At 32.6% G+C, this 72089-nt stretch overlaps 2 protein-coding genes and 1 long non-coding RNA gene across 3 annotated transcripts in view; 2 read left to right on the forward strand and 1 right to left on the reverse strand.

Annotated features, from left to right (window-relative positions):
* Positions 1 to 550, reverse strand: part of LOC133034009 (uncharacterized) — a 7819-nt gene extending 7269 nt beyond the window's left edge. Inside the window, exon 1 of the long non-coding RNA XR_009685986.1 lies at positions 1 to 550. This exon is cut by the window's left edge and continues 50 nt beyond it. This is a non-coding gene — a long non-coding RNA (uncharacterized LOC133034009).
* A 7725-nt stretch (positions 551 to 8275) lies between these two features.
* On the forward strand, positions 8276 to 10096 carry LOC115720829 (nicotianamine synthase-like). Its single transcript, XM_030650008.2, has one exon. It carries the CDS (start codon positions 8698 to 8700, stop codon positions 9733 to 9735), a length of 1038 nt encoding a protein of 345 aa, XP_030505868.2. The 5' UTR covers positions 8276 to 8697; the 3' UTR covers positions 9736 to 10096.
* A 33748-nt stretch (positions 10097 to 43844) lies between these two features.
* LOC115720795 (nicotianamine synthase-like) lies at positions 43845 to 45474 on the forward strand. Its single transcript, XM_030649974.2, has one exon. The coding sequence runs from the start codon at positions 43945 to 43947 to the stop codon at positions 44980 to 44982; it is 1038 nt and encodes a 345-aa protein (XP_030505834.2). The 5' UTR covers positions 43845 to 43944; the 3' UTR covers positions 44983 to 45474.
* Positions 45475 to 72089: the final 26615 nt, after the last annotated feature.

Below are 72089 nucleotides of genomic sequence, written 5' to 3' on the forward strand. Positions count from 1 at the left end.
TGGTGCAGCCGGCGGTGGTGAGGACGGAGTGGTGGTCGGACTTTTTTTTTTGGGGAAAAATAGATGAAAAAAGAGAGATTGAGTGGGAAAGAGAGATTTTGAGAAAAAATTAAGAGAGATTGAGAGAGTTTGATAGAGATTGAGAGGGAAAGGAGAGAGAGAACGAGAGAGAACTAGAGAGAACGAGAGAGAGGGGGCAGCTGGAGGCTCTGCAAATGAAAGTGGGGAAGAAAGGGGGCTTCGTGCCCCCTGATACATATTACTACTTTTACCGGCGCATCCAATTGCGCCGGTAAAAGTTTTTTAATAAATTTACTCTGACCTAGGAGTGAAACGCGCGTTTTACTAACACTTTTGCCGGCGCATAATTGCGCCAGTAAAAGTGTCCCCACCTACCAAATAAAACCCACGCGGGAATTTTCCCTCCAACTTTTTTCAGCCTTTTGCCGGCGCATATATGCGCCGGTAAAAGTAGAAAAGCGCCCCAAAAATGAAATCAAAGGCGGCAAATTCTCGCGCCTAATGGTGTTACGTTTTACTGGCGCATTTAACTTGACTACGCCGACATTGTTATGTTTTACCGGCGCACAAATGCACCGGCAAAAGTAAACCCAAAATAAATTTGGAATTCCACAATTTTGGTAGTCTCGACAACTTTTACCGGCGCATGTCACGAAATGCGCCGGCAAAAACACCTTTTCTTGTAGTGTATGTTAAATTAAATTCTCTTAATTTACCCCACAGGGAGTTATGGGAATTTAATTTAATAGTGTTATCACAAATTTAATAAAGATAGATAATAAACCTTCATTTTCCTAAACTAATTATTTAATTAAATCTATCATAAAGTTCATCTAATTTTATTAAATTTGGAATTTAGCCCACAGGCAATTTTGGATTTAGTAAAATTTTAATCTTCAGTTTATACTTTGGTGTCGAGTGAACCACATAATTTTAAATAATTAGGGAGTAGCCACAACATCTTTAATTATATAAAATTATATATATATATATATATTAAGTGGATCAAGATTACATAATGGACATGAATTATGTGAACATAATAATCTTACCCTACAGGAATTTTATTATATTTACATAATTAATATGTTAAATTAAATTCTATTAATTTATCCCACAGGGAATTATGTAGATTTAATTTAATAATTTTATCATTTATAAATAATTAAGTGTTTCATATCTTTCATTGAGATAGAAATATTAAACTTTAAGTTTTTCATAAATTATGTAAATCTATCATAATCTACATCTACATCTAATCTTATTAAATTAAAAATTTAGCCCACAGGCAATTTTTGTTCATTAATTTCATATTTAAGCATGTTTATTCATTGGTAAAAACATGATTCATTTAAACCTCAAAACTTTATATGTAATTTTATTACATCACTATTCATAAATTTCTTCCATATTAGTAGAAATTTCAAAAATTTATTCTGATAACTTCATCAAAAATGTACAGTTTTTACTGTATAATTAACAAAAATAAATCACACTTTATTATCACCAATAAATTTTAATTTATTGTGTATAAATTCATTCTAATATAGTTAATGTGATTATTAACACATATTGGATTATTTTAGATTGTTATTCTACATTCATAATTTCTTGCAAGGTTTACAAATAAACCTAAGAAAGTCAGTAACTGTGAGCAAATCTTATCCACAGACAAGATAAGTTCTCACATTTAGAAGTTTAAGGAACAAGCAATATAGTAGTGGCTTTGTTTTAAAATTAGCAAAGACCTTTTATGTTTCAAGATTCTATTGAAACTTGATTTAGACACATTTAGAGGTCTTTACTACAAAATGATATCACTCATAAAGATATGCAAGTTCAATCTGACAAGAAATGTGTTATTAATAAGAATTTTTCTACATTATAGCACCAAAAATTATGGAACATATCTCCATAAATAGAATAAATATTAGTAAATGGTGGGGATATTCATTACACTTGATTTTACTAACTTTATTTAGAACTTGTGTGAATTTCATTAAGAATATGTATTCCAACAAGTCAAAATCGGTGCACATTAGAATTCTATTATATTAGAAATCATACAAGTCAATTAATTTTGAAGACATGGACTCAAATTTTGCATCTCATTTTTAACGATTACTCACATAAATTATTTTTCTACAAAAGTATAGATTTATATGTTTTAAAGACATTTAAATCTTAAGTAGAGAAATAGTACATTTTGCATATTAAGATAGTGAGATCAAATATAAAATGGAGAATACTACATTAAAATTCGTGAGTATGGATAAACTCCCAGTCCATTTGTAAGGTTTCTTTAAAAGTATGGGTTCATTGCCCAATACATATGCCTGGTACACCTAAATCAAAGTATGTGATAGATTTAAGAAACTAAGCATTTTTTGGACATGGGGTGGAGCCTACATAGCAAACTCCAAACTTTCCTAAATTTTTGTCTATTGATACTCTTCAATGGGGTGTACATATCGAATTGTGTTCTAAGCAAAGTTGTTTCTCAAACATATTTTGAGTTGTGATAAGGTTGAAAACCGACTTGATGACGTGTACACATTTTATAAATACTCATATATAGTTAGACTACAATTGTCAAAGAAAAGATCTGGGCCCAAAACCATAAATGAGCATATTTCATTTAAAAATCTCTAAGGTTTAAGGTTTACATATTTTATTATCCATCTCACAACACTAGAACTGTGGAATTAAGAATTGACTTGATCAGTGGGAGTGATCAATCTATGAACCTAGTTTTCGAGAATGATCATTCATATTTTCTCAAACTTCCACCTCAAGTGTTAGATTAATTATGATTCACAACAACCCTTAAGATTAATGGTTATTGAGAATTCATAACTAATCATTAATAATCTACAAGTCATTGATAAAATTCTAATAAGTTATGTTATTTAGTAATTGCTTACAATTTCTAAAATAACATGCATATTGAACCATTTGCTCTTTTAAGAGTTTTTTGGTCCATCCTTAAGATGACTTATTAGAACAATAAGATCAATGTTTTCTAGTGATTACATTTTGTACAATAAGAGTTCAACTACAATATTAATTTGAGACACAAATTAAATTATAGGATGATAAAGAATTGAAGTTGTAGTACAATATGCCACGAATGAAGAAATGAATATCTTAAAGAGTAATAAAATTTATCTTTAGTAAAGTTGCCTAATGGGGTGGAGAACATTAATTAAGTATAGGTTTTTTCACCAATAATATTCATTAGACAACATTGAGAAACATAAAGATATAAAAGAATATTCATTGCTAGGAAGTTCATTTTGAACTAAGAATCAATAACAAAAGAGATATACATTCTCACTTGTCTTTATAAAAGATTCTATTATAGAGCTTGGCATTTGTTGCTCGTTTCAATTCATTAATCAATTCCAAACAGTGAACTAGAGGAGAAGGTATACAGACTGCCATAAATTTTTTTTTCTCCAATAGTGGTGAACATATGCAAGCTTAAGGTGTTTACCTGTAGATTAAAACAAACATCTCACAAATTGGTATTAAATCATCTTTTCCTTTAAGTTTGAAAAGAGAATTATGGAAATAATTATATACCAGAAGGTTAGTGGGAGTAATATTTGTTTTATACGTAGACAATATGTTATTTGCAAATGATGATAAAATTTTTCTATATGAGGTGAAATAATTCATATCTCAAATTATTATTTTGAGATAATGAATATAAATAACATATATAATTTTAATTAATTAGAGAGTAGCCACAACATCTCTGATTAAATAAAATTATGTATTATTCATCTTTAAGTGTGATAAATTCAACTCAAACCAACATCTGAAAAAATGATTTGGAATGAGAATAAATTAAGAACATTCATTTGCTTTTATTTTAGAAGCCTAATGTTTGCCTAAGAGTCTGAATAAGACTTTGCATTACATTTGTTTCAGGATCGGTAAGTAGTATCAGAATAACTAAAGTTAAGACCACTTTATTCATCATACAAAGTGATGAGGTGTCTTTAAGATACTAAAAATTATATTCATACATATTTTGTTAAGATGAATTGACCATCTGGAAATATAGTTAACCAATTAGATTCTAACGTACTTCACTGGTTGTATTGATTCATGTAAATCAATATTCTATGACAACCTTAAGATTACCAGTAAGTTATATTGTGGAGAATCTTGATTGTTATTTCCACTATAGAAGTCACATTCATTTATTGTTTTGAGGATACATCTCATATGATGTATTAGAGAGTTTCATAGTAGGCCTAGAGTTCAGAATTACAGTTTCATTTGGCCATTAAGAAAATTTTACGTTAAATTCAGCTACAATATTTATGGCTAATAACTATAAGAGTACTGGTCGAAGCTAGCATATCGACATTAAGTATTTAGCCATTAAAAGGCGTGATAAGTGGTCATTAATCACACAAACTGAATTGGGTAATCGCATATCCTTGACTAAAGGCATGCCGCAACACAAATTCAAGGATCATAAAGTAAATGTGGGATCCAGTTAACCTATATGCAGTTTTTTTTTTTTATTTGTACAACCAAAAATTATTCAATGAAACTCTAATTTCGATATTTTCTCATATTTATGTGCACCTTAATTTTATTTGAGAAAATTATCATAAGAGGACCTAAATAAACATAAGGGTTAGGGTTTATTCGCTTGAGTACATTGTCACATAAAGTACATTGTTATATAGTAAATGTATTGTAATACATAGAAGATAATACTTGACTCATAATGAGGACCTGTCACTATGATTCGTATGTTTATTATATAATGAGGAACGTTTAAGTTTGAATGTTTTAGTTTAAATGCTCACCAAGTGGGAGAATACAAGAATATTTCTAATTAAAGAAATAAAATAAAGTATTGATTTGTGATAAATGAATATTTTATATTCATTGAATCTGGACAAAATCAATTATGTAATATTCTATATACGGTCAGATTTAAATATTCATTACCTGATTTGATTTCTTAAATTGATTGTCAAAATATTCTAACAATTAATGTGGCACAGATACTGATGGAGTATCTCACCTATAAATATAGAGTCTCGGTCCCCGAGTTCCTCACTCATTCTTTTTATAACAGCAAATTTTATCTAAAGAGAGTTGAGAGAGTGAGGAAACCCGATTACCCACATCAATCGGTTTCTTTTGCAGATCAAGCTTATGTGGGACTAAAGCTCAAAGATTCAATGACTAGAGGTATTTCGATCCTTAATTATAGTGCATATATGTATATGTATTTTCTTTCTAATAATGAACGGTATGTATATATAATTCTAATTATGAGCCCAATATATGGATATAATATCTATACATATATCTAGTTAACAATAGTAGTTGTACTATAATATTATGAGATTGATGTGGCCAAGCACTTAAGGCGAGGAAAGGCACCCACAGTGTCCATATATAATATCAACCCCCAGGGAGTGTATAGAGGCATATTTTAAAGAATAAAATTATTATTATATATATTTAATTAATTATTAAAAATAAAATAAAAATAAATAAAAACTATTATCCTTAATGTCATTCTTTAAAAAATTAAAGGAGAAGTATTTCCTTTCTTTTATCCTTCATTTAAGCAAGTTCTTACTTTCTTAATTATAATAAAGTAAGTAAACAAATGTAAAAGAATAATTACGTTACAAATGATTCTTATTACTTATTAGTAAGCATAATGACATTCCTTTAAATAATAGTAGGGTAAGTATTTCCTTTCTTTTATCCCTTATTTAATCAAGTTTTCATTTTTTTAATTTTAATAAAGTAAGGTGTCGTTTGGTAATACTTTTGTTTTCTAATTTTTCAATCACAAAATGAAAGTAAAATTTTGTTTTCGAAAAACAAAAATGCGTTCTGTAACCACTTTTATTTTACAATTTTAAAAACAGAAAACAAAAGTGTGTTCTGTAAAGTTTATTTTCATTTTTATTTTTTTTATTTTATTTAAATCAGGTCTAGGTTCGGGTCGGATTCGGATTCGAGTTGGAGGTCGGGTTTAGCGCCAGGGCCGTGGGGGAGGATTCGGGTCCAAGTCTGGTCAGAGTAAAATATTAATTAAAAAAATATTGAAAGTGATTTTTTTTATTTTTAAAATTTTGATTCTCAATTAATTAAGTGAAAAAGTGAAAACAGTTTTATAGAACATGTTTTTGAAAAATATTTTCACTTTTTTAATTTTAAAAATAGAAAACTAATTAAAAAAGTATTACCAAACGCCACCTAATTAAGTAATCAAATGTAAGAAAATACCTGCTTTACCATTAATTCTAGTTACTTATTAATAATCAAGACATAAGTTCTATCTGCTTAGTTTGTAGATTTATCTTCATGAAGTTATTTTTATTAAAACAAAATGTTTTTTTTTTTAAAAAAAAAAAAACAAAATACCTTAATAATTATCACTACTTTCTGAATATTAGGTCATTATTAACGGAAGCAATTTAATAAATTACTATAGAGGATTAAAACAAAAGGTAACCAATCAACGTATTTCTTTTATTAAAAAAATAAAAATTATTAGTGAGCGTTGTAACCACAGTACAATATTAACTCACAATTTTTTTTATCCTCTCTCCTCCACCTCATCCCAACCCTAATATCATACTTGACAAGCAACTCAACAACACCCCATCAAACTTGTCCTTATGATTATATGCATTAAAGACTTTAAAATTGGAATGATATATACACATCGTGAGATGTAAAGAAAATTTTGAAAGATCGTTGGGTGATAAATATTCAGATAATGATGTTTGATTAGGACGAATGAAAATATAAGAATTGGAATAGAAATAGAATGAAATAAAATTTGAAATGCATAAAAAATTGATAAAAAATCGTTAATATTTTTTCTCATGTTACATATTATAAAATAAAATATAGTTATTCTACCAAAATAGTAGAAAGGACATTCTATTAGAAAATACATTCTAATACTTTAAAATGCAACCAAATAAAGAAATATAATAAAAAATTATTTCTTTTTTATTTTATTTTATAATTTTACCTCTAACTAAACCCCACCTCAATTATTTTTTGGATTGGAATATCATTATTATATTTATATAATAGATCCGCATTTAAAAATTGAAATGAAAATTAACATACCATCACCAAGTTTTTACTATTACACTGAACATTCTTGAGTATTGTAGATAACATAATTATTGGTTTAAATGTAATAAAAAGGAATATTAAATTACACGAATGGTTCTTAATTATTGCTCAATGATGAGTAGTCCAAGCATGTCGACATTTCAAGTACTTTACCTTAGTACTACATGTTTTTCAAGTATATGGCTAGCTAGTACTAAAAGTTGGTCTAAGAATTGATCAGCCACTAATTAAAGAAACACACTAATAAGTTTTAATATTAAAATCATGAGAACGTGAATATTGATGTGTATATGCTAACAACATATGTATATAACTATATGGATAAAATTTAATAGTTATATTTTTTTTAACTCTATATTACATCCTTTAAATATTTTTATGTCCAACTATTGTCATGAAAAATATCAAAAACTGTTTCCTGACCTACAGTTGATAAATTGTTATAGTAATTAGAGTCTCATTAGTGTAGTCAGCTACTACTAGTGTTACTTGCTTGCCCCTACATGATATTTTTTTTGAAAATAAAGCGTTTCATAGAACGAAAATTAGACCTCACGTTCATTACAAAAGATAGTTTTAGGTATTGAGGATATCTCCACGAAACCGGAAAAGAAAAAGGCATTGCTATTGGGTACCAATAGTGCTCAGCACTTTCTATTTATGGCGGTCTATAATTGGTTAATGCTATTGCCTAAAAGCTATTTTCTTAAATTATATAGAGTCAAATACTTAATTACACTAATAACAAGATTACACTAAAGAAAGTATTAATCTTTTTAGCAATTCCAAAAAAAAAAAAACATGCCTAGGGTATTAGTCAACCTTTCTTGTCTCTAGTTTGTCTTTAGCATAAAATAACATTTTTTTCACTTTACTTACCTGGTCCCACTATTTCAAAAAAAATAAAATAAAAATGTACTACCTGGTCCCAGTTATCTAAGACACAGCACACTAAACAATGTCACTGATGATGCGTGTAATACAATTGTTTGTTGATTTAAATGTACAGAATTATTATAAAAAATAGAAATGATTCCTAATGATTGCTTATTAATGAGTAGTCCAAACATGTCGACATTTCAAGTACACTTCAACTTGGCTGGCTCGTACTATATGTTTTAAGTATACTAGCTAGTGCTGAAAAATGGTCTACGAATTGACTAACTAAAACAACACTCAATTTTGAACATTCCTATTAGGGCAGATAGATGTGTATATATATTTATATTAAAATCCTTTTGAATAATAAACGGTATGTATATATATGAGCACATGAATACGAAAATGGATATAATAAATATATATATCTAACTAATAATAGTAGTTGTATTACAATATTAGCATATTGATGTGGCCAAGCACTTAGGGCGTGGAAAGGTACCAACAGTGTCCATGTATAAATATCAACCCCTGGGAAGGGTATAGAGGCACCCCAAATAATACAAACTCTCTATCTCTCTCTTCCTCTCTTTGATCTCAATTATCTAGTTTTCCTTCTATTTTTTTCCCAAATAATCTCATAGTATCGACATGTCTCTCCAGCAGAAAAATCATGATGAAGAAGATGTTATTATTAATAATTTAATAACTAAAATATGTGATTTGTACTCAAAAATCTCAAACCTCGAGAGTCTAAAGCCTTCAAAAGATGTCGATACTCTCTTCACTGAATTAGTCCACACATGTATACCACCTTGCCCAAAATTTGACATTGACCACCTCCCCAAGAGGGTTCAAAACATAAGGTCTAACCTTATTAGGCTTTGTGGTGAGGCAGAGGGACTTTTGGAGTCTCATTTCTCAACCATCTTAGCCTCATACAAAAACCCACTAAACAATCTCAAAGTCTTCCCTTACTATAACAATTACCTAAAGCTTGGTCATCTCGAGTACCAAATTCTAAGCCAACATTTAAACAACAAACAACCTAAAAGAATTGCTTTCGTGGGTTCTGGTCCCCTGCCTCTCACGTCCATTGTACTAGCCTCAAATCACCTCACAAAAACCACATTCCATAACTATGACATTGATGTTTCAGCCAATTCCAAGGCGAGTGCCTTAATGGTTAATGATGATGACCTGTCTACACGGATGGTGTTCAAAAGCACTGATGTCATGGATGTTACTAGTGAGCTGAGCCAATACGATGTCGTTTTCTTGGCTGCTCTTGTTGGTTTGGACAAGGAGGACAAAGTTAAAGTGATTGAGCATTTGGGCAAGTATATGGCTCCAGGCTCACTTCTTATGCTTAGGAGTGCTCATGGGGCTAGAGTTTTCTTGTACCCAGTTATTGATACAGATTGTGATCTACAAGGCTTTGAGGTTCTTTCTGTGTTTCATCCCACTGATGAAATTATTAACTCTGTTGTTATAGCACGAAAGTACTATTCTCATAATCCAAAGGTGTTGCAAATGCCAAGTGTCAACTCCTCCTCCTCCTCATTGATTGCCCCATTCAATTGTAATTGTCGCATGATGATAGTACATCCCAATAACTGCTCTCATGAGATTGAAGCTTTCAATCCTCTCAATATTCATGGCAACATGTTTGAGGACAAACGTTCGTGATGAATTACTTCTACTACGTACTCATCATGATGATGATCAGTTAATGTTTCTCAATCAGCGTAAGGTTTCATATCATCAATTATCGTTTGTTTTTTCCGTTATTATTTTACATAAAATTACTGTGTTCCTCTCTTATATAATACATATGTGTTGGGATCATGCATATCAAACATACATATTTACTTAGTATATGTACAATATATAACTAATAATTATGTGTTGTCCTATTTTATATATATCAAAATATGGTGACATGTAATGTAAAAAAAGGGGTTCAGTATATCTTGTGTCTATATATGTATATGTGTCTGTACATGTACTTTTTTTTTTTAATAATTTGCTCATTTCATGGGCAACGTGTGTTATGCTTTCTTTAATTAATATTTTCTTTCTTTTTTGTACTAGTTCTTTCAAGTTTAATTTTGTGTAAAATTTCTAAATATTAATAAAGTAAAATACTCTTTCAAAAATTTGATTGTGGTGTCTATTAACAATTTAAAATATAGTGAATGCAAGACTATATCTCTCTTTCTCTCACTCTCATCGGAGTTAATTAATTTCACGTAATGATACATACTTTGTTTAATTTTAGTTATATATATTAGTACAATTAAAAAGTGGATTGGTGTGAAACTTGTACATATAGCAGACACTAAAAATTTTACTTTTTTTATTTGGAGGGAGGGAACTGAAGGTCTTACTTTTAGTATTGGACATTTTACAATTTTGTATACATTATTTTAATTAATTACAAAATATGTGCAAAAAAATTTATTATCATTTTCTCATACACTTTTATATATAATTAAAAACTTTTTTTCAATTTTTATTATAAAATATATATGATAATAATTATTGATTAGTATATATATGGTAATATTGGTTATGTTTATTTTTATGTTTACAATTATAATAAACATAATAATAATAATATAAAACATTTTATACACGTGTTTATTGACTATGTTTATTTTTATGTTTACAATTATAATAAACATATTAATAATAATATAAAATATTTTATATATGTATTTATTTTATTTTCTATTAATTAAACATACTAATTTAATAAACAAAATAATAATATTCACATAAGTTTATATATCACTCTACGTGTGTTATGTTTATTTTTTTTAGTAATTTTTTAGAAAATAAATAATATATATATAAAAAAAATTGTTTATCTTCATCTTTTTCTTTGTTTATTAATTGTGTCGTGTTTATTTTTTTTAATTAAATAATTTTTGGAATTTATAATGTTATGTTTGTTTATTTATTTTTTGATGTAAGAATTATACTTCAATAAAAAATTCGTTCACTAACTCATTAGAAAATAATCAATATATAAAAATAATAGAAAGAAAATATACTTATTTTAGTATAGTATAAATTGACTATGTCTATTTTTATGTTTACAATTATAATAAACGCACTAATAATATAAAATACTTTGTATATATATGTTTATTTTGTTTTCTATTTATTAAACATACTACTTTAATAAACAAAATAATAATATTCACATATGTTTATTATATCACTCTACGTGTCATGTTTATTTTTAGTAATTTTAAGTATTGATTTATATTTATATACATTAATGTTTATAATTTTGATATTGTATTTTATAAAAAAAAATCTTATTAAATTATAATAATTCATACTAAAATAGATAATAAATATTTATCTTTTAATAAAAAAATATTTAACTTGTTTATTTTTATAAAACTGTTTAATTAATTTTACGAAATTGTTTATTTTGAGGTTTAATAAACATATTAAAAATGTATGGTTTCATGTAATAAGTTTTCAAAATGTATAAATTTTTAAAATAATTTTTTTTTGCACATTTTTTGTAATTATTTTGTTTTTGTTGTACATTTATGAAAAAAGCCCTTTAGTATTTGTATTATTTTTTACTTTCAGCCGTCCAACTTATGCCACTATAATTCTTAGTACCAGTTTATTATAAAAGAAATGTTTAAGGGAAACTTGTCAATTATTTTAAAAGGTGATAATAAATTATCGTTAGTGCAGTTATTTATTGACTTCTATACATTTTAATTTAATTCAATATTAAAAGCTACTAACTACTTATAACGCACTATATAAGTATCATGTTGAACCTTATGGTGCTTTTATAGTGCTTAATAGCAATGTTGTTATTATAATATTATGAAAACTTAATATATATTTATATATATATATATTTATGAGGGAGACAATTAACTATAAATATATTTGGAGGGGTTTTTTTCCATTTACGCAAAAAGCAGTTATGATGTTATGTATGGCAAGTTTTGTTTTTGTCTTGTTTAATTAATCAAAGTTTAGTTTACTTTAAATTTGATTTGATTAAATTAATCGTGACTTTTAGTGATTAAAATCAATCTTATATTTGTATTATTATTTGACTATGTTCAAATATGTATTTTGACTTTAATTTTAGTCGAGTCAATTGAACTTCTTTTTTTCTTTTGAACATAAGTCAATTGTACTTTATTATATACTACTTTTGTAAGTTTCTAATAATGTTATCTTAATATTTTAATGTTTGCTAAACGTAACAAAATAAAATAGAGAAGAAATTGAAAGATATACGATGTCAAAAATGGTCAATTTACATGGAAACAATATGCTTTAGTCATCTCAACCCTTACTAAAAAAAATAAAAAAATAATTAATCATCTTAAACAATTTATTTTTTTAAAAAAATCTTAACCATCAAAAACCAAGAAGTACTATATTAAAGTGGAGAAGAACATTTATTTAATGATAGCATTAGCTATCAATTCAGAATACAACTGGGATTACTTAGCCACCAAACAATAGTACTACATACGTTCCGAAAAAAGCAAGTTTCGCTAGGGTATAAGCAGCACCATTACAGGATCTATTACAATGGACAAAACTAATACCTGGAGCCTATTACAAAGACCAATAATATCATCTAAAACAAGACCTAAAGAAGTGATGATCAAATCGTTTCTTTTAATTTTAAGAACAACATTCAAAAAATCAGACTCAAAGATGATGTTGTCATATACCCAAGGAGAGGCATTGAATAAAAGCATCTTGGATTGCCAAAGCTTCAGTGACTTCAAGAACAAAACAACCTTCCAAGTGCAAACTTGTCAAAGTTTAGCCACTTCCAAATGATTACAAATCACCATACTCAAACCACAACACTTGCTCGTCGAATTAATTTAAGCGTCTGTATTCACTTTGAAAAAAGCCCGGAGGGGGAGGAGCGCCCATTTGGAGATTGGTGGAACTGAACTCAATGTCACCGCCAATCCTCCATGAGGCACATCCACTCTCGGCTGGGAAGGGAAACCAGTCGCCACCTACTGTTTATTTTGCCAAAAGGGTTTGATTAAAAAGATGAAGATCTCGAAAGCTATACCACCATTTTTCTTATGTAAGCAAAGTTTCTCCCAAGTACACTAGTGCATCTTTTTATTAACATCATTACCACCCACTAAAAACGAGCACACATATGATGAACATTTTTGACAAAAGCTTTCAAAAACTTAAAGAGATTCATCGTATAAGTAGGGATAGACTGAATAACTGCTTTGATGATGATCTCACGACCGACCATAGAATATAGTTTTGATTTTGACCCATTAAGCTTCTTTCAAATTCTGTCTCAAATGGTATCAAATAAACCATTCTTGCTATGTCCCGCAAAACAAGAAAGTCCCAAATAATTCTCGAGGCAATTGACCCCCTTAACACCCAACAAATCCACTAATTTGTTTGTCTCAAAACTCAGAATATTGGGACTAAAACAAACTGCATTCTTTTCAAACTTAACCAACTATAAGGCCGCTCCATACCATAAGGCTGCTCCATACCAGTTTTTTAACTTCTTGAATCTTACACAAAACACATCTGAGGCCTTAAAGAAAAACAAGCTATTATAAGCAATCAAAAGATAAGAGACAACAGGATCACCACAACCATAAGCCAGGAGATACATCAATTTATTATCACAATCCCTTTTCACCAACCTTGAGAGACCCTCTGTGTAAAGAAGAAAAAGGTAAGGATGTTGGGTTTTGTGCCCTAAATAAAACCCATTACAATCTGATTAGTTATCAATTTAGAATTTTGAAGTGATTTATGTTTACATGTATTTTACATGTTTATGGTTTAATATATGCACAAAATCAGTTAAGTCCAGAACATATATTCATTCACAATTACAGTATTGTCAATGCAGTGGAATGTGATTGTGATGATATGATTCAAAAAACTTAGTCCCTATTTCATCAATATTTTGGATTTACACTGTTGTGATAATCAGCGATGAAGTATACTTACACTTGGAGTAAGTGTTAAGTTCTTTTCAGAACATTGGTAAAGTATACTAGTTTCGAATGTATGGGGTATACATTGGACTGGACCTATATTGAACATAGTCAAGATATTATAAACTTACCGTTGTGTCTTTCCAAGTCAATATCACTAGTTGATCTTAGATCAAAAGAATCTAAATCCTGATATGCTTAGGCTCAATCTCAGAGTGCTATTCATGTTCTTTGATTTATTAGTTAAGCCTACTTTTGGGTCAGGGCGTGATACGTATATTTTGGGAACATGATAGTATGATTGAGTGGGATCGCTGAACATAAATATGGAATCTATAGCTTCTACTGGTGTATAGAAGTCAAGTGATGATTCCCTTCGAGCTTAGTTAAATAGAAGTAAATGGATGAGCTCTTGTTTCAGTGACTATATATATTAGATCACTAAAGCATCATTTACAGGTAACTAAGTGTTTTAAGGGGCAAACTAAATTGAGGGGTGGAAACGGTAAATTTATCCCATTTCGATGTAAATCATCTATATAGAGGATCTTTAATCACATTAAGATTATAATAATGGTTAAATGAGATAGCATATGTATATCGTGAAACATATAGTATGCTCTATATAAGTCTGAGAGTGCAATTCCAAGTTCTAAGAGTGGATTCAACAAGGAATTAATAAGTTAGGGATTTACTTGGTAAATTCGGTTCAACTTATTGGAAGCTCAGCAATATAGATCCATGGTCCCCATTCTAGTTGAGACCATACTATTTGTAAGACTCTATAATTGATTTATGATTAATCAATTATAATTCTAAAAGTTAGACTATGTCTAATTTAAGAATTCTCACTAAGTAAGGGTGAAATTGTAAATAAAAGGATTAGGTTTAATTTTTAATTAAGAGACTTTGTATGTCTAATTAATAATTATTTTAAATGACAATATTATTTAATAATCTATTTTAGTTATTAAATAATTAGTTTTGGCATTTAAATGGTTAGAATTGGAAAAATGGCATTTTTGGAGAAATAGAAATAAAATTGAGGAAACTGCAAAACCCTAGTGAGGCCCAAGTCACACCTATGGCCGGCCACTATAGTGTGTTTCCCAATTATTATTTTCAATTTTTTAATTGCCAAGGAATTGCTAACCTAAACCTAGCAATAATGGGAAAGTGGTGGATCACACTAAATAAGGCAGTTAATCAATTACACAGTAAAAGAGGAAACTATTTATTTGGAAAGTTGAGCTCTCCCTTTTCCCTATATATTGTCGCCCCCTCTCTTCTCTTGGTATGCATCAGTATCACACGAAATCAAGAGAGAAAAGAGAGAGAAATTTCGAAATCCTTGTGAGAGAGAAGTGCCCACACACAGCAAACAGTACCTCAATCATAGATTGGAAGACTGTGAAGGATCACATCCATCTGAAGGACTTTCGGGCTCAGATCTTGATTATACTCTGCTACAGACAGGAATCAAGGGTTAGAGATCTGAGTGGAAGGAGACACATTATTCCGCTGCAATCACTGTAAGGTTTCTTAACTTTTATGTGTTTTTATTTATCATTTAGAAGTTCATATTTAGGTTGTTAAATCAACATACTTGTGAGTAGATCTAAGATCCTGGTAAATTTAATTCCAACAACTGGCACCAGAGCCATGGTAATTGATTTGCTTGCAAGAAATTTGGACTTAAAACGATTTGTTTGTGATTTGGATGGTTTCATGATGTGTCATATTGATGTTTGATTGATGTTTGTGAATTTTGGGAAAAATAATTGATTGTCTGTTTCTGAAATTATTTTTATTGGATAGTTTGGAAAATTCTAAGCAATTTACTTTTTTACAGAACTCAATTTCGATTTTATTTGAATTAGTTATCAATTTTTGAAAATCGAAAAAAAATCTTGCAGCCTCCCAGCGCCGAGGAAACTCGGCGGATCACCTCCCAAGCGCGCGCGGGTGGTATGCAATGCATACCATCCGTACATCGTGCAATTTTTCTTCGTATTATTCGATTTTTCAAGCTATTTCATGAAATTAACTTCCGATTTTTTGTGTAGTTTTGTATTTTGATTTTATTTTTCATATTTCAAATCTAATTATCAGAAATAAATTAATTTGATTTTTCAAAATTAATTTTAGATATTAGTGTAATTTGAATTTGAAAATAGGTTAAAATCAAGTATTGCTTACCTCTTTTCTTATTTTCTTTACAATTTGATTATTCTATCTTATTTTTAAATTTAAGGTCAGAAATTAAATTTTTTTTATAAAATTTTTTTTTGAAGTATTTTGACCTTATTTAGAATAAGATTACTATAATCATGGTATTTTAAAAGGGGAAATAAGATATTTTTGTTAACTTTTAAATTTTGTTATTTTTTACTTAAATTAAATTGTAAAATCAGAAAAGGGTATGTATTTATCATTTTCTATTTTATTGAGCTGACAACTCTATTCAATGGATGATAGCTTTGACTCTCGCCTAAACGGGACACTGATATCAGTTTGTTGAAAACTTTGGAAATTATGTAGGATTGTATTTTTTAGTATTTTCTCTAGTTATTCATACTTGCTATGTGCTAATAATTTCTGAATAAGATTTTGTGTTGAACCATAATTGATTTCTATTAATTATCTTGTCGAATCCCATGTTATTTAATACATACCGACAATTTATTAAATAACATGAAATTTAAAAGGAAAGTTAGCAAATTTATTTTGAAATGATATTTAGGTTACTTAAAACCTAATTTTTCAAAATTGTAGGTTTAATTTTAAATATTATTTTATTTCAATTTTAAAAACCAAAATTTATTTTATTATTTTTCGAAATAAATTTTAATATTTTAAAATTAAATAAATCCTACATCCAACTATCCAAATCTAACTTGTTGCAGGAGTATGTGTTTTAGATTGTTTGTAAGTTTTTCTAAAACCTATTATTGCTTGATCTAAATTGCCATAGTTAACTTGTTGACAGATCCAATGATCTGATTTTAACCCATGGTTCAATTGTCAATAGGTCAAGTAAATAATTTGTAACAGGTAAATTTTTACATTCTTCTTTCATCTGTGTATGATCTAGAAACATCATAGGATCCATCCAAATCTGTGTGCCGGTGTGAGCATATATCTTTAATTTCTGTTATAGACACATATAGGTTGTTGTTGCTAAATAAAATGTCATAACTTGATAGATTTTATTTAGGCTCATTTAGTTAATGGGCCTATTCAATTAATAACATTTGTTCAATTTAAGGTTAAATTTCTCTCTTTTGGGCCTTGTGTGAGAGTTGGGAGCCTTAGAAGTGGGTACGACATACTGAACCTAGCCCCCCTCACATGAACAATCCCAATTGTGAAGGCCCATTTGCCTGATTTGGATAATTGTGCTAGGTTAATTAAATTAGTTTGACCTAATAAAATTGATTAGCAACATAATTAATTTCATCTTTCTTGAAATTAATTTAAGAAAAACATAGTTTGATGAATATTATTTCAAGATAAACAATTTGTATTTTTCTTGTATTTAATTAAATAAAAAAATTTAACTAACTAGATTCTTTCTGAAACTTACTTTTATTATTTCATTTTCCTATTTAAGTTATAAATTAGTTATTTCTAATTTTCCTTATTAACTTAAATTTGAATATCTTTTGAATTTAATATTAAGTTGAGGAATTCTAGGAATTGGTTATTGAAGATTGTTAAAAGATATTTTTTTAAGTTGGTTTTAAACTTAAAATGGAATATCCTTAAATTAGGTAGTTACCACCTAATTTTGATATTTAATTAAATTTTATTTGGAAAATTTTAAGTTGCTCATTATAGAGTCTTTCTATAGTAACTTAAATCAGATATTTTCCAAATCTTGAAAAGATACTTAGTTAAATTGAGATATTTTCTAGATAGTTATTTCTATACTAATTATTATTTCTAATATAGAAAAATATCATTGATTGTGAAATTAATTATTTAATAATTAATTTTGGTACAATTCAGTTAAGAATATTTTTCCTAGTATTAAACTGGAAATTAATAATTAAACCTTCTCTACACTTAATTATTTATTTTCTGAATTTAATACATTTAATTAAATTGAAAATTAAATATCTAAGTTGATTTTCACAATGATACTTAAATATTGTTATTTTCATGATATTTAATTAAATAGAAAATTATTTTAAGTTGGGTATTTTCATATAAACTTAAATTTGAATAATTTTCAAAATATATTTTATTTATTTTATTAATCATTTTTCAAAATTGCATTTGATTATGCAAGATGATTTTGAATTTATCTTGAGAAATAGATAAAAGTTGTAAATTAATTATTTTAATTAATTTTGAATCAACTTAAATTAATGATTTTTTCATTTAATGATTAATTTAAAAAAAAGGAACTAAAATATATTATTAGAAATTGAATTAATTAGTTAAAGAAAATCTAGATAGATAGTATTCTTGCTTGAAGTATTTTTTCTAGTAAAGATTGATTTATTTTAATGTATTTCGAAAATTGTATAATTTTATACTTTAATTTTTCGAAATACAATATATATATATATATTTATAGAAAATTTTAATTTGAGTTGCAAATTAATTTAAATTAATACAACTTAAATTAAGTAATTTTCTTAATATTTGTTGGAAAATTAATACTAAGATGGAAATAATTCATTTTATCTAAGTTTAATTTTATAAATATTAAATTAAATTTTATTTAGAATTTTATTCTAAATTTAAAATTTAATCAAATATATATCTTTATTATTATTAAGATATTCGATCTCCATTGTTGGTTTTACATAGCTATTGTTTTAGTGATTAATCCTCCCTAATGGAGGAACGTTCATTAGCAAGTTAGCACCGTTTAATCTTGAAAAATAAGTATATTTGTAAGTTTTTTATATTAGTATTGATCACCCTAATGGTGGCGACTGTATAAGACTTACAAATGTATGAAACAATGGTGGAAGCTCATTAAATAGGAATGACCTTGAATCTCGCCTGAACGGGACAACGTCAGATTCTCTTTTCGATCGAATAAAAGGTTGCTAGAATGTTTGTCATTTTAGATGAGCTGAAAACTCTATTCAATGGATGATAGCTTTGACTCTCGCCTAAACGGGACACTGATATCAGTTTGTTGAAAACTTTGGAAATTATGTAGGATTGTATTTTTTAGTATTTTCTCTAGTTATTCATACTTGCTATGTGCTAATAATTTCTGAATAAGATTTTGTGTTGAACCATAATTGATTTCTATTAATTATCTTGTCGAATCCCATGTTATCACTGTTAACTGAAAATAAGCTAAATGGATCTAACTGCCCATAATGGAGAGAGAACATTAATATTGCTCTCATAGGTGAAAGTGCCCTGTTTGTGTTGTCTGGACCGTCTCCTGACCAGTCAGGTGACAATGCAACCAAAGCTGGTAAAGAGAAGTTCGAGCGTTGGCAGAATGCTAACAACAAATCTCGATACTTCATGCTTTCCAGCATGGTTGATACCTTGAAAACAAGGTTTGCTAACACTGTCACGGCTGCAGAAATCATGATGCAGTTAACTGAGCAATTCGGTATGGCATCTATCCAGTCTCGCTTTGACGCGACTAAGAAATTCATCAACGCACGGATGGAACCCCATCAGAATGTGCGTGATCACCTTCTCCAGATGGCAAGTTATTTCCAGGAAGCCCAGAATCATGGTGCTGAAATGGATCAGACTACTCAAGTGAGTCTCATCTTGAATAGTCTGACTCCAGATTTTCTGCCCTATACATCAAATTATGTCATGAACAAGAAGGAACAAGACTTTCATACGTTAGTCAACGACCTTCAGACATATGAAAATTTGATTGGAGGTCCCAAGAAGAGAGGGAGTAAACCTCAGAATTCTAGAAATGGTAATAGGACGAATAATCCTGAGGCACATGTTGCCTCTACTTCCAAATCCAAGAATAAGAAGAAATGGAAAAATGCCAAGAAGCGAGCTCAAGCTGCGAAAGTAGCTAAGAACAAAAAGGCTGCAGCTTCTGGTGATACACCGAAAGGAAAATGTTTCTACTACAATGAAAAAGGCCATTGGAAACCCCAATGTCCTAAGCTTCTTACAAAGAAACAAGGTATTTCTTTCTAGAAACTGATGTGTTTTAGTGAATTATTATCTATTTGGATTATTAATTCTGGACTACTAACCTTGTTTATTTTTCTTCTTATAGCTCAAGCTTCTTAAACTCGGATGCTGTCTTAGCGAGTGGGATCTAAAAGCTGGATTATGGATGGAAATCGTCATTGCTAAAGAAGAAGCTCATTTTTTTTGAATTAATTGTTTCTTTTCTAAAAAAATTTGGATTTCATGTTTGGGATTTTATTCCCTCTTCTTTTCTCATAATATTGCAAATAATTTTTTTATTTCTAATAAAGTTTTTTTTACAAATAAATTGCAATCTATGAGTTGAGCTTCATTACTTTATCTTATAAATCAATTACCAATTATTATATCTACTATGTTTGTATGTGTATGTGTTTTTATTATTGATACAAATTCTATAGTTATTTAAACTCCTTACAGAGTTATTACTACATAAACACTAGAAATTATTTCTATATTTATGAATAATTGTTAATTCTAAAACAATTATTAAGAATTTGTTTAATAAAAAGATCTTTTGATCTGATAGGGGTGGAGAAAAGTTAAGAATAATATGCAGTTCAACGATCTTTTATATCTAATGAACTCTGGATTATATTCAACTCCACATAATCTCTATTACACTTAGAGAATCATGATCTCTACAACCTTTAGGGGTGGATCATAATCTCTATATACTTAGGGGTGGATTTTATTCCACAGTACTCTTGATGACACAAAATTTTAAACATGGAAGTAATATAATAAATTAGCTATTATCAGAATAAATCCTTGATCTTGATTATATGTTCTAGTTAGATTTACTGTTGTAATAAATAATGATACCAATAAAGTTCTTTGATAATGTATCACATTACCTCAATTGAGTGGGAGAATATTAAATTCTTTACCCATTTTCATTTGGTTGACACTTGTGATAGGAACTTAAGAACACTACTGAGAAAGTAAATCTAACCATTCATGTGGATAGAAATAACTTATCAGAATTATGAGAATAAGATAGAAGAATTCTTGCATAGTCTATTCGAATGACTTGAGCCAAGATTTCTAATCCTCATAACATTTTATGGTATCTTGATTTGATTGCTTAATCTCTAGCAAGTATTTTACACTTCAAATACTAAACTGCTATGTTGATGACCTAGTCTTAAAGAAACTTACAATTTCTGTCTAAGTTAATAAGTCACAACGCGATATCCCTCAAAACAATAGTACAAGGCTAAAAGTTTTTAACCAGACATCTGCTATTGAGTGGGAGCCATCTGAGATGTAATTAAATAAGGAACATTAGGGGACAGTCAAGAAAGATTTATGAAAGTGACCTATATGTTAGATATTAAGGAACTATACATTAGTAATCCTAATATCCACACCAACTCATTAAGAATTTGAGATGGTGGTTACTCTGGGGGTGGAGGAGTTATTGTAGAAGAGTGTAAAAACCCATTTATAATAATTCAAGCTCCATCAGAGAAGATATACATAACTTTGTAATTTTGAAATTACCAGAAAGTTATTTTACTGAAGAATATTCTACACTGCATTATCTCAATTCCAAATTTTAAAATTTGAGAGATATGTCTTCTGTTTGTTCAGATGTACTTAACGGGCAGTAAGGATTTCAGTATCCCTTGATGAGTAAAGCATATAGTTAAGGATGTTTCATAAGTTTTATGAACCTGGTTCCAGAAATATGGGTGGATTCAAAAATACTACACTTGATCAGAGGATCAAGACGAAAGATTGATTGTAATGCACAACTTGTTTTATTTTAGTGCAAGTGGGAGTTTGTTGGGTTTCGTGCCCTAAATAAAACCCATTACAATCTGATTAGTTATCAATTTAGAATTTTAAAGTGATTTATGTTTACATGTATTTTACATGTTTATGGTCTAATATACATATTTAATATATGCACAAAATCAGTTAAGCCCAGAACATATATTCATTCACAATTACAGTATTGTCAATGCAGTGGAATGTGATTTTGATTATATGATTCAAAAGACTAAGTCCCTATTCATCAGTGTTTTGGATTTACACTAATGTGATAATCAGTGATGAAGTATACTTACACTTGGAGTAAGTGTTATGTTCTTTCCAAGACATTGATAAAGTATACTAGTTTCGACTGTATGGAGTATACATTGGACTGGACCGATATTGAACTTGGTTAAAGATATTATAAACTTACCGTTGTATCTTTCCAAGTCAATATCAGAAGTTGATCTTAGATTAAAAGAATCTAAATCCTGATATGCTTATGCTCAATCTCAGGAGTGCTATTCATGTTCTTTGATTTATTAGTTAAGCCTACTTTTGGGTCAGGGTGATACAGATATTTTGGGAACATGATAGCATAACTGAGTGGGAGTGCTGAACATAAATATGGAATCTATAGCTTCTACTGGTGTGTAGAAGTCAAGTGATGATTCCCTTCGAGCTTAGTTAAATAGAAGTAAATGGATGAGCTCTTGTTTCAGTGACTACATATATTAGATCACTAAAACATCATTTACAGGTAACTAAGTGTTTTAAGGGGCAAAATACATTGAGGGGTGGAAACGGTAAATTTATCCCATCTCGATGTAAATCATCTATATAGAGGATCTTTAATCACATTAAGATTATAACAATGGTTAAATGAGATAGCATATGTATATGGTGAAACATATAGTATGCTCTATATAAGTCTGAGAGTGCAATTCCAAGTTCTAAGAGTGGATTCAACAAGGAATTAATAAGTTAGGGATTTACTTTGTAAATTCGATTCAACTTATTGGAAGCTCAGCAATATAGATCCATGGTCCCGACTCTAGTTGAGACCATACTGTTTGTAAGACTCTATAATTGATTTATGATTAATCAATTATAATTCTAAAAGTTAGACTATGTCTAATTTAAGAATTCTCACTAAGTAAGGGTGAAATTGTAAATAAAAGGGTTTTTAGGTTTAATTATTAATTAAGAGACTTTGTATGTGTAATTAATAATTATTTTAAATGACAATATTATTTAATAATCTATTTTAGTTATTAAATAATTAGTTTTGGCATTTAAATGGTTAGAATTGGAAAAATGGCATTTTTGGAGAAATAAAAATAAAATTGAGGAAACTGCAAAACCCTAGTGAGGCCCAAGTCACACCTATGGCCGGCCACTATAGTGTGTTTCCCAATTATTATTTTCATTAATTGCCAAGTAATTGCTAACCTAAACCTAGCAATAATGAGAAAGTGGTGGATCACACTAAATAAGGCAGTTAATCAATTACGCAGTAAAAGAGAAAACTGTTTATTTGGAAAGTTGAGCTCTCCCTTTTCCCTATATATTGCCGCCCCCTCTCTTCTCTTGGTATGCATCAGTATCACACGAAATCAAGAGAGAAAAGAGAGAGAAATTTCGAAATCCTTGTGAGAGAGAAGTGCCCACACATAGCAAACAGTACGTCAATCATAGATTGGAAGACTATGAAGGATCACATCCATCTGAAGGACTTTTGGGCTCTGATCTTGATTATACTCTGCTACAGACAGGAATCAAGGGTTAGAGATCTGAGTGGAAGGAGACACATTATTCTGCTGCAATCACTGTAAGGTTTCTTAACTTTTATGTGTTTTTATTTATCATTTTAGAAGTTCATATTTAGGTTGTTAAATCAACATACTTGTGAGTAGATCTAAGATCCTGGTAAAATTAATTCCAACAAATGAGACATAAGCTCACCTTGTCTAAGACCCCGTTGAGGTATAATAGTGCCATGGACCTCACCATTAAGCAGCATGGAGCACTCCACAGAAGAGATACAATCAATAAATTTTTTTCATCCACACACTATGAAAATCGAGTTTTCCCATAAATTTCTCCAAGAAACACCACTCAACCCGACCATAAGCTTTCGACATGTCCAACTTAAGAGCACAAAAATGATCACCTCTCTTCTTTTTCTTTAACGCATTGATGCATTCAAACTTGATAGATACATTATCAGTGATAAGATGCCCAGGAAAAAATGCAGTTTGCTCATGAGATATGATATGAATCAGGACGTCACACATACAGTTTTTTGATTATCTTATTAATAATCTTGTCAAAGACAATACAATGACTAATTAGACGAAAATCAACAACACTAATGGGATCATCAATTTTTTGAATCAAATAGATAACAGTTTTATTGATACCTTTTAAGCTAGAAACCCCATTTTGAAAAGTCAATGATGCCAATATAATGTCATGCCCCACCGTATTTCAATTTTTTTGATTAAAACCAGCCGTGAACCCATCCTCTCTCTGGCTTTTAGATGGGTCCATTTCAAAGAAGGCTTTTCTAATATCCTTGGCACAAAAAATCTGAATTAGACGAGCATTAAAATCCTCTGAGATCTTCCTAGGAATCAAATAATTGACTTTGGCAAAAGCATCCTCTGAGGGGAAATCTGAAGTAAAAAAAGCAGCAAAAAAATCTTCAAAGACTGCTCTAATTTCACCTTGACTCGAGACCTCAAAGCCATTCCTATTCTGATTATATTTTTGGCCCATCTACCTGAAGCACACTTGTGGAAATATCTGACTTCTTGTCTCTCAATTTGAGCTAATTATTTTTAGCCCGAGAAGTCTAATATTTCTCTTCTTTTTCCTGAAGAACATTAGGCTCTTTCTCAATTTTTTGAAGCTCCTCACAGCTAACATTGTCAAGATTAGCATCCAAAATAGAAAAATCCTTGAGCTTTTTATTTATAGTAATTTGCTGTCTCTTATAGATTTTTTTTATTCTAACCATTCAGTTTACCTCCCACTTCAAGAATATTGAGTTGGACATTGCGAATGGAATCTAAATCTTTGAACGTCTAATTTTAGCCAATAATTTTCACACAATCTTCCTCATCTGTGCAAGTATTTTCATAGTGTAAACGAGAACGCAAGACATGGACATTATGTTGGAATTATTTTACCAGGATCTAGATTTACTACCATGTATGTTTTTAACATCCTAACATGAATTTCTAAAACAATGTAAATAAACACATATAAAGTTTGAGAAACCTTACAGTGGGTGCAGCAGAATTAAATGACTCCTTCCACTAAGATCTTTAACCCTTGTATCCTTTCTGTAGCAAAGTATCACCAAGATCTGAGCCTGAAACTCCTTGCTTGTGTTTGGATTCTACACAGTCTTACACACTATGATTGAGGACAAAATTGATGTGTGTGGGCACTCACTCTATCACTCAAGGTATGAAAATATGAAGAGAGGAAGAGAGAAGAGAGGTTCGAATTGTTGGGTTTTATGCCCTAAATAAAACTCTTTACAATCTGATTAGTTATCAATATAAGAAATTTGAAGTGATTGATGTTTGCATGAATTTTACATGCTAATGGTTTAATATGTTTAATATGTTTATTACATTCATACACACAAAATCGCTAAATCCGGATCATATGTTTATTCACAATTACAGTATCGTCAACACAGTGGAATGTGATGTGATCATATGAATCAAAAGTTTTGGTCCCTGTTTCATCAGTGTTTATTGGATTTACACTAATGTGATAATCATCGATGATGTGTACTTACACTTGGAGTAAGTGTTATGTTCTTTCCAGGACATTAGTAAAGTATACTAGTTTCGAATGTATGGAGTATACATTGGACTGGACCGATATTGCAACTAAGTTAAGATATTACAAACTTACCGTTATACATATCTTTCCAAGTCAATATCAGTAGTTGATCTTAAGATTAAAAGAATCTAAATCCTGATATGCTTGGGCTCAACTCAGGAGTGCTATTCATGTTCTTTGATTTATTAGTTAAGCCTACTTTTGGGTCAGGGTGATACGTATATTTTGGGAACATGATAGTATGATTGAGTGGGAGTGCTGAACATAAATATGGAATCTATAGCTTCTACTGGTGTATAGAAGTTAAGTGATGATTCCCTTCGAGCTTAGCAAATAGAAGTAAATGGATGAGCTCTTGTTTAACAGACTAATTATTAGATCACTAAACACCATTTACAGGTAGCTAAGTGTTTTAAGGGGCAAAATACATTGAGGGGTGAGAACGGTAAAGAAATCCCATCTCGATGTAAATCATCTATATAGAGGATCTTTAAATCACAATAAGATTATAACAATGGTTAAATGAGATAGTATATTGGTATCGTGAAACATACAATATGCTCTATATAAGTCTGAGAGTGCAATTCTAAGTTCTAAGAGTGGATTCAACGAAGAATTAATAAGTAGGAATTTACTTGGTAAATTTGGTTCACTTATTGGAAGCTCAGCATATAGATCCATGGTCCCCATTCTAGTTGAGAACATTCTGCTTGTAAGACTCATTAATTGATTCGTGATTGATCAATTATAATTCTAAAGTTAGACTATGTCTAATTTTATGAATTTTCACTAAGCAGGGGTGAAATTGTAAGGAAAAGAGTTTTCTAGGTTTATTTATTTATTAATGGATTTTATATGTCTAATTAATAATTAAATTAAATGAAAATATTATTTAATAATCTATTTTAGTTATTAAATAATTAGTTTTGGCATTTAAAAGGTTAGAATTGTTAAATTGGCATTTTTGAGAAAATAGAGATAAAATTTGATAAAATTGCAAAATTAAGTGAGGCCCAATAACACCATATGGCCGGCCACTTAATGTTGATTTTTCAAATTATTATTTTCATTATTTTAATGCCAAATAATTCTAAACCTAGACCTAGTAGTTGCCTATAAATAGAAAGTGATGGCTCAGTCAAAATACAAGTTTTCAGATTAGCTTTCTGACAGAAATTTCTCTCTTCAGAAAACTGAGCCTTCCCACTTTCTATCCTTGGCCGAAATACCTCTCTCTCTTTTCCCTTCATCTTTTTCGTGACCCTAGTGAAAGAGTAAGTGCCCACACACAGCAAGCAGTAACTCAATCATAGATTGGAAGAGTGTGAAGGATCAAACTTGAAGAAGAAGGACATTCGGGCTCAGATCTTGATTATACTCTGCTACAGAAAGGAATCAAGGGTTAGAGATCTGAGTGGAAGGAGACATTTATTCCGCTGCATCAATGTAAGGTTTTCTTAACTTTATATGTGTTTATTTTATCGTTTTAGAAAGTTCATATTTAGGGTGTTTAAACAACATACTTGTGAGTAGATCTAAGATCCTGGTAAAATAATTCCCAACAACTGGTATCAGAGCCATGGTAATTGATTTACTTACATGTAATTTGGACTTTAAAACGATTGTTTGTATGTTCTTTGGATGGTATCATGTTGTATTGAGTGTTATTTGATGATTGATTGATGTTTGTGAAATTTTCGTGAAAAATAATTGTGATTTCGTTTCTGGAATTATTTTTATTGGATAGTATGAAAAAAATTAAGCAAGTTAGCCTTTTACAGAACTTAATTTGGTTTTTTGAATTAGTTATGATTTTTTGAAGATTTGACAAAATCGGGGCTGTGCTGATATTTTCCTGCGATCGCAGAACTGCCCGTACAGTTTCGAATTTTTTCTTTTTTCTTCGATTTTTCATGCTTTTTCATGTAATTAACTTCCAATTTTTGTATGGTTTTGTATATATACTATTACTATTCCTAATTCAATTCTAATTATCATTTTGAATTAGTTTAATATTTTTTTTATTTAATTCAAGATATTAGTGTAATTTGAATTCGAATAGAATTAGTATTTATCTTCTTGCTTAAATATCTATCTTATTTTTAAATTTGATTATATCTTATTTTTTTTTAAATTTAAGGTCAGATTTTATAAGATATTTATAAAATCTTTTAAGATATTTTAAAATATCTTATCTTTTAAGATATTTTTAATTATATCTTATCTTTTAAGATTTTTTTTAAATTAAATCTTTTTAGATATTTTGACCTTATTTAAATAAGATATTTATAATCATGTAATTTTAAATAGATGTAAGATATTTTGCTAACTTTTAAATTTTGTTATTTTATTTATTTAAATTAAATTTAAAATCTGAAAAGATATTTTATTTATCTTTTCTAATTTTTATTTAATTTTTATTTTTAAAATAACATTTAATTTTTTAAAAGTAGTTAGCAAATTTTGAAATGATATTTAGGTTGGTTGAAACCTAATTTTACAAAAGTAGGTTTAATTTTAAATATTTTTTTTTTAAATTTCGAAATTTAATTTTTTTTTTATTTCCGAAATTAAAATATTTTTTTTATTTTATTTTTTTTTCGAAAATTAAAATATTTTTTTAATTATTTATTTTTCGAAATTATTTATTTAAAATTAAATAAATCCTACTTCCAACTATCCAAGTAACCTTGTTGCAGGAGTATGTGGTTTTAGCTTGTATGTAAGTTTTTAAAAACCTATTATTACTTGATTGCAAATAGCCATGGTTACTTTTTGCCAGATCTAATGATCTGATGGCTCCCTTGGTCAAGTTAATAATTTGTAACAGGTAAATTTTACAATCTTCTTTCATCTGTGTATGACCTAGCAACATGATAGGATCCATCCAAAGTGTGCCTGTGTGAGCCTATGTGTTTATTTTACTATATAGATGCATATAGGTTGTTGCTAAATAAAATGTCACACCATGATAGATTTTATTTAGGTCCATTTAGTTATTGGACCTATTCAATTAATAACAGTTATTCATTTTAAGGTTAAATTCCTCTCTTTTGGGCCTTGTGTGAGAGTTGGGAGCCATAGAAGTGGGTACGACATACTGAACCTAGCACCCCCTCACATGAACTACCCCAATTGTGAAGGCCCATTTGCCTGATTTGAATAACTGTACTAGGTTAATTATATTAGTTTGACCTAATAAAATTGAATTAGCAATATAATTAACTTTTAAAATATATGAAAATTTATTTTCATTTTAATATTTTAAAGTTAATTTTAAGAAAAACACTTTTAGTTTAGATATTATTTCTAGACAAACTATTTGTATTTTTCTTGTATTTAATTAAATATAGAATTTTAACTAACTAAGATTCTTTCTAGAGCTTATTTAATTAAATATTCCTATTTAAGTTATAAATTAGTTGTAACAACTGATTTTTCTTATCTAACTTAAATTCGAATATTTTATTTAAATTTTAAATCAAGTTGAGGAATCTTAGGCATTAGTTATTAAAGATTCTTAATATATTTTTTAAGTTAATATCTTTTCAAATATTAACTTGAAATGGAATATTTTAGATATTTTTTGGTTAATATCTTTTCAAATATTAACTTTTAAAAGATATCTTCAAATTAAGTGGTTACAACTTAATTTTTGATATTTAATTAAATCTAAATTTGAAATTATTTAAGTTTTAGATTTTTTCTATCTAACTTAAATTAGATATTTTTCAAATTTTTGAAAAGATACTTAGTCAAATAAGATATTTTCTAGATAGTAATTTCTAGACTACTTATTATTTCTAATATTTAAATAGGAAAATTATACTTTGTGAAATTAATTATTTAAATAATTAATTTTGGTACAATTTTATTAAGTATATTTTTTCCTAGTATTAAATAGAAATTAATAATTAAGCCTTCCCTACACTTAATTATTATTTCTTGAATTTAATACATTTAATTAACTTGAAAAATCTAAATATCTAAGTTGATTTTCATCATGATACTTAAATATTTATTGATTTTTTCATGACACTTAATTAAATAGAAAATTATTTTTAGGTTGAAATTTAATTTTTCAACTTAAATTTAGATAATTTTCAATATATATATTTTTTTTCTTTATTTTATTAATCAATTTCGAAATTTGCATTTTAATTATGCAATATTTTCGATTTTTTTTTCTTTTTTTTGAAAAATAGATTGAGTTGTAAATTAATTATTTCTTTTAATTAATTCTTAGGCCAACTTCAATCAATAATTTTTTCATTTAATTGATTAATTTAAAATAAATGAATTTAAAATATATATATATTATTAGAAATTGTATTAACTAGTCAAAAGAATATCTAGATAGGTGATATTTTTGCTTGAAGTATTTCTTTTCTATTTTTATTATTTTCGAAAATTGTATTTTTATATATTTTAAATTTTCGAACCCAATAAATATATTCTCAAAGGAAATTTTTAAGTTGCTAATTATTTTATTTAATTCAACTTAAATTAATTTCCTTAATATTTATATTTAAGATTATTACTAAGATGGAAATAATTAATTTTATTTCAATCACCATCTAAGTATAATTTTATAAATATTATATTAAATTCTTATTTTTGAATTTTAATTCTTGATTTAGAATTTAATGCGATTTATTTATTAGAATAATAAAGAAAATACATTTTAAATAATGAGCTTTATTATTATTAAGATATTCGATCTCCATTGTGGGTTTTACACCGCGTTTGTTTTAGTGAGTAATCCTCCCTAATGGAGAAACGTTTATTAGCAATTTCGCACCGTTTAATCTCGCATGATAAGTGGTTTGTAAGTGTTTTATATGGTATAGATCACCCTAATGGTGGCGACCATATTTGACTTGCAAATTGCGAAACAATGGTAGAAGCTCATGAGATAGAATAGCCTTGACTCTCGCCTAAACGGGACAACGCTGGATTCTGATCTTGATCGAATAAAAGGTTGCTAGAATGTTTAACATTTTAGATGAGCTGACAACTCTATTCAATGGATGGTAGCTTTGACTCTCGCCTAAACGGGACACTGATATCAGTTTGTTGAAAACCTTGGAAATTATTTAGGATTGAATTTTTTAAGTATTTTCTCATATCATTCCTACTTGCTATGTGCTTATAATTTCTGAATTGATTTTGTGTGTTAAACCATTATTTAATTTCTATTTGTTGATTTCTATTATTTTATAGTATCCTGTTTTGTCAAAATGAATCCCATGTTATCACTGTTGACTGAAAACAAGCTGAATGGATCTAACTTTAATAAATGGAATGAGAACATTAATATTGCTCTCATAGGAGAAAGTGCCTTGTTTGTTTTAACTGAGCCGTCACCTGAAGTGCCTAGGGATAATGCTTCCAAAGCTGTGAAAGAAAAGTATGAGCGTTGGCAGAAGGCAAATGACAAAGCTCTATACTTTATGCTTTCTAGCATGGTTGACACCCTCAAAACTCGGTTTTCTAAAACCGAGAAGGCTGCTGAAGTTATGACGAAGTTGAATGAGCTATTCGGTAAGGCATCACTTCTGTCACGCTTTGACGCGACTAAGAAGTACATTAACGCACGGATGGAACCTCATCAAAACGTGCGTGATCATGTTCTCCTAATGTCAAGTTATTTCCAAGAAGCCCAGGATCATGGTGCTGAAATGGACAGTGCTACTCAAGTTAGTCTTATCTTGAATAGCCTGACTCCAGCATTTCTACCATACACATCAAATTATGTCATGAATAAGAAGGAAATTGACTTTCATGAATTAGTCAATGACCTTCAAACTTATGAAAATTTGATTGGAGGACCCAAGAAGAAAGGGAGTAAACCTCACAATCCTGGGAATGGTAATGGGACGATCAAACCTGAAGCAAATGTTGCCTCTGCTTCAAAGCCCAAATCGAAGAAGAAGTGGAAGAGCACCAAGAAACGAACAAAAGCCATGAAAAAGGCTGCTCCTTCTGGTGATGCTACACTTAAAGGAAAGTGTTTCCACTGCAATGAAAAAGGTCATTGGAAACCCCAGTGTCCTAAACTTCTTGCAAAGAAACAAGGTATTTCCATTTATAAACTTTAAGAGTTTAGTGAATTGTTATCCAATTGGATTGATGATTCTGGACTAACTTTGTTTATTTGTTTTCTTCTTCTGATTGGCCAAGCTACTTGAACTCAAATGAGTTGGATCAGAAAGCTGGACCAAGGATGAAATCGTCCAGATGAAGATGAAGCTCTTCAATTTTTTGAATTAATTGTTTTAGTTTAAAGACAATTTGTATTTCAAATTTTAGTCAGGGATATTAATCCCTGTTTTCTCTCATATTGTTGCAATACATTTTTTTTAATAAAGTTTTATTTTCGAAATCACCATTGCAAATTATGAGATTGAGCTTCATTTATTTTATCTTCATCAATTATTACCACATTATATTTGTATGTTTGTATGTGTAAGTGTTTTTATTATTGATGCAAATTCTATAATATTTACAACTCTTCATAGAGTTATATTATATAAACACTAGAAATTATTTCTATGTTTATCAATAATTGTTAATTCTCATACAATTATTAAGAATTTGTTTAATAAAAGGATCTTATGATCTGATAGGGGTGGAGAAAAGTTAAGAAAACTATGCAGTTCAACGATCTTTTATATCTAATGAACTCTGGATAGTATTCAACTCCACATAAACTCTATCACACTAAGAGAATCATGATCTTTACAACCTTTAGGGGTGGATCATAATCTCTATATACTTAGGGGTGGAGGTTATCCACAAGTACCCTATATGTATATTATTAGGGGTGGAGTCCATTCCACAATTCCCTATGTAACACATATCTTCTTTAAACATGGAAGTAATATAATGAGTCAGCTATTGTCAATATAAATTCTTGATCTTGATTGTATGTTCCATTTCGATTTTACTGTTGTAAGTAAAAGTTTGATACCTTTGAAAGTTCTTTGTTAAAGTTTCACACTACCTTAATTGAGTGGGAGAATTTTAAAGTTCTATACCCATCTTCATTAGGTTGATACTTGTGATAGATACTTAAGAACGCCACTGAAAAGCAAATCTAACCATTCACATGGATAGGTATAGCTTATCAGAATTATGAGAATAAGATAAAGAACTCTAGTTCAGTCCATTCGAATGACTTGAACCTAGAATTCTTAATCCTCATAAAATTTGATGGTATCTTAATTTTGATTACTTTAATCTCTGGCATGTATTTTTCACTTCAAAATACTAGTCTGCTATGTTGATGACTTAGTCTAAACTTAAAGTTTCAGACTAACACAAAAGTCTCAACTAGGTAACTCTCTAAACAATCAGAGGTTAAAAGTATTATTTAACCAGACATATGTTATTGAGTGGGAGCTATCTGAGATGTAATCAAATAGGGAACATTAGAAGATATTCAAGAAAGATTTATGTAAGTGATCTATATGTCAGATATTAAGGAACTGTGTATCAGTTGTCTTTGTATCTCACCATCTAATTTCGATTTATATGAGATGGTGCTTACTTTGGGGGTGGAGGAATAATTGTATAATAATTCAAGCTCTACCAGAGAAGAATTGTAACTTGGTCTATTCGAAAATACCAGAAAGTTATATCACTGAAGAAAAGTCTACACTGTATTATCTCAATTACATATTTTAAAATATGAGAGATATGTCTTCTGTTTATTCAGATGTACTTTTAAAACAGTAAAGATTTCAGTATCCCTTGATGAGTAAAGCATATAGTAAAGGATGTTTCGTAAGAGTTTTTATGAACTAGTTTCCAGAAGTTTGGGTGGATTCAAATATACTACACTTGATCTGAAGATCAAGACATCAGATTGACCTATTTGCACAGTTTGTTTTATATTAGTGCAAGTGGGAGTTTGTTGGGTTTTATGCCCTAAATAAAACTCTTTACAATCTGATTAGTTATCAATATAAGAAATTTGAAGTGATTGATGTTTGCATGAATTTTACATGCTAATGGTTTAATATGTTTATTACATTCATACACACAAAATCAGTTAAATCCAGATCATATGTTTATTCACAATTACAGTATCGTCAACACAGTGGAATGTGATTGTGATCATATGAATCAAAAGTTTTGGTCCCTGTTTCATCAGTGTTATTGGATTTACACTAATGTGATAATCATCGATGATGTGTACTTACACTTGGAGTAAGTGTTATGTTCTTTCCAGGACATTAGTAAAGTATACTAGTTTCGAATGTATGGAGTATACATTGGACTGGACCGATATTGCAACTAAGTTAAGATATTACAAACTTACCGTTATACATATCTTTCCAAGTCAATATCAGTAGTTGATCTTAAGATTAAAAGAATCTAAATCCTGATATGCTTGGGCTCAACTCAGGAGTGCTATTCATGTTCTTTGATTTATTAGTTAAGCCTACTTTTGGGTCAGGGTGATACGTATATTTTGGGAACATGATAGTATGATTGAGTGGGAGTGCTGAACATAAATATGGAATCTATAGCTTCTACCGGTGTATAGAAGTTAAGTGATGATTCCCTTCGAGCTTAGCAAATAGAAGTAAATGGATGAGCTCTTGTTTAACGGTACTAATTATTAGATCACTAAACACCATTTACAGTAGCTAAGTGTTTTAAGGGGGCAAAATACATTGAGGGGTGAGAACGGTAAAGAAATCCCATCTCGATGTAAATCATCTATATAGAGGATCTTTAAATCACAATAAGATTATAACAATGGTTAAATGAGATAGTATATTGGTATCGTGAAACATACAATATGCTCTATATAAGTCTGAGAGTGCAATTCTAAGTTCTAAGAGTGGATTCAACGAAGAATTAATAAGTAGGAATTTACTTGGTAAATTTGGTTCACTTATTGGAAGCTCAGCATATAGATCCATGGTCCCCATTCTAGTTGAGAACATTCTGCTTGTAAGACTCATTAATTGATTCGTGATTGATCAATTATAATTCTAAAGTTAGACTATGTCTAATTTTATGAATTTTCACTAAGCAGGGGTGAAATTGTAAGGAAAAGAGTTTTCTAGGTTTATTTATTTATTAATGGATTTTATATGTCTAATTAATAATTAAATTAAATGACAATATTATTTAATAATCTATTTTAGTTATTAAATAATTAGTTTTGGCATTTAAAAGGTTAGAATTGGAAAATTGGCATTTTTGAGAAAATAGAGATAAAATTTGATAAAATTGCAAAATTAAGTGAGGCCCAATAACACCATATGGCCGGCCACTTAATGTTGATTTTTCAAATTATTATTTTCATTATTTTAATGCCAAATAATTCTAAACCTAGACCTAGTAGTTGCCTATAAATAGAAAGTGGTGGCTCAGTCAAAATACAAGTTTTCAGATTAGCTTTCTGACAGAAATTTCTCTCTTCAGAAAACTGAGCCTTCCCACTTTCTATCCTTGGCCGAAATACCTCTCTCTCTTTTCCTTCATCTTTTTCGTGACCCTAGTGAAAGAGTAAGTGCCCACACACAGCAAGTAGTAACTCAATCATAGATTGGAAGAGTGTGAAGGATCAAACTTGAAGAAGAAGGACATTTGGGCTCAGATCTTGATTATACTCTGCTACAGAAAGGAATCAAGGGTTAGAGATCTGAGTGGAAGGAGACATTTATTTCGCTGCATCAATGTAAGGTTTTCTTAACTTTATATGTGTTTATTTTATCGTTTTAGAAAGTTCATATTTAGGGTGTTTAAACAACATACTTGTGAGTAGATCTAAGATCCTGGTAAAATAATTCCCAACACCAATAGCATAGGAAAGAAGGCTCAAATTTTTTATTGAAGGCAAGTGTGTTCATCATCCTTCAATTTGTGGCCATCACTATCTATTTATAGGGAACTACCTAGGTTTAGGTTTGAATTATTTGGCATTAAAAAAAAAGTAAAATAAAATAAATGGTACAAATAGAGCAATTGTGGTCGACAATAGGATGTGGACTCCCACTTTGCAATTTTTGCCATTTTTCCAACTATTTATCTTATTTTCTCAAAAATACTATTTTTCCAATTCTAACCACTTAAATGCCAAAACTATTTATTTAATAATTAAAATTAATTATCAAATAAAATTTTCATTTAACATATTTATTAATTAGACTTAACAAAGTCTCTTAATTAATAAAATACCCTAGAATCTATTTTCTTCACATTTAAGTCCTTGCTTAGTGAAAATTCATAAACTAGACATAGTCTAAATTTAGAATTATAATTGATTTAAAATCAATTAACTGAGTCTTACAAGCAGTTTGTCTCAACTAGTATGGGGACCATGGGCCTATATAACCGAGCTTCCAATAAGCAGATCTAGAATTTACCAAGTACATTCACTAACTTATTAGTTCCTCATTGTATCCACCATAGAACTTCAAATTGCACTCTCAGTTACATAGAACACTCTATATGTTCCACGATATAGATACGCTATTAATTATCCATTGTTATAATCTCAATAATCAATGATCCTTTATAGATGATCTACATTGCATAGGATAAAATTACCGTTACACCCTTTCAATGTATTTTATCCTTAGAATACTTGGCCATCTATAAATGATATTTTAGTGAAATAAATATCAATCATTTATCTCAATCACAAAAATGAGATCTCAATCATTTATCTCTATTCAGCCAAGCTCGAAGGAAATCATCGTTTCACTTCTAAATACCTATAGAAGCTATAGATTCCATATCTATGTTTAGTGCTCCCACTCATTTGTACTATCATGTTCCTAAAATGTACGTATCACTCTGACCAAAAACTAGGCTTAACTAACAAATCAAAGAACATGAATAACACTCTTGAGATCGAACCTAATCATGTCAGGATTAAGATATTTGATCTAGGATCAACTAGGTGATATTGAATTGAATAGATATTACGGTAAATTTATCTTATCAAATCCAAGTTCAATATCAGTCCCTTCCAATGTATACTCCATACATCTGATACTGGTAAACTTTGCCAATACCCTAGAAAGGACATAACACTTATCCAAGGTGTGAGTATACCTATCGCTGATTATCATGCCAGTCTAAATCCAGTGAATTGACAAATCAGGGAATTAAATTTTTAAACATATAATCATGATTATATTCCACTGTGTTGACAACACTATAATCATAAAGAAATACATATGTTCTGGACTTAATAGAATTTATACACTAAATACAATCATGAAAGAAATCATGTGAACCATGCAACATAAAATGATTTCTGATCTTTATTCATTAGTAAATCTGATTATATTGAAATGGGTTTTATTTAGGGCACAAAACCCAACACATTATCACCCTGAGGAGCAGAAAAAAGTGGAGAATATTATAGGTCGATGATTCTATAAGAGACAAGTGTGAGACATGAGTATTGAGAAATAAAGCAAGCCAAGAGGAATTGTACACAAGCCTATCAAGACGTTCTTGGACAAAAGTAGAACCACGACATTTATTACACCAAGTGAATTTTGGTCCTTCAAAATTGTAAAGTCTTTTTTTGGCAAGTTAGTTGACAAAATAATTTTTCCATTTATGGTAAGATTTCTATGCATTCATATTCGATTTCTTGCCTTATAAATTCGGATTGTAGTTGCTCTTTTCCTTGTTTGGAAAGTTTCACTTTCAGCTGAACTTTCCTTTGTTAAAATCTTCTCAAAAGAGAAGGAATTCTCTTTTGGAAAGTTGTCTTTTTTAGGGAAACTTTGATTATTGCCTTTTTCTTATTGATTTCGATTGTATCTTGATACAATCAGAATATCTAATCTGTTTTTGGCAGGAATCAAGCATTGATAGAAGATCGGACCAGATTTTAGCAAGTTTCCCGTTTCAGGTCAGATCTGCTGCGTCAGCATCCGATTCTGATGTAGCAGATCGTGTTTTCTTAGGAAAGTTTCTGTACAGCTGTAGATTCGAACTTGTGGTTGCCTCTTTGGTTTCTATGTTCTATAAATAGAGCCTAGAGAGCAACCATTCGGATTAACTCTTCCATTAATCATTTTTTGCATTTATCTTTCTGAGAGAAGAGTGTTTCTTTGTTTTGTGAGAGCCTAGTTGTTCATCTAGGTTCTAGTTGTTCTATTTCTGTTCTTACTCTGTCCTAGAGGTTGTGAAGAACTACTTGACTGAACAAGAGATTGGTCTTCGGGAGAAGACTTGGTAAAGCCTTACTTTGGGAGGAAGTAAGCATTTGGTCTTCGGGAGAAGACTTGATAAAGTCTTACTTCGGGAGGAAGTAAGCACTCACACTTCAAAGACGAAGGGAGTTCGGGCTTGAAGGTGTTTCAAGAAGTCAGATTCATAAAGTGGATTACAAAGGATTGGGACAATACTTTAGAGGGAGTCTAAACTTGTTTAAGTCAATTGTCTTTGTAATTTTTGATACTTTATTAATTGATTTCATTCTCTGGGCGTGACCTCGTGGACTAGGAGTGTTCGTGAGAACACTGATACCACGTATAAATCTCTTGTGTCAAGTTATTTATTTTTCTGCAAATATTTTATATTCTGCCTGTTCTGTTTTGCTGTAGCAAAATTACTTTCTGCTGCTGCAAACGCTTACAGTTTTTATATTTTTTTATATACATCTGACATTTGCAAAAATACGATTTTTCAAAAACCAACATTCATCCAGAAACAATCTTTAAGAGCCTTCCCTATGCATACACTAAATTTTGAAATAATGTTCGGGCTTCTCATATTTTATATCTAATTATTAAATTGTATGTATTCAAAGAAAATTAGTATTTATGATTGAACAATATAAGTAGGATTGCATGATAAAGAAGATTTTTTTTTCTCACTCTTGTCTTAAGCGCACCACTAATGCAAAATCTCGCCTAAAATAATTAAATGACCAAAACTAAATTTTAATATATAGGTCCTTCTATAGTAATTGAATCACAATTAATGATTTATTTTTGATTCAAGATCTTAATCTAATGATTAATAATATGTTTCTATTTGAATATAAATACTAAATACAATAAATAATTTTTTAATAAAAAAATAATAAAAATAGGCAACTTGTTAGTTACTTTTTGTATGAGTAGGAATTTTTAGTAAAATATAACAATTTAAAAATATAATTGTTCAATGTTAATAGTGTCTTTTTCATAATATCTAATTCATTATTATTTATCAAAATTTATTTTTTCAATTTATTTCTAAGCAGTACCTATGTGATCAACTCATTGTATTCTTTATATGCATTATATATACATATATTTATTGTAAAGACCGCTTAGTTTAATTTGGAAATTAGCAGTTAATCACGTTTAATTTTGAAATTATTTATAGCTATTTAAATAATTATTATACTATTATTATTGAATTCTGAGATGCATTTTATGTCATTTAGTAGTATTCATAATTTTGTATTTTCGGTGCCCGGTAACATGGAACTCGGTGTTTGGCTAAGTAAAATCACAACTTAGTATGTTAGTAGTGTGGGACGGTTTATTAGACATTGGGAATGTCGGGAATGGCCGGGAATTTAGAATTTCCCAAAAATACCCCTTTAGTGTTATTTATGTGATTTTAGTGTGAAGGGGCAAAATGGTCATTTTGCCCTATTGTTAGTTTGTCTTTTTGTGGCTTAATAATTGAAAAATATATGTTTAATTGGTTATTATTTGGCTGAAGTTAAATGAGTTAAGTGGCATTTTATTTCATTTATTCAAATTTTCAAACTTAGAGAAAAATAGAAAATTTTCAAAGCTCTCTTTTCCTCTCTCCCTCTCTCGGCTGGTAGGGTGTTTCTAGGGCTGTGATTTCTTAATTTTCAAGCTCTTTCTCCTTCAATCTTGTGTTCATCAAGCTTTGGTAAGGTTACTAAACCTTTCCTTTTGTAAATTATGGAAAATGTTGAAAAAGATGAGGTTGCATGCATGATAAATTGATGTTGTTGCTGCTGTGATTTTGTTGTTAATTTCTGGGATTTAAACATGTTTAATTGAGGTTAATTAGGCTACTTGTGGTGCTTGTTAGTTAGGTTGTTTAAAGTTATGAATTTTTTATGCAAAAGCTTGAGTTTTCAAAGTGAATTTGTGAGTTTTGTTGCTGTGTTTGTTGAGGTCGATTTCTTGTGTTTTCAGAGGCTTTTATATGCATGTTTAAGTAGGTTTGATCTGATTTGGATGCATGTTAGTTGATTTTAACCAAGTTTGAGTTTTGGAACTCAAAGCTTGGGCTTTAATGGCACTTTTTGTTTCTGTGCAATCTGGGTGAGTTTGTTGCTTTAGAATGGTTATTTGGGTCATATAGAACAGGTCTGGAAGATCTTGTGTGATTTGGATTGGATTTGAATGAGTTATGAAATTTTGAAATCTGCCTGCGAGGAACTGGAATTCCGGTTGTGCATCCGGAATTCTGGATGGGTTTCGAAAATTCCCAGAACCGAAATTCCGGTTGGGCAACCGGTCTACCGGTTGGGGAAATTTCAGAAACCCTAGTTTTCCTCGATTTTATGTTATTTGGGGTATTGCCATGCTTTTTATCGATAGGGTAACTTTTAGTCCCTAGTTTAAGTCCCCGGGAAGTGATTTAGCGTATCATTTATAGTGTTGTGATTTTTATGGTTTAGGAGCCTGTAATCCGCCGCGCAGATAGTTCCAGTCAGGTTGACCGGCACACATGAATTCGGAATCCAGGTAAGATTAGTATAACAGTATGCATATGTAGATTACATGTTTAGCGTGCATGTAGGAAGCCTGTTAGATTACATTAGATATGTATGTTGGCTTCGAACCATCCAACTGTGTCACGTCGGTACAGGCTGGAGTATGACCAGCAGCCGGAGTATGACCGGTTCGACTGATTAGGCTGACACTGTATCACGTCGGTACAGGCTGGAGTATGACCAGCAGCTGGAGTATGACCGGTTCGATCGATTAGGCTGATACTTAGGTTGGTGGTTCCGTACTATTTGACGTATCACGTCGGTACAGGCTGGAGTATGACCGGTTCGACCGATTAGGCTGATACTGTAACACGTCGGTATAGGCTGGAGTATGACCAGCAGCCGGAGTATGACCGGTTCGACCGATTAGGCTGTTACTTGTCAATAGTACCGTCCCTATGAACGTTCAGAACTCAGTACCGTGTTGGACACGGCAGTTAGGGGGACTCAGTATCGTGTTGGACACGGCAGTTAGGGTTATGGTCAGGGGTATGGGCGTCTGATCATGACCGGGATTTATGTATGAGTATTATTATGCTTTTCTTACTGAGTCTGTCGACTCACAGTGCTATGTTTATGTGTAGGTAAGGGCAAGGCTAGAGCTGATGGACCGTGAGCGAGCCGGTGAAGATTGTACATGTCGGGGCGGTTAGGCCTGGAGCGTACGATCATCGGGACAGTGAGGCTATTTTTTTTGTAATTAGTCACTAGGCGACTTATATTTTGTATAGACATTAAACTTTTGTAAATGGTTTTGTAATCGGGATCCCGAGTATTTTGTATAAATATTTTACAAGTTTAATTAAAAAGCAAAAATTTTAATTAATCACGTTTTCCATAAACCTCGTTGATTAGCAACGAGCTGCACAACATGTTTAAAAATCACGTAATACGCCTATGCTAGTTAGGGTGTTACATTTATATATATTATTATTTCATCTAAATAACATGTATCATGCATGCACATAATAAGGCCACAATATAATCATGAGTCTCATCCATTAGCATTATATTTCTTGAATCTAAGTTGTTGATGTGATTTTTTGTCAACTGATCTAAGGAGATCGTAAACAAGAAAGATGAACACAAGTAATCATTAATTAAAGTAAACTGGTTTACTGAAAGAGAATTTAAAAAAGATGAACAATGATTTTATAGTTGTTCACCCCCTTTTGTCGGTAGTAGGCTAGTCCACTTGAGTTGTTATTGATCTCAATGCATGAGGAAAGTTCTCTAGAATTATGTTCTCTAAAAGTTCTCTAGAGTTTGTGAGAATGAAAGTTAGAGTCCCTTTACAAATTATGTCTCATTTATATAGGTTTACACTCTAGGTTTTAAAGTAGCTTAACTCAAGATATACTTTATCCCATCTGTAGTCAAGTTAAGTTTAAGATGTAAAATAAGAATAAAAACTCATTCAAAAAATAGATATCTCTTCAATTATTATTTTTTGACTAAATTTTTGGAATAACTTAAAGAGCACATGCCTTTCGCACTAGGCAAACTAGAATGGTCATGGGCACATGTGGGCAGCCAGTTGAGTCTCTTGATGGTTTGTGCCAATATGGTCCTTAAGGTGACTTGGTAGTGAGGGAGCTCTTGCGCCTTCGCAGTTGATATAAAGAGGAGCTTATTACACAGAATGTGCTTCCTTGGTAAGTGGTACATGTGCTGCTTCAGTAGGAGGTGACGCATCGTGCTCCCTCGACAGGAGGTGGCATAATGTGCTCCTTCAGTAGGAGGTGGCGCAATGTTCTCCTTCGCTAGGAGGTGGTGTAATGTGCTCTTCAGTAGGAGGTGGTGTAATGTGCTCTTTCGGTAGGAGGATGAAAGAGTAGGAAAATTACCCTAAAAGAGGAGAGAAAAAAAATCAATTTTTTTTTACTAATTTTCTTTTCGATTTCCTTTCCCCCAATTTCTCTATTAGGGTAATTTAGAGAGAGAATATAAAGAATTGGTGCTCACGAAGATGGAGATTCAGATGAATCGTCACTATCTTTGCCAGAGGCCATAGAAAAGCTCGAGCAGCTTAGAAAAAATTTCAAATTATTTTTGAGGAATTGATTCAAGAAAACAGATCAAGGTGTGACTCATTAATCAGAACCCTTTTGACTCTTACACGGAGACTAAGGGAATTGAAAAGAAAAGAAAAATTGATTTGACAAGAAAAAAAATAAGAAAATTAAAATATATTTCCATGGCATTCAAAGGAAGAGTTAAGAGATAAATCTTGATTGTGCAGGAGCTGTTTATGACGGAGTTGGGGAACGGCGGCGTGGGTGATCGGGGACGGAGAAGACTCTTGTGATTGACGATGAGGAGCCGTAGTCGATTAACTACGATATCTCTGGGTTGATTTTACGAATGAAAAAACAAAAGACTCAGTAAAATGATAATTTTTTAATTTGAATGAGTGTAATTAAGTTAACTAAAAAATTCATTTAACCCACATTTTAGCTTCTCGTAAAAACAAAAATCTAAAAGTTTGTGTGGGCCCACTTTAACTAAAAACTATAATTTTAGCCTAAGTTTTAAAAAACGGTACAATTTTTTTTTTTTTATTTTACCAAATACTTTTTAAGTAATAAATTTTTCAAAATGTACTTTTAACTTTTCTAAAAGCAACCCCAAACCGTTCATCCCACTTATCTAATAGACAACACACTAAACACTTTTTATTGTTGATGCGTGTCATATAATTATTGGATTAAATGTACACGATTATTATAAAAATAAACAAATTATTTATAATGATTGATCAATGATGAGTAGTCTAAGTATGTCGACATTTCAAGTACTACACCTTGGCTAGCTTGTACTATATGTTTTTCAAGTATACAAGCTAGTACTAAAAGTTAGTCTTAATTAGAATCAGTCACTAATTAAAAAAAAAAATACACTAAGTTTTATTAACATCATGACCACATGAATATTATATAGATGTATATATATTATTAGCACTAACATCATGAACACGAGAATCTATATATGTATATATAAATGTAATAGTAGTTGCATTACAATAATATGTAAATGTATTTTCTTTTTAATATTAATTGAAAGGTATATATATAATTATGAGCCCATAAATATGAATATGGATATAATATATATACATATATCTAACTAACAATAGTAGTTGTATTACAATATTAGGAGATTGATGTGGCCAAGCACTTAGGGCGAGGAAAGGCACCCACAGTGTCCATATATAAATATCAACCCTAAGAAAGGGCATAGATGCACCAGCAGCACCACAAATAATACCAACTCTCTATCTCTCTCCTCCTCTCTTTGATCTCCATTATCTAATTTTCTTTTTATTTTATTTTTCCCAAATAATCTCCTAGTGTCGACATGTCTCTCCAGCAGAAGAATCATGATGAAGAAGATGTTATTATTAATAATTTAGTAACTAAAATATGTGATTTGTACTCACAAATCTCAAACCTCGAGAGTCTAAAGCCTTCAAAAGATGTCGACACTCTCTTCACTGAATTAGTCCACACATGTATACCACCTTGCCCAAAATTTGACATTGACCACCTCCCCAAGAGGGTTCAAAACATAAGGTCTAACCTTATTAGGCTTTGTGGTGAGGCAGAGGGACTCTTGGAGTCTCATTTCTCAACCATCTTAGCCTCATACAAAAACCCACTAAACAATCTCAAAGTCTTCCCTTACTATAACAATTACCTAAAGCTTGGTCATCTCGAGTACCAAATTCTAAGCCAACATTTAAACAACAAACAACCTAAAAAAATTGCTTTCGTGGGTTCTGGTCCCCTGCCTCTCACGTCCATTGTACTGGCCTCAAATCACCTCACAAAAACCACATTCCATAACTACGACATCGATGTTTCAGCCAATTCCAAGGCGAGTGCCTTAATGGTTAACGATGATGATCTGTCCACACGGATGGTGTTCAAAAGCACTGATGTCATGGATGTTACTAGTGAGCTGAGCCAATACGATGTCGTTTTCTTGGCTGCTCTTGTTGGTTTGGACAAGAAGGACAAAGTGAAAGTGATTGAGCATTTGGGCAAGTATATGGCTCCAGGCTCACTTCTTATGCTTAGGAGTGCTCATGGGGCTAGAGTTTTCTTGTACCCAGTTATTGATACAGATTGTGATCTACAAGGCTTTGAGGTTCTTTCTGTGTTTCATCCCACTGATGAAATTATTAACTCTGTTGTTATAGCACGAAAGCACTATTCTCATAATCCAAAGGTGTTGCAAATGCCAAGTGTCAACTCCTCCTCCTCCTCATTGATTGCCCCATTCAATTGTAATTGTCGCATGATGATAGTACATCCCAATAACTGCTCTCATGAGATTGAAGCTTTCAATCCTCTCAATATTCATGGCAACATGTTTGAGGACAAACGTTCGTGATGAATTACTTCTACTACGTACTCATCATGATGATGATGATGATCAATTAATGTTTCTCAATCAGCGTAAGGTTTCATATCATCAATTATCGTTTGTTTTTTCTGTTATTATTTTACATAAAATTACTGTGTTCCTCTCTTATATAATACATATGTGTTGGGATCATGCATATCAAACATACATATTTACTTGGTATACGTCGTACAATATATAACTAATAATTATGTGTTGTCCTATTTTGTATATATCAAAATATGGTGACATGTAAGAAAATGGCTTTAGTATATCTTGTGTCTATATATGTATATGCGTCTGTACATGTATTTCTTTTATAATAATTTGCTCATTTCATGGGCATCGTTTGTCATGCTTTCTTTAATTAATATTTTCTTTCTTTTTTGTACTAGTTCTTTCATGTTTGATTTTGTGTAATATTCTAAAGATTAATAAAGTGAAATATACTCTTTCAAGTTTGATTGTGGCGTCTATTATCAATTCAAAATATAGTGAATGCAAGACTATATCTCTATTTCCCTCTCTCTCGTCAGTGTTAATTAATTTACGTAATGATACATACTTAGTTATATACTAGCAAAACCTACGTGCGAGGCACGTATACTAAATTTTATGCTAGTTGTTTTTTTCTATGTTATTTGAAAGTAATACAATAAAAAATTAAAGAAAAAACATTATTAGTTATTAGGTGAGATTATTTAAATAAAGAACAATAAATAATCACGTAAAAATAAAAAATAATTATTTAAATAAATAATTCAATATACACATTTATATATATGAATCTCATTAATCAAAAAGAATTATTAAATATATGAACAATAATTTGTCACGCTATATATTTCCCAATAAAGAAATCCACCTCCTCATAGTCAAAAATAAACAATACATGTAATACAGATCTTTGTAATGAAGTACCTAAAAGAAACAAAACTTCAGTTAGCATAATCGGAAAAGGTTTAAGTGAACTAAATAATGACTAAGAAGATCTAAATTATAAAATGAAAATAATATGTCTATATGAGTATGATTCTATTGCTATATGAGCATAATTGATCTAAGAGAAAATAGATAAACTTATAAACATATAAATATATAAATATACTTAATATTAATTTTGACAAAGAAACAATTCAACTATAAACAATTCTAAATATCAGCTTGACAATTTCAACACACTAATTACTCATAATATAATCATAATGTATACATCATGATAATTTTATTTTATTTGATATCAAATGATAGAGATTATTGAGGTTTTCAGCCATGGAAAACACACTATGATCAAAAAGTAATGCTCATTAATTGTATATTTCAAAGAAACCCTAATTTCCATGAATGTCCCTAATAATATATAAACAATAAAGTTGTAAATTAAAAAAAAAGTAGAAAAATTTCATTTAATATAAGAAATAGAACAAATTGAAGATTTATACAATACTGGAATTTGAACTCTTAGAAGCCATTAGCGAAGGGGCGAAACTCGTTAGATCTCCTAGTTGAACACTACCTTAAAAAAAATTAAATGATGTGGAGGTTTTTTTATGTGTTTCTGTTTCGATATGTTCTTTTAAAACACCATAAATTGTAAAACAAGCCTAACAGTTACTTAATGTTTCCTTAGCTTTAACGTGGCACCCACTTCTTAGATTGGCTTTTTTATCTTGTATATTTATGTATCTTTGAGATTTAACGGAAAAGGCTCTATTGCATTGAGATTTAAACCACGTTTTATTTTCTTATTATTTACAGGGCCGACATGCTTTGGTCTATGATATAAATACAACAAATGAGACTTGGGAGTGGGTTGACCTTAACGAGGTAACAATTGTGTTTTAAAATCTTGGTTCCTGAAGAATGTTTCAAGATACAAGTATGATGAGTTTTTTATATTATAGACGATTTGTTCCAAAACATAATAGAACTAACCAATTTAGGTTAATGATCTGGCTTCTGATACGTCCATATTAAAGATGATTGGGGGTGTGCGGTTCTGTAAATGCTATGAAATAATTTTGTAGTTAGTCTGTGAATATTGCAATGAAAGTGTTGGTTTGACTCACAGCAATTTTGTGGTTACAACTTACAAGAATTCTTGACAAGGTTGTTGAATAGTAAACCAATATAAAACTTGTTTTACTCTGTTGAATAATATGAAAGATAATTCATTTTTTCACCATGTTTAAAAATAAATACAAATTTGATGAGCATATTCCCTTTTTTTTTTTAATTGAGAGTCTCAGAGTATCAAATCCCGGGTTGTTTTTTTTTTTAAATGTGTTGTGATTCTCGAATATTTAGCATCAAATATTAATGGAATTTGTTTTATTATTATTTTATTATATATAAATAATATTTTATTATTTTATTAAATAAAAATTAAAAGTCAACCAAATATCAGTTCAAATATTAATGAGATTTTTTTTATTATTATTTTATCAAATAAAAATTAAAAGTCACCCATAAATTTCTCAAAAACCAAGAATTTTAGTTATATACACACACTTTATATAGAATAGATATATATATAGAACATGCATTAATTTATATTAAATATATAAATATATTGTGTGTGTCTTAAGCCGTGACAAATATATAATATCGGTAGTTAAAAGATCACACTTTGACTATTGTTTGAAAATAATATTTATAAATGATCCTTAAATTTATATATATATCAAAGAAGACTAATTTAAAAAAAATGGATTAACTCCTATATTAATAAGAAATATTAGTAATAAAATCAAGACCACTTATTAATATAAAAGAACAAAATATTCCCAAAGTTAAGTAGTCACCGAATAGAGAAATTTAATAACTTAATAAAATACCAAAATAATATCTAGCATCCATCATTTTTCATTTTTAAGTGACACTTAGCTAATTTAACTCATTCAGACCGTCCATTCCAGTTTAAATACAAAATTAGTTTCATTAGAAGTTTAATAAAGTAAAATAAGATGAAACTAATAATGACTTTCTTCTTCAACGGTACCATCCTCATCTACTAGCATCAAACTAAGTTTCTAGAATGGGAAAAAATAGGGGATGAGCTTATAAAGCCTAATAGGAAAACAACTAATAATATCAAAGGACACCCTTGGTTTAATAAAAATTCTTGCAAAGTTAGCTTTTAAAATAAAATATCTACTCATCACGATTATCAAAATGTATAAACAATGTAGAGAGACCACAAATAATCACAAAATCAAGTGTCAAATACATATCACACTGTTCACTAGACCCCTAGCTCTTAATACCAATTCACTACAAATTTTTTTATTTTTAGTCACAACAAAACTTTTGGCTATAAAAGTAACAAAATTGTGACTAATTATAAATTATCATTCTTATGTTGTGACTAGTATAATCTTCGTGCTTCGCACGTGAGATTTATGAGAAGTGAAATAAAATAATATATGAGAAGAAATAATTGAAATAAAATATAATTAAGTTGGCTAATTAAAGAAGTGAAATAAAATATAATTTATGTATTAAAAAATAGAAAGTAAATAAGTATTTACATTTAAAAGTGCAGGCATATTATGAAATAATAAAAATTAAAATAAATAATTAGCCAACTTAATTTATACATATTAATTGTTATATTCAAAATTGCATGGAACAAAAAGTCAGTTGTCCCACTTTCATTTAAGTTTAAAGCTTTAATCTTATTTTATATGAATAATTTTCATTACTACAGGTAATACTATAACCCATATTTTCTCTCTCAATGTTGACTTTCAACTTTGTAATGTATTATTATTTATTAATAAGTTTTTACTTTATTATTATTTATTTCATCGAAGCCCTATAATTTGGCCCATAACTACATACTCACTTTATTGTATATTTAATAGTAATTAATCAAGAAAATCAATGACATTTTTGTCATTTACTTTAAGAAAGCCCAAAAACAATATTCTCTCTTTTAATAGAGTTATAGATGATCCATTTATTTAGCCTATTAATACATACTAATAGGGAAATTTATATGGTATACTAACTTTTGCAATTTTTTTACAAAAATACTGTCCGACGGTATTTTTTACTTTTCTACTGTGTTTTTTTATAAGTTTCATACTGCAGTATACTGTGTTAAGTTTTCACTGGTGTTCTACTAGTGTTTTACTGGTGTTCTACTGTTGTTTTGAGTTATTCTGCTTTGTGTTTTACTGGTGTTTTATAAAAACACAGTATTTTTAAAAAGATTTCTGTGTGACAGTATTTTTGTAAAAGTTAACTCAAATTCCAGTATTTTTACTGTGTTTTTTTTATAAGTTTCATACTGCAGTATACTGTGTTAAGTTTTCACTGGTGTTCTACTAGTGTTTTACTGGTGTTCTACTGTTGTTTTGAGTTATTCTGCTTTGTGTTTTACTGGTGTTTTATAAAAACACAGTATTTTTAAAAAGATTTCCGTGTGACAGTATTTTTGTAAAAGTTAACTCAAATTCCAGTATTTTTGTAAGTTTCCCTACTAATATTATTTGTAGTGGTTAACTTTTTTTTTTTCAATGTAAATAAAGGAAAGCAACTCAAGTGGGACACGTGGTCCTTCAACATTAAATTTCTTATTTTAAAACAAATAGGTAGAAAGGATGACATTGAAAAGTATATATATAGAGAGAGAAATATATGAGAAATGATAAGGGATATCAATATCATTTAATAAATAATATAGAAGAGTAGCTTTGATACCCATGACTTATAATTACTAAAATGATCACTTTATTTGTGTCAAGCTTCTTCAAATAACAATACACCATATTTTAATCCATCATTATAAACATGCATTTAACTCTTTCAAGAAGAGTTCTATTAATCCTTTTAGCTAAGTCATTCTATTGTGTATCTAGCTAATACATCCTTGGTACAGATCGAACTGATTAAAACTTTTCAAAATATAATTTAAGACTATTATCTGTTCTGAGTTTCTTCACTTTACAACCTCACTACAAAATTGGGTCTCTAACGAGGACATTTGTCCTCGTTAGAACTTCAAATGTCCTCGGTAAAACCATATAACAAGGACATGCTTGTTTAGTTTTCAGTGACCCTCATCCAATTTACAAAAGTTTTAAAGGCTTCTGTTGCCCCTGATTTTGACCAATATACGTGGACCAACCAAACAAGAACACGTAGACCAAGCAATGTACAACCCAAAAATATTTGCTAAGTCTTTATGCCGTAAGGAGGCTTCCACGACGTAGCTCCCGGAGAAGGCATATGGAACCCCATATGCTCCCGGAAGCTCGAAGTAACGTTAAGGCATCTCCGCGAAGTGTCAGGTTTCTCCTGAGCAATCAAGTCGCATTTAATGCCGCATGGGAGGAAGCGTGTTGGGACTGCTACACGCAATAAAGTCTGACGACACGACTTCCAACCAGCAGCTACAAAGTAATGATCATTTAAGTCTAGCGACGGCTACACTGTGAAGAGTCACATCAGTCAAAAGACAATAAGGACATTCCACATAAAAGCCCTACAGCACCTAGGGATTTGACCATGCATTACTCATGGTATATTCATTGGGAATGCCCAACTTTATGGATACTTACAGATACATTTGTAAGGATAATTCTGGGGATCACCCCACCAAAAACACTATAAATACCCCATCAAAACTCATTAAATGGGATAGAGAATCTTGGGCTGCATAAGAGCAAGTAGAGTAAATACTCACTAAGAACATTCTCTGTATTTATAAGAGTGAAACGCTCACCAAATACATTCTCTGTATTAAATACATCCATAAATAAAAAAGACTCGTGGACTAAGGCTCATTAACGCCCCAACCACGTAAAAATCATTCTCTAATTTTCTTACAGCTCTATAACCTTATAATATTTTATTAGTTGCCGAAAAACTCGGTCAACATTTTGGTACTTTCATTGAGAGCTGAAGAAAGCTACTGTAAACGAACACTTGACTTCACAAACATGGTGGAGACTAGAAGTACTCGTCAGCCTCGCCCACTAGAAGATGCTCAAGACCCAAATGAGGAAGATGTAGCCTCAAGAGCAGCTGAGGGTTCCGAGGAAGAAGAAAGAATTCTAGATGATGACTACGAGGGAAACCTCCATGAGTACGCCTACGACGAAGGTAGTTACTCAGAGTTGGTGCTTCTCAGGCAAAAAGCTATCGATCACGAAGCCGAGATCGAAGCTCAGAAAGCACAAAACCAAAAAATGCAAGAAGTGATGCTGGCCATGCAAAAAGCCATGAAGGCGGCTGGCATTCACGTGCATCCCAAGGCAATGACTGCTGGACTTGGCAAGGAACCAGAGGCATCCCCGCCTAGTTCCCAACAGCAGAAGTCTAGGGAGCCTAGTCCTATAAGGTACCCTGCTGAAGGGAACCAAGCAAAAAACCCTACCTCTACCCCAGGGCGAAAGAATGGCGCAGGATCCACGAAAGGTCCGCTCAGATTTCACTAAAGGGAAAGGTCCACAGAGGGGCAAGCCCCAAAAAGGGAGCTTTGGCCCTCAGGATCGAGAGGACCGAAAAAGCGTTTCCGTGCACCAAGAGCCCGGGGGTAGAGGGAGAAAAGGACAGAGATGTCCTCCCGTTGATCTGAGAAATCAAATCAATGGGAACCAAGGTGACCTCCGGGATCACCTTGACCAAAAAAGATACGGACCCGCGGTCTCCACGGGTACGTTAAATGAAGGAATTATGGCGGAACTCGCCATACTTTGAAAAGACATTGCCCGAGTCTCCCGAAGGCAGAAAGCAGACGACTCCGACTTAGATTGCGAGAACCGGGAACCATGTGCTAAGCACATCCTGGAGGCGGAGCTCCCTAAGAACTTCAAGATGCTCGAAATGGCAGCTTATACAGGGAACTCCGATCCAAGCGACCACTTGTCGCGGTTCAACCGTGTCATGACAGTCATGAGAGTCAGTAATGATGCCAAATGTCTGTGCTTCCCACTTACTCTAAGTGGGTCCGCTGAGGAATGGTTCAAGAAGCTAGAACCAGGATCCGTGGGCTGTTGGATCAAGCTACAGACCAATTTCCGGAGAAACTTTGTCGCTGCAAGAAAGGTCAACCTGGAGGTCAGTGCCTTGACTAACATCAAGCAACTGCCCACCGAGACCTTGAAAAACTACATAAAGAGGTTCTGAGAGGAAGCCTCGAAAACTAAGAAAGTTCACGACGGACAACAGCTTGCGCTTCTCCAAGCAGGCATCCGTACGGGGACTCCTTTCTGGAATGAACTACAGCAAGAAGGAGCTGCTAGCCTTCGGGACTTCCAGAAGAGAGTCCAAAAATATATCAACCTCGAAGAAGCCCAAATAGTGGCTTATGGAGGATACTATCCCACCGGGATAGTAGGGTACATGCCCTGAGTATCGCCCTCGGGTACTGCCCCGATCGCAACTCCACAGACAAGCAGCATACAATTCTCTGCCACCCCCGGATATAGTCAGGGCCAGGCCTTGGCGCCAGCGTCATCCCATTTCGGCAATCCGTCCGAGATGAATGGACAAACTCCTTCGCACTCCGCTCCGACCGCTAGCCTGGTAGGCCCTTCCCAGGGCTCGAGGAGTAAAAGGTCCTCCAAGGGCAGCACCCGGACGGGGGAGAAGCGCCAGAAAAGGGGGTACACTCCCCAGTACACCCAATACACAGAGCTGTCGGACTCCCAAGAGCGTGTGTACTTTGCTACTAGGCAAAATACACACTACCGGAGACCACAACCATTGTACAAGGATAGCTCCCGGAGAGATCCGAGCAAAAGATGCGAGTACCACAACGACATTTGTCATAGCACCAATGAATGCAAGAATCTCAAGGACGAGATTGAAAACCTAATCCGGTTGGGCCACCTCTATGAGTGGATCAAAAATAGGCTGCCTCACCTCAATCCGGGCCAGGCGACAGTGGGTGTGCCCCAGGGAACACCGAGGAGTACAGCAGGAGCGTTAGCTTCAACTGCTCCCGTGGGCGACGCCCAGCACATCCTCGGTCTGCCGCCCAGACCTAACGGGAGGGTAGCCATGATCTCCGGAGGTCTCCATATCGGAGGAACTACTCGCAAGGAGCTCAAACGATACGCAGGGGCCGTGAAACATAATGAGATTTGGGAGGTTACTCAACTCCCTGCTCAAAGGCCCCAGCTGATGGACCAACCCATCACGTTCATGGAAGAAGACGCCAAGACGGTGTGCTTCCCTCATCATGACCCATTGGTCATAGAGACCCCCATCGCTAATAAAGTGGTGGCCAGAGTCTTAATTGACAATGGAAGTTCCGTGAACCTACTCTTCAAGGAGGCCTTCACCGCAATAGGCTTGACGGACCGAGACCTCTCGCCCAGTGGGTCCCAACTCACAGGGTTTAATGGGACGACACTTATCCTGATGGGAAAAGTGAGGGTTCCCGTCACCTTGTGCCCGGACACCCCCCAGAGCACATTTAAATACTGCACTTTCGTGGTGGTGGACTGTCCAACTGCTTACAACGCGATCCTCGGCCGACCGGCCTTGGTAGATTTTGGCGCGGTCACATCCATTCGGCACCTGTGCCTAAAGTTCCCTACCCAGGAAGCTGGGATCGGGACGGTGAGAGGAAACCAGGGGGAAGCAAGGCAATGTTACAATGTTGCAACCCACCTGCCGATATTAATGGTCCGGGAATCCATTGAGCCACAAGTGGCTGAAGAAGATGAGTTAGTCCCCCGTGTGGGGTCCGAAAGAATTATGGAACCAATGGAGGATGTCGAGGAATTATCAGTGTGCGACCTCGACTCCACCAAAGTACTCCGGCTGGGAAAGAACCTAGATCCGGAGGAAAAAGAGAAAATAATAAAAACACTGAAGGGCGCCATGGACATCTTTGCATGGCGCCAAGAGGACATGATTGGCATAAGCCCCCATGTCATCACCCACGTACTCAACGTCAATCCGGACATGCCGCAGTCCAGCAAAAGCGACGCCCGCTCGACTCGGTGAAAGCCGAGGCTCTGGAGAAAGAGGTGGATAAACTTTTGACCAACGGCATGATCCGCGACGTATACTATCCAGAGTGGCTAGCCAATCCGGTCCTGGTACCCAAGCCGAACGGGACTTGGCGAGTTTGTATAGATTTCACTGATCTAAACAAAGCTTGTCCGAAGGACTGCTTCCCGCTGCCCAGGATCGACCAGATGGTAGACGCCACTTCTGGATTCAAACTACTATCCTTCATGGACGCCTATGCCGGGTACAATCAAATAAAGATGCATACGGCAGACCAGGAGTGCACTACTTTCAGGACCGACAAGGGGGTATACTGTTACCTAGTCATGCCCTTCGGACTGAAAAACGCCGGAGCGACCTACCAGAGAATGGTCAACCGGATGTTCAAAGGCCTCCTGGGACGGAATATGGAGGTTTATGTAGATGACATGCTCGTCAACTCCAAAGCATGCACTAGCCATGCGAACGACTTAGAGGAATGTTTCGAAGTAGTCCGGAGATACGGCATGAAGCTCAACCCAAAGAAATGCACCTTTGGGGTCAAGTCGGGAAAGTTCCTAGGCTTTATCGTCAGCCAGAGGGGGATTGAGGCAAACCCAGAAAAAATCCAGGCTCTCCTGAGCATGCCATCCCCCAAAAAGCACAAAGATGTGCAGAGCCTGACCGGAAAGGTGGCTGCCCTAAGCCGCTTCATCTCACGGTCTACAGACAAGTGCATCCCCTTCTTCAACATACTGAAGAAGTGTCAAAAGTTTGAATGGTCGGACGAATGCGAGGAGGCATTCAAAAAACTAAAAAAACACATGGCCAAGCCTCCTATCCTCTCAAAACCCATTCTCGGAGAAGACCTGTTTCTATATTTGGTTGTCTCTGAACACGCGGTCAGCGCTGCCCTAGTCTGCGAAGAAGAGAAAACTCAACATCCCGTGTACTATGACAGTAAGCGCATGATAGGAGCCGAAACGAGGTACCCCATCATTGAAAAGTTGGTCTTTTGCCTCCTGATAGCCTCGAGGAAACTGAGGCCATACTTCCAAGCACATCCGATCAAGATACTAACCAACCACCCACTCCGACAAGCCCTCCAAAAACCTGAGGCCTCCGGAAGGCTCCTCAAGTGGGCAATGGAGTTAAGTCAATTTGACTTGCACTACATTCCTCGAATCTCCATAAAAGGCCAAGCCTTGGCGGACTTCATTACTGAATGCAACGAAGCCGAGGCAACCGCGAATATGCCGGTACCGCCGATCCCCACATGGAGAGTATTTGTGGACGGAGCCTCCAATGAAAATGGGTCCGGAGCAGGAGTGGCAATGATATCTCTGACCGGACTGCGACTCCAGGCGGCCCTACGGTTCGACTTCTCAGCTTCAAACAATGAGGCAGAATATGAAGCCCTAATAGCAGGGCTGAGATTGGCAAAAGCCGTAGGAGCCAAAAGAGTGGAAGTCTACAGTGATTCCCAGCTGTCGTAAACTAGATATCGGGAGAATACCAAACACGCGGCGAGCGAATGGCCGCGTATGTAACAATACTCCGGGAGCTGCTCCACGAGTTCACGGACTACAAAATAGAAAGAATCCCCCGAGAAAAGAATGCTCACGCGGACTGTCTGGCTAAGTTAGCTTCAGACAGTGAAATCGAAGAGCTAGGGGTAGTACCAGTGGAACGCTTGGCAGAGCCAAGCATCAAAGTAAAAGAGGCCACAATAACGGTTGGGCAAGAACCCAGCTGGATGGTCCCCATCATAAAATACATAACAAAAGGTGAGTTGCCCCAAGAAAGGGCACTGTCTCGGAAGATTCAGTACCAGGCTCATCGTTATGTAATGATGGATCAAATTTTCTACCGAAGAGGACTCAGCATGCCTTATTTAAGGTGTGTATCAGACCCTAAAGCTAGACAAATCATGCTAGAGGTCCACGAAGGGTTCTGTGGAGATCATACGAGAGGACCCAGTCTCTCAAAGAAAATATTGAGACAGGGATACTTCTGGCCAACAATGAAAAAATATTGTATAGACTACGTCCAAAAGTGTGATTCGTGTCAAAGGTTTGCGAACATACCGAGAGCTCCTCCAAATGAAATCACCCTGATGACTAGTTCCTGGCCCTTCGCGGTATGGGGAATAGATCTTATTGGGTCCCTGCCAACAGGAAAAGGAGGAGTAAAGTATGCAATAGTAGCAGTAGACTACTTCACCAAATGGACGGAGGCTGAGCCCATGAAGACCATAACTGCTAAAAAAGCACTAGACTTTGTTATCAAAAATATAGTGTGTCGATATGGCCTGCCTCACAAAATAGTCTCTGACAATGGAAAGCAATTCGATTGCGAGGAATTTACTGACTTCTGCAACAAACACGGAGTAGTGAAAAGCTTCTCCGCGGTGGCCAGACCTCAAACAAATGGTCAAGCGGAAGCAGTCAACAAAATCCTAAAGGTCACCCTGAAGAAAAAGCTACTGGCCTGCAAAAACAACTGGCCTGAAGAGTTGCCAAGAGTGTTATGGGCCTACCAGACGACTCCCAGATTCACGACCGGTCACTCGCCTTTTTCAATGGCGTACGGTTGTGAATCAATGGTCCCAGTAGAAACGTTATTCCCGTCCCACAGGAGAACAACTTACGATCAAGTCACGAATCAGGCTTTGCTTCAAGAAGCCCTAGATCAAGTTGAAGAACTCCGGGACGAGTCTCAAATACGGATGGCGGCTTATCAAAAGAAGGTGACCAAGTATTTTAACTCCAAAGTTAAAAACAGAAAGTTTGCTATTGAGGATATGGTCTTAAGAAGGGTCTTCCCAGCCACCCAAGAACCCGGAGTGGGGGTACTTGGACCAAATTGGGAAGGACCATATGAAATCGAGGACGAAATCGGCTCAGGCACTTACAAGCTAAAAAGGATGGATGGAACCATTGTGCCAAGGGCCTGGAATGTCGATCACCTCAGAAAATATTACCAATAGCCAAAAATGTAACTTAGATTTTGTTTAAAGAGTTTGTACCGTCTAAATGTATACAGCCTCCGCATGTTAAAACTAAGTGCCTTAAAAACAAAGTTTCTATGCCACTCAGGGGGGTACTAGGGTATACCGCACGGACAGACAAAAAACAAACTAAGTAAAATATCCTGACCCAAAGGGCAGGTCACTAAGTAAAATATCCTGACCCAAAGGGCAGGTCACTAAGTAAAATATCCTGACCCAAAGGGCAGGTCAAAAAGAGTATGCACAAAAATAAAAAGCATAAGTATAAACATCCTGATCCAAAGGACAGGTCCAAAAGAAAAATATATGCATTAAAAGAGATCATGTATAAATATAAAAATCCAAGCCTTAAAGGGCAGGTCTAAATATATACAAATGGCCCGGGGACAGGCTGTAGAAATTGTCTCCCCTTTAGATAAAACAGCTATATAGATATTGTCTTAAATAAAAGAAAAATAGCTGTAAATAAACAAATATATATATATATATAAAAGAGTAATTTGTGGCATAAATACTTAAGTTTTATGCCGAGTAGCAAATAAATACCTATGTCCTATTTTTGGCGGTAAAAATACCTTCCGTCACTACTTTGGAATTTCCGTAGGTACCTCTCCGTTATGTGTCAAGTTAGTGTCCACATGGCACATTGTGATTGGTCTAGATAGATTTATTTTTATTTTTTATTTTAAATAATTATTTAATATTTTAAAAAATAAAAAAAAAATATTTTTTTTCCTTTTACTCTCTCTCTCTCTCGTCTTCTTCCTTCCTTCTTCATCTTCAGTGCTCTCTCTCTCTCTCTCATCAAAATCAAAATGAAACCCCCTGCCTTCTCCCTCTCGCCCATGTCTTCTCCCTCTCGCCCCTGCCTTCTCTGCCTTCTCCCTCTCGCCCCTGCCTTCTCCCTCTCGCCCCTGCCTTCACTGCTCTCTCTCTCTCTCTCTCTCTCTCTCTCTCTCTCTCTCTCTCTCTCTCTCTCTCTCTCTCTCTCTCTCTCTCTCTCTCTCTCTCTCTCTCTCTAAATCATTAATTAAAACCTAAAACTAACAGATTAGGGTGGAACTGCTGTAATGACATATAGAACTGTTAGAAAATTATCAAGAACACAAAACAAAAATAAATAAATAAGACTAGACTCAAAATTCTTCTATTGATACACTTTCCAAACAAACTACAGAACTCAGAGATTCAAAATCAAGACTAAGAGTTGCAGTCATGTTTTGGAGATTCATCATTTGGGGCTCAAGTCTTATTAAAACTAGAAAAAATAAGCAATACTAAGAAAATTTAACATCATTTGGTGCTGTTGTTAGATACAAACATAGGCATCATTTGAATGTGGCATGTGAGCAATACCCAGATGTTGGGTTTTATGTCCTAAATAAAACTCATTTCAATATAATCAGATTTACTTATTAATATAGATCAGAAATAACATTTAATGTTGCATGGTTCACATGATTTATTTCATGATTATATGTACATAATGTATAAATTCATCTGAAACCCTTTTCACATACTTGATCCTGTTTATTGTGCCGTCAACACATTGGAAAGTAAACATGACTATGTGAATAAAGTTTCCTAGATTTATCAGACACAGGGTTTTACTGATATGATAATCTACAATAGAGTTTACTTGCATTTGGAGAAATGCTATGTTCTTTCCAGAGCATTGGTTAAAGTAAAGCTCAGGTTGGATGCATGGAGTATGCATCGGAAGGGACCGATATTGAACTTTGACTTAGATTTATTAAACATACCGTAAAATCTATTGAAGTCAATATCGCTTAGTTGATCCTTGATCAAATGTTCTTAATCCTGTTATGATTAGGCTCAATCTTGAAAGGCTATTCGTGTTCTTTGATTTGTTAGTTAAGCCTACTTTTAGGTCAGGGTGATACGTACATTTTGGGAACACGGTAGTGCAATTGAGTGGGAGCGCTAGCATAAACATGGAATCTATAGCTTCTATCTGGCGAATAGTAAGCAAAGGATGATCTCCTTCGAGCTTGACCAAACGAAAATAAATGGTGGAGATCTCATTTCACATAAGCTGAAATATCATTTATACGGGGTCAAGTGTTTTAAGGATAAAATACATAATAGGGTGTTACGGTAATTTAATCCCTTTACTGTGTAGATCATTCATATAGAGGATCATTGACCACATTAGGATTATAACAATGGATAACTAATGATGTGTCTATATGGTGGAACATATAGAGCATTCTATATACTGAGAGTGCATTTCTAAGTTCTATGCGTGGATTCAACGAAGAATTAATAAGTTTGTGAATTTTAGTGCTAAATTCTTGATCTACTTATTGGAAGCTCGGTTATATAGACCCATGGTCCCCCCACTAGTTGAGATAATATTGTTTGTAAGACTCATGTAATTGGTTTTGATTAATCAATTATAATTCTCAAATTAGACTATGTCTATTTGTGAATTTTTCACTAAGTAAGGGCGAAATTGTAAAGAAAGAGTTTATAGGGGCATATTTGTTAATTATGATACTTTCTATGGTTCAATTAATAAATATGATAAATGACAATATTATTTAATAATTATTTATAGTTATTAAATAGTTAGAATTGACATTTAAATGGTTGAATTTGAAAATTGGCGTTTTTGAGAAAATCAGGTGCAGAAAAGGTAAAACTGCAAAATTGCAAAAAGTGAGGCCAAAATCCACTAGTATAGGGCCTGCCACTTTTGTAGGAAATTTAAACTGATATTTTCATTATTTTAATGCCAAATAATTCAAACCTAACCCTAGTGGAATGCTATAAATAGATAGTGAAGGCTTCAGGAAAATTACACTAAATTTTCTACACTTATGATTCAGAAAAACTGAGCCTTTCTCTCTCCCTATCTTTAGCTGCCACTTCTTCTTTCTCTTCCCTCTTGAATTTCGAAATCCTTAGTGTATGAGTAGTGCCCACACACAGCAAGTGATACCTCAATCATAGTGAGGAAGATCGTGAAGAAAGATCATCAGCAAAGGAGTTTCAGCATCAAAGATTCAGAGAAAGAGATCCAGGTTCAGATATTGATAATGCTCTGCTACAGAAAGGAATCAAGGGCTAGATATCTGAACGGAAGGAGTCATATTATTCCGCTACAACCAATGTAAGGTTTCCTAAACTTTATATGTATTTATTTCATCGTTTTAGAAAGTTCATATTTAGGGTGTTAATCAACATACTTGTGAGTAGATCTAAGATCCTGGTAAAATAAATTCCAACAACTGGCCTCATAGCCATGGTAATTGATTTACTTGCAAGAAATTTGGACTTTAAAACGATTGTTTGTATGTTCTTTGGATGGTATCATGTTGTATTGAGTGTTATTTGATGATTGATTGATGTTTGTAAATTTTCGTGAAAAATAATTACGATTCTGTTTCTGAAATTATTTTTATTGGATAGTATGGGAAAAATTAAGCAAGTTAGCCTTTTACAGAACTCAATTTCTATTTTATTTGAATTAGTTATGAATTTTTGAAGATTTGAAAAAATCGGGGCTCTGCTGAAATTTTCCTGCGATCGCGAAACTGTCCGTACAGTTCACAATTTTTTTGTTTTTCTTCAATTTTTCATGCTTTTTCATGGAATTAACTTCCGATTTTTGGTATAGTTTTGTATTTATACTATTACTATTCCTTATTCAATTCTAATTATCTTTTTGAATTAATTTAATATTTTTTAAATTTAATTCAAGATATTAGTGTAATTTGAATTTGAATAGAATTAGTATCTATCTTCTTGCTTAAAAATCTATCTTATTTTAAAATTTGATTATATCTTATCTTATTTTAAATTTAAAAATAAGATATTTATAATCATGTAATTTTTAAATGATATAAGATATTTCGCTAATTTTTTAAATTTTGTTATTTTATTTATTTAAATTACATTTAAAATTTGAAAACGATATTTATTTATCTTTTCTAATTTTTTATTTAATTTTTATTTATAAAATAACATTTAAAATTTAAAAGTAGTTAGCAAATTTTTGAAATGATATTTAGGTTGGTTGAAACCTAATTTTTTAAAAATTGTAGGTTTAATTTTAAATTTAAATTTTTTAAAAATTTCGAATTTTTCAATTTTTTTTAAATTTTTCGAATTTTTTTTTATTATTTAATTAATTATTTCGAAATTAATTATTTAATTTAAAATTAAATAAATCCTACATCCAACTATCCAGCTAACCTTGTTGCAGGAGTATGTGTTTTAGCTTGTTTGTAAGTTTTCAAAACCTATTATTACTTGATTGCAAATAGCCATGGTTACTTTTTGCCAGATCTAATGATCTGATGGCTCCCTTGGTCAAGTTAATAATTTGTAACAGGTATATTTACAATCTTCTTTCATCTGTGTATGACCTAGCAACATGATAGGACCCATCCAAAGTGTGCCTGTGTGAGCCTATGTGTTTAATTTGATTATAGATACATATAGGTTGTTGTTGCTAAAATAAATTATCATAGTTCTTGATAGAATTTATTTAGGCCCGTTTAGTTATTGGGCTTATTCAATTAATAACAGTTGTTCTTATTAAGGTTAAATTCCTCTCTTTTGGGCCTTGTGTGAGAGTTGGGAGCCATAGAAGTGGGTACGACATACTGAACCCAGCACCCCCTCACATGAACCACCCCAATTGTGAAGGCCCATTTGCCTGATTTGAACAACTGTACTAGGTTAATTACACTAGTTAAACCTAATAAAATTGATTAGCAACATAATTAATTTCATTTATTTTGAAATTAATTTAAGAAAATTATAGTTTAAAGAATTTTTTATTCTAAGCTAAACTATATGTATTTTCTTGTATTTAATTAAATATAGAATTATAACCATCTAGATTCTTTCTGGAACTTAATTTAAATTTTTCATTAAATATTCTTATTTAAGTTGATATTTAGTTATCTACAACTAACCAACTTAAATCTGAATATCTTTTGAATTTCAAATTTCAAAATTAAGTTGAGGAATTTTAGGCATTGGTTATTAAGATTCTTTAGATATTTTTTAAGTTAATATCTTTTCGAATATTAACTTAAAATGGAATATTTTCAAATTAAGTGGTTACAACTTAATTTAGATATTTTTTTTCAAATTTTGTGGAAAAGATACTTAGTCAAATAAGATATTTTCTAGATAGTTATTTCTAGACTACTTATTATTTCTAATATTCAATAGGAAAATATTATACATTGTGAAATTAATTATTTATATAATTAATTTTGGTACAATGAGTTTTAAGTATATTTTTTCCTAGTATTAAACTTGAGATTAATAATTAAGCCTTTGCTACACTTAATTATTTATTTCTTGAATTTAATACATTTAATTAATTTGAAAATTAAATATCTAAGTTGATTTTTATCATCATACTTAAATATTTCTTTTTCATGACATTTAATTAAATAGAAAATTATTTTTAGTTGAAATTTATTTTTCAACTAAATTTAAATAATTTTCAAAATATATTTTTTCTTTATTTTATTAATCAAATTTCGAAATTACATTTCTTAAATGCTAGAATTTCGAATTTTATCTTGAAAAATAGATTAAGTTGTAAATTAATTATTTATTTTAATTAATTCTTGGATCAACTTAAATCAATGATTTTTTCATTTATTGATTAATTTAAAATAAATTGAATTAAAGTATATTATTAGAAATTGAATTAATTAGTCAAAGGAAAATCTAGATAGATGATATTTTTGCTTGAAGTATTTTTCTAGTGTATTTAATTAAATAGAAAATTAATATTTAAGTTGATTTTCATCATCATACTTAAATATTTTAAATTTTTCTTATATATTTAATTAAATAGGAAAATTATATTTTTTGTTGTAAATTAATTTTATTAATTAATTTTGGGCCAACATTAAATTAGAATAATTTTTCTAGGATTAATTTTTTATTTTAACATGCATTTTCGAAAATTGTATTCTTAAATATTTTAATTGTTCGAAATGCAATATATATTTATAGAAAATTAAATTTGAGTTGTAAATTAATTTATATTAATTTTGTAACAACTTAAATTGAATATTTTTCTAAATATTTATTGGAAATTATTACTAAGATGGAAATAATTCATGTTATTTTCATATCCATCTAAGTAAAATTTATATTTAGAATTTTTCATTCTAAATTGGAAATTTTAAATAAATATATATTTAAAATAAAAAAATTAAATAAAGAGAATCAAAGAAAATACAACTCACTTTAAATAATGAGCTTGATTATTATTAAGATATTCGATCTCCATTGTTGGTCTTACAAAAGTTAAATGTTTTCAATATAACCTCGAGACGCTAGACTTCGTCCCCCTATGGATGGTTATTCGTTGAACGCATTTAACACCGTAAGATTTCATTTGATAAGTGTTTTGTGAGTTTTCGTCTCTATTTAGACTCTCCCCTACGGTGACTACTTAGAGATAAACTCATAAAACATGAAACAATGGTGGAAGCTCATAAAATGAGAATAACCTTGACTCTCGCCTACCGGGACAACGTTGGATTCTTATTTTGATCGAATAAAAGGTTGCTAGAATGGTTTCTATTTTAGATGAGCTGACAACTCTATTCAATAAATGATGCTTTGACTCTCGCCTACCGGGACACTGTATCAGTTTGTTGAAAACCTTGGAAATTAGTTAGGATTGTATGTTTTAGTATTTTCACTAGTCATTCCTACTTGCTATATGTTTATAATTTCTGAATTGTGTATGAATTTATATTGAACCATATTATTTTCTGTTATTAAGTTGTAGTTTAATTTCGAATCTTCATTGTTGGTCTAACATGTTTGTTTTTCTAATGAGATAAATCCCTAATGGATTTTCACCATTAGACATACATAATAGTGTAAGATCTCGAAAGATAAATATTGTATATGCAACATCTAGCTGTTCATCAATTGATGACAACTTAGACTAGTATTTTTACAATATGAAACAAGAAGATTACATAAATAAGATTACTTTGTCTTTCGCTAATCGAAGCATCGTTGGATTCTTATTTATAAACGAAATTATCCTAATTCCTCTTAGCTTATTCATTTCGAATTAGTTTTAAAAACATATCATTGGATGAATGGTCTATAAATCATTTCATGTCATTATATTTTCAATTAAGAAATTAAATGACGTATATGATTATAATCCCGAAATTCTATTCCCAATTGATATAAATCCTCAATCTTAGAAATCTCCTACTTGTATGGGCAAATCTGACTTAGAGTTTGTATTAGTAGTGGTGGTCCAAGAAAGAATTACTCATTATATTTGGTTGAATTTAAGTCTTTGACTTTAATTTTAGAATCCAAACAGAAATTTTCTTATATTTCTAATTCCAGAATACAATACAGTTACACTTTCTCAAGTGTTTAATATCCATCTTCTATTAATGGATTAAAACTGTATAGAATATGAGTTAAATATTCTGTGACCAGGATCCACTTTCAGTATTATAAGAACTCTTTGATGTAACTAAACCTATGTCATCATAAACACTACCGCATTTTTTTTTAATCTATGGCATTTGTATCTTATTCAAAGTGGATTTGACAAGATCAATCTCTGCAAAGAGTTAATATGCATATATCCACTGAAAGTAGTTCATCTCATTCGCATATGGATGTACATTCAGGGGTGGATATGAGTTTTTCGTTGTATTCTTAAAACGATAACTCTAGATTATACCTTTTAGCAAAGAAATTTGAAATGTTTGAAAAATTTCATTAATTTCTAGCAATGGTTAAAACCATTAAGGTAAGTGGTTTAAGATCTTGCGAATTGATAGGGGTGGAGAAATAGTTAGTAGATATGCAGTTCAAAGATCATTAAATTGATTTTTGAATTATATCCAAACTTACCTCCCCAGAAATTTCGAGTTGCATGTTGATGATTAGTTACTAGTCGTTGCCTAATTCCTTCTATGGTAATACAATTTCAGAATGATGTAATGGTTGTATACTTAATGTAAAACATTACTAGATTCATGGATGACCTAATCAAAATCTTAAGAAAAGCTAGAACTGTTAACCATGGTTTGTTAGCTATTCTAAGTGATTAGGGGTGGACCATCCCATTGTCAATAGATAAGAAAGTGTTTGTTCAAACAAATGCTACTTTTCTAAGAAAATGACTAAGTCTGAAAAACAAGTAGCAAATAAAGGAGATATTTAATTCTTGATTCCAAAAGTGTTCTATCATCTTATATAACATATGATGATCCCACTGCCTCTGTTGTCTTGTCACAACTGAAGAGATCAATACCATTTAGTTTTCTTCGACATAATTCACGGTACCTTGTCGTAGTGGGAGAGTTTCTAGGAACTCACCTTCTTATGACTTGGGAGACACTAGTGATTAAAATCCATTGTGAGTTTAAACAAGTAATGGCTTGTCAAGATAAGAAACTAAGAAGAAAGCCAATAGAACTATGGTTTAATCCATTCACATGGAATAACCTAAAGTTTTCTATTACAAGGACATAAAAGGAAATTTTTGTTTATAAGTCCATTCAATGGACTTAACAAACTTCCTGTTCCTAGTATTATAGGTTTGAGTTTATCTAAACCTATGGCTTGTGGTATACCTGGTAATTACTTACTCTAATGCAAGCAACTTACTTTAGTAAGATCTTTGAAGCAGTTTCTTTCTAATGGCAATCTATAGAAGCTTCACAACTTCTTAGGTATAGATTTTATTTATCTAAGGAAAAGTCTTAACTATTCCAGAAAAGATAAAGCCATGAAAGAATTTCTTATATCAACAGTGAGAGGTCTTAGATATGCTTTTGTATGCCTTAGACCAGACACCTGCTGTTGAGTGGGAGTAATGAGTAGGTATCAGATTAATCCAGGAGAAGAACATTGGAAGACAATCAAGTAACTCTTAAGATAAAGAAGAGGAACTATATGTTAGTCTATAATGGTCTGTCTAAAACTCTTAGACTACACCATATCAGATTTCGAAATTTGCCTTTGTGCTAGTAAATCTTTCTGATAAGATGGTGGTTACTCTGAGGTGGAATAGTGATTTTGGAGAAGTGTAAAAACCTATCTGAAGTCTCTAGGTCTACCAGAAAGGGACTGAATGTTAAAGCTGCAGGAAAGGTACTTATTCAGTCTAAGGAAAGTTCTATACATCTTTGGCACCATTCCAAATTGCCTTAAACTACTAGTGTTAATTTCCTGATTAACCAAAAGTAGTTGCCAAAGGTATAGAATCCAGTATCCCAAGAGAGTAGACATATAGAGAGGAATTTCACATTATCAATGATTTTGTGATTAAAGGAAGAGTAATGGTGGAGAAAAGGTTGTGTTTAATTCAACCTTTCAGATCCTATTACGAGGAGTTTACTACTACTACACTTAATTTTTATATCAAGGTGTTGAGATTATTTGAAACGCACTTTTTGTTTTATATTAGTGCAAGTGGGAGTTTGTTGGGTTTTATGCCCTAAATAAAACTCATTTCAATATAATCAGATTTACTTATTAATATAGATCAGAAATAACATTTAATGTTGCATGGTTCACATGATTTATTTCATGATTATATGTACATAATGTATAAATTCATCTGAAACCCTTTTCACATACTTGATCCTGTTTATTGTGCCGTCAACACATTGGAAAGTAAACATGACTATGTGAATAAAGTTTCCTAGATTTATCGAGACACGGGATTTTACTGATATGATAATCTACAATAGAGTTTACTTGCATTTGGAGAAATGCTATGTTCTTTCCAGAGCATTGGTTAAAGTAAAGCTCAGGTTGGATGCATGGAGTATGCATCGGAAGGGACCGATATTGAACTTTGACTTAGATTTATTAAACATACCGTAAAATTTATTGAAGTCAATATCGCTTAGTTGATCCTTGATCAAATGTTCTTAATCCTGTTATGATTAGGCTCAATCTTGAAAGGCTATTCGTGTTCTTTGATTTGTTAGTTAAGCCTACTTTTAGGTCAGGGTGATACGTACATTTTGGGAACACGGTAGTGCAATTGAGTGGGAGCGCTAGCATAAACATGGAATCTATAGCTTCTATCTGGCGAATAGTAAGCAAAGGATGATCTCCTTCGAGCTTGACCAAACGAAAATAAATGGTGGAGATCTCATTTCACATAAGTTGAAATATCATTTATACGGGGTCAAGTGTTTTAAGGATAAAATACATAGTAGGGTGTTACGGTAATTTAATCCCTTTACTGTGTAGATCATTCATATAGAGGATCATTGATCACATTAGGATTATAACAATGGATAACTAATGATGTGTCTATATGGTGGAACATATAGAGCATTCTATATACTGAGAGTGCAATTCTAAGTTCTATGCGTGGATTCAACGAAGAATTAATAAGTTAGTGAATTTTAGTGCTAAATTCTTGATCTACTTATTGGAAGCTCGGTTATATAGACCCATGGTCCCCCCACTAGTTGAGATAATATTGCTTGTAAGACTCATGTAATTGGTTTTGATTAATCAATTATAATTCTCAAATTAGACTATGTCTATTTGTGAATTTTTCACTAAGTAAGGGCGAAATTGTAAAGAAAGAGTTTATAGGGGCATATTTGTTAATTATGATACTTTCTATGGTTCAATTAATAAATATGATAAATGACAATATTATTTAATAATTATTTATAGTTATTAAATAGTTAGAATTGGCATTTAAATGGTTGAATTTGAAAATTGGCGTTTTTGAGAAAATCAGGTGCAGAAAAGGTAAAACTGCAAAATTGCAAAAAGTGAGGCCCAAATCCACTAGTATAGGGCCTGCCACTTTTGTAGGAAATTTAAACTGATATTTTCATTATTTTAATGCCAAATAATTCAAACATAACCCTAGTGGAATGCTATAAATAGATAGTGAAGGCTTCAGGAAAATTACACTAAATTTTCTACACTTATGATTCAGAAAAACTGAGCCTTTCTCTCTCCCTATCTTTAACTGCCACTTCTTCTTTCTCTTCCCTCTTGAATTTCGAAATCCTTAGTGTATGAGTAGTGCCCACACACAGCAAGTAATACCTCAATCATAGTGAGGAAGATCGTGAAGAAAGATCATCAGCAAAGGAGTTTCAGCATCAAAGATTCAGAGAAAGAGATCCAGGTTCAGATATTGATAATGCTCTGCTACAGAAAGGAATCAAGGGCTAGATATCTGAATGGAAGGAGTCATATTATTCCGCTGCAACCAATGTAAGGTTTCCTAAACTTTATATGTGTTTATTTCATCGTTTTAGAAAGTTCATATTTAGGGTGTTAATCAACATACTTGTGAGTAGATCTAAGATCCTGGTAAAATAAATTCCAACACCAGAATGGTTCTCATAAATTGAATGTGAATTCGAAAATTGAACATATAAAACTCATGACTTTCTAATTGATGAAAACTCATGACCCAAATTGAAACATGCAGTGCAAAGAATAACTAAATTTGAACACCTCTCTGTTACTCACACTGGAAACTCATTCAAAATCCCTAAACATACAAATTTTAGAAACTAAAATTCAAACTCATTGAACAACAAAAACTAGTCTAATTTTGAATCAATGAAAGGGGAAAGATCAAGAGAGAGAGAGAGAGAGAGAGAGAGAGAGTTCTTAGGATAGAATCAAGAATGTGGTAGAGGAGGACTTGGATCTGGATCTCCATGGTGAAGACTTTCAATCACATCGCCGAGCTCTTTCTGAGTTGATTCTCTTCCAAACATGAATCCATACCTGAGAAAACTGGAGGTTACAGTGTGACCCTAATCTATTAGCCAAGTAGATTAGAGAAAGCTAGAGAGAAGATTACATACCAACAGGAAACGGCGAAGAAGGCAGAGGCGAGAGGGAGAAGGCAGAGAAGGCAGGGGCGAGAGGGAGAAGACATGGGCGAGAGGGAGAAGGCAGGGGGTTTCATTTTGATTTTGATGAGAGAGAGAGAGAGCACTGAAGATGAAGAAGGAAGGAAGAAGACGAGAGAGAGAGAGAGAGAGAGAGAGAGAGAGAGAGAGAGAGAGAGAGAGAGAGAGAGAGAGAGTAAAAGGAAAAAAATATTTTTTTATTTTTTAAAATTAATTTTTAAAATATTAAATAATTATTTAAAATAAAAAATAAAAATAAATCTATCTAGACCAATCACAATGTGCCATGTGGACACTAACTTGGCACATAACGGAGAGGTACCTACGGAAGTTCCAGAGTAGTGACGGAAGGTATTTTTACTGCCAAAAATAGGACTTAGGTATTTATCTGCTACTCGACATAAAACTTAGGTATTTATGCTGCAAATTACTCAAAAAAAAAGAGTGAAATCCTGGTTGTACTGGGTCAAACTCGGAGCGGCCTAATCGATGCAAGGAGGGAGACGAGGTCCGATGCGTGCCTCCACCATGGCATCAAGCTTTTTCTTCTTCTCCCGGAATTTGGCGATCATCTCCTCGGGTTTGGGGTAGAAGGTAAGCTTGATGTTCTGGTCATTTTTAGACCAAGCCATGAAGACGCCGTCACCAAAACGCTTGGCGCACCGGCTACAGGAGACGGGAGAAAGAAGCTCATCTCTTTTTGCCTTCTTCAAGGCTTGTTCCTTGAAGTCCCTGAGCTCCTTCAGCTCCGCGGCCAGGGTGGCCATGGATTCTAAGTTTGCCTGGTGAGTTTCCTCTAAGGACCTCACCTTGGCAGCCATCTCCTCCAAGGCTTCCCTGCCTTCCCGAAGCTCCCGCCTGGCCTTCGTAGTGGCTTCACCTTCCGTCCTCAACTCCTCCTGGTGCCTGGCCTCCAGCCTATCTCTCTGCAGGGCCTCCTCCCGGATCATTGCCTCCGCCTGCGCTTCCCTTTGCTTGGCCTCTTCCTCATTAGCTTTGGCAATGGCCTCCCAGCGCTCAGCAGCCTCCTGATAAAGTCGCCTCTCAGCAGTAAGATCCTGAAGAACCTTCCTGACTTCGTCCATGTCCCCAAAATCAGACAGGATGAAACCATGGTTGATTATGTTCTTGGAGAGACGGTCGACTTCATCAGCAAGCTAAAGAAATATAATACAAGTATAAGTAAGAATCTCCGAAAAAGAAAACAATAAGGACAAAAGCAAACTATAAAACACTTACCACAGTGAGGAAGTGGCTGAGATCCTAAACTTGGAAGATGGAGTTCAAGGATGCACAAGCAGCGAACCGCTTAGGTGCACACCGGGTAAGCTGGGACGTAAACTCACCAGTCATCTCCGCGGCAAAGGGAGCTAAGGTGGGCCCGAGGAAGCGACCGAACCAGTCCGACAGGGGATCCAAATTTAGATCCCACGGATTCTGGTATTCCGGGTTGTTGAGAGTATTTTCCATCTCAACTCGCAGGATCCTCCTAAGGGCTTCCACCTCAGCATACCCCCGGGAGTATTCGTCCATGGCGTAGTTGTGTTTAGCTATCCGGAGCTCCTGTCTCGCCTCATCTCCAGGAACCGGAGTCAGCACAATATTGGGAGGGGCAGTGTGTTCTTCCATGGGAGAGCCCCCGCCATCAAGACCGTGGGCCAGAGTATCAGCTCTTCGTGGCCGTTTGGGCTCCTCCTGGGCAACCATTTTGCCTTTGCGTTTGCGAATCAGAGCAACTTCTTGCTCTTCTTCACCTTCTTCAACTTCCTCAGGAAGAGCCCGGTGCCCTCCTTCACCTTCTTCAACTTCCTCAGAAAAGCCCCATTGCTTTTCTTGACCTTCTCCCGGGAGCACCTCCTCATCCACTAAGTCAATAGTGTCTGGAGGAGCACTGGAAGAAATCTTTAGAGCGGGAGCCATCTGGGAAGAAGTAAAGGGAGGAGGAGCCTCAGGAGTGTGAACCCCGGCAAGTTCAGCCAAAATGGCGTCCATGGAAGCACCTGCTACAACAAAAGAAAGAAAGCAAGTGTTAGAACATCCGTGGGAAACCACCAACACTCAGATATGACAAGCAAGCTAGTCCTACCCTGACTCTCTAATTCGGCCCTAGCAAAGTTCCGAATTTTGATGCTGGCAGCATCATCTCCGAGATAGCTGTCCGAAGGCCGGAACCAGCTGGATGTAATATAAGCTGAAGGGCCTAAGGGGACGGGCTCCGGAGGACTAGAACCCATCCGGGACCGACCTAAGAAATCTCCTAAGTTGGAAAAATAAAACTCCTTCAAATGGTCTCCCCACCGGGTCGAGGGCATCCTAAACCTATAAAGACGCTCATCGAACCCTACAGGCCTAAGACTGGCATACTCGCCAACAGAAGGGACGTAATGAACTGCTAAAGGAGACTTACCACCGGAGCCGGAAGTGCTGGCACCAGGAGCCCCAGTGTTCGGCTTCTGAACCGAAGGCTGTGGCCTGGGAGCCCCTTTCTCCGCTGAGTCCCCAATACGAAGGGGCTTCCCGGCGATCGCCTGGCTTCTTCTCTCGACCGGGCTCCCCACGCGAAGTGGCCTCCCGGAAGCTGCCTGGGCCTTAGAGTATGCCTTCTCCTGAGCCTTCCGGTAGAGATAGTCCTGGTACATCTTCTCGGCAGTGGCGATGATCTCATCCCGAAAGGTCTTCTCCGCGGCAGGCACCCTCACATTGGGATAGATAACTCGGGAAAGGTTAGAGTCCTCCACGGATTGGTGCGGCAGGATGAGTTTTGCCTTCCTGCAGTTCTCCGTAGTAACCAGGCCCCCGACGTCAAGATCAGCCCAATCATAAGAGGCAAAGGCCTGGGCTCTCCGAAGAAAGACCTGAGTAGGTGCGGTCCGTTCGTAAGGAGGAATCCTGATCCACTCAGTTAGGAGCTCCAGATGGTCCACTGCCCGGAACCCGGAAGAGAAGAAAAAACGATGGCGATACTCCTTAACATGAGTTTGTCTATTATACGGGACCACCCCCTCATTGGCAGGGTGGGCCCGAAACCCGTAAAAACTGTCTTTAAGTTTGTCCCCCTTCTTGGGGACAGAAACAAGTTCGTAAAAATACAATATCTCCGCTGGGCTGGGAGAGCCCCATCCCCGGGCGGAGTAAAAAATAAACAAGCCAGAAAGCAGGCGGTATGCTTGGGGAATAAGTTGGTATGGCGCAAGGCCGACAAAAGCTAAAAAATTAACAAAATAGTC

This window comes from Cannabis sativa, chromosome 2 (assembly GCF_029168945.1).
Source record: "Cannabis sativa cultivar Pink pepper isolate KNU-18-1 chromosome 2, ASM2916894v1, whole genome shotgun sequence".
Classification (NCBI taxonomy): domain Eukaryota; kingdom Viridiplantae; phylum Streptophyta; class Magnoliopsida; order Rosales; family Cannabaceae; genus Cannabis; species Cannabis sativa.

Coding starts and splice junctions, on each gene's coding strand:
- LOC115720829 (XM_030650008.2), top strand. CDS start 8,698: ATGTCTCTCCAGCAGAAAAATCATGATGAAGAAGATGTTATTATTAAT.
- LOC115720795 (XM_030649974.2), top strand. CDS start 43,945: ATGTCTCTCCAGCAGAAGAATCATGATGAAGAAGATGTTATTATTAAT.